General features: G+C 39.4%; 7 protein-coding genes across 8 annotated transcripts; 1 reads left to right on the top strand and 6 right to left on the bottom strand.

Annotated features, from left to right (window-relative positions):
* Positions 1 to 12,580: 12,580 nt before the first annotated feature.
* On the bottom strand, positions 12,581 to 18,149 carry ist1 (IST1 factor associated with ESCRT-III). Its single transcript, XM_054611151.1, has 10 exons — positions 18,061 to 18,149; positions 17,346 to 17,446; positions 17,043 to 17,223; positions 16,826 to 16,913; positions 16,623 to 16,706; positions 16,406 to 16,516; positions 16,100 to 16,312; positions 15,664 to 15,765; positions 15,153 to 15,198; positions 12,581 to 14,547 (listed from the first exon to the last, which is right to left on the bottom strand). The coding sequence occupies exons 2-10, from the start codon at positions 17,431 to 17,433 to the stop codon at positions 14,381 to 14,383; spliced, it is 1,080 nt and encodes a 359-aa protein (XP_054467126.1). The 5' UTR covers positions 17,434 to 17,446; positions 18,061 to 18,149; the 3' UTR covers positions 12,581 to 14,380.
* A 1,353-nt stretch (positions 18,150 to 19,502) lies between these two features.
* Positions 19,503 to 26,207, bottom strand: mphosph10 (M-phase phosphoprotein 10 (U3 small nucleolar ribonucleoprotein)). The gene is made up of 11 exons (XM_054611551.1): positions 26,033 to 26,207; positions 24,351 to 24,993; positions 24,073 to 24,254; positions 23,821 to 23,977; positions 22,553 to 22,694; positions 22,337 to 22,404; positions 22,108 to 22,245; positions 21,912 to 22,022; positions 20,904 to 21,011; positions 20,581 to 20,811; positions 19,503 to 19,958 (listed from the first exon to the last, which is right to left on the bottom strand). Exons 1-11 carry the CDS (start codon positions 26,203 to 26,205, stop codon positions 19,809 to 19,811), a joined length of 2,103 nt encoding a protein of 700 aa, XP_054467526.1. The 5' UTR covers positions 26,206 to 26,207; the 3' UTR covers positions 19,503 to 19,808.
* A 4-nt stretch (positions 26,208 to 26,211) lies between these two features.
* Positions 26,212 to 29,057, top strand: mcee (methylmalonyl CoA epimerase). Its single transcript, XM_054617366.1, has 3 exons — positions 26,212 to 26,284; positions 26,994 to 27,334; positions 28,708 to 29,057. The coding sequence occupies exons 1-3, from the start codon at positions 26,212 to 26,214 to the stop codon at positions 28,858 to 28,860; spliced, it is 567 nt and encodes a 188-aa protein (XP_054473341.1). The 3' UTR covers positions 28,861 to 29,057.
* A 749-nt stretch (positions 29,058 to 29,806) lies between these two features.
* Positions 29,807 to 56,572, bottom strand: LOC129101670 (ferritin, heavy subunit). Of its 2 annotated transcripts, none has more exons than XM_054611582.1 (5): positions 56,562 to 56,572; positions 31,841 to 31,946; positions 31,120 to 31,266; positions 30,667 to 30,792; positions 29,807 to 30,297 (listed from the first exon to the last, which is right to left on the bottom strand). In XM_054611582.1, exons 2-5 carry the CDS (start codon positions 31,940 to 31,942, stop codon positions 30,139 to 30,141), a joined length of 534 nt encoding a protein of 177 aa, XP_054467557.1. In that variant the 5' UTR covers positions 31,943 to 31,946; positions 56,562 to 56,572; the 3' UTR covers positions 29,807 to 30,138. The 2 variants fall into 2 exon arrangements, with proteins under 2 accessions (XP_054467557.1, XP_054467550.1); XM_054611575.1 differs by lacking the exon at positions 56,562 to 56,572 and adding an exon at positions 32,841 to 33,086.
* Positions 37,738 to 39,838, bottom strand: rplp2l (ribosomal protein, large P2, like). The gene is made up of 5 exons (XM_054611593.1): positions 39,728 to 39,838; positions 38,757 to 38,880; positions 38,598 to 38,646; positions 38,274 to 38,369; positions 37,738 to 37,854 (listed from the first exon to the last, which is right to left on the bottom strand). Exons 2-5 carry the CDS (start codon positions 38,877 to 38,879, stop codon positions 37,778 to 37,780), a joined length of 345 nt encoding a protein of 114 aa, XP_054467568.1. The 5' UTR covers position 38,880; positions 39,728 to 39,838; the 3' UTR covers positions 37,738 to 37,777.
* lin7c (lin-7 homolog C (C. elegans)) lies at positions 43,824 to 48,963 on the bottom strand. Its single transcript, XM_054611563.1, has 5 exons — positions 48,758 to 48,963; positions 47,210 to 47,328; positions 46,945 to 47,016; positions 46,566 to 46,775; positions 43,824 to 45,282 (listed from the first exon to the last, which is right to left on the bottom strand). Exons 1-5 carry the CDS (start codon positions 48,792 to 48,794, stop codon positions 45,115 to 45,117), a joined length of 606 nt encoding a protein of 201 aa, XP_054467538.1. The 5' UTR covers positions 48,795 to 48,963; the 3' UTR covers positions 43,824 to 45,114.
* bdnf (brain-derived neurotrophic factor) lies at positions 52,153 to 52,980 on the bottom strand. Its single transcript, XM_054611604.1, has one exon. It carries the CDS (start codon positions 52,960 to 52,962, stop codon positions 52,153 to 52,155), a length of 810 nt encoding a protein of 269 aa, XP_054467579.1. The 5' UTR covers positions 52,963 to 52,980.
* Positions 56,573 to 70,459: the final 13,887 nt, after the last annotated feature.

Raw genomic sequence — 70,459 nt, 5'->3', positions numbered from 1 at the left:
TTCTTGTTTTAAAGATGTGTGTGATTCTTCATCTAACACAAAGGTAAGAGACCCATTACACACTCATTTAAAAGATGTATAAACATCCAGACTTCATTTTCATATGTTCCTTTTGTTTGCATTTTCTTTGCAGAACACAATGGTGTCCAGTCATGCAACCAGATCACGTAAGTTGGATTGAAACATTACGTCTCATCAATTCAATCAACAATGAAAGTTGGGAACAGAATAGCTGTGAAACTGAGTTTGTGTTTGTTTCTCTGTTCTTCTAAAACACACTTTGATTTCAGGACCCAAAAGGGAGGACAATCTCATGGGTTTGGCTGTTCAAAACATTAGTGATCTTCTCCTGGTGAGAGATGCCTCATTTATTTCACATGCAAACTGTTTGACCAATCAATCATCAAGGCCATGTATTAGTAATAGAAGTTAATTATACATCAAAGTTCACAAGTGCTGTTCTTCTGTGACAGAAAGCAGGTAATGAACTACTGAGAATGGAAACCACAGTAGGGGAGCCGACAGACGACAGCAGGGTGGGTACCTTCACTCTGGAAAGCCTGTTGTGGTTTTTGTTGCATTATTCACCTTTTTAATCCTGAGATTGTGTCATGGCACATTAAATTAAAGTCTGTTTTCACTTTCACAGGACAGCTTTATTAAGCATTTGTTGAAAGGCACTAAATTGTTGACTCCACAATTTGCTTTGCAAAACAACGACACTATCAGTAACATCATCAACTGTAGCAGCGCCATCCTCCATCTCTCAATGAATAAATGTGAAATCGATAGTAACCCGAACCCTATCGTAAGTACTGCACTGTACACGTTTTGTTGTCATTATGGCTGTTACAATCAGGTGACACTGCCCTTTCCCCTCTCCAGTCTTTCTTTGAGAGTGTCTTTGAGATCTTTCGGACAATCTCAGTGCTGGTTGGTTTGGCAACTGGACAGAATGTCATCCTCAAGCACCCAACAGGCACCATCTATCAGAGCAGGTAGGTGTTTTCTTTCAGAGAATCACTTACCTGATATTTCTTTCAAACACCTTTGCAACCTTTCTTTCATTTCTAACCATTCATAAATATGTCAGTAAGTAAGTTAAAAAAACCTGCTATATAGTATTTTTCAAATGTTATTTCCGTTCTCCAAGACACACACCAAATGACCTCAGCAATGCCGTGCTCGGTTCAGAAAAAGATGGTGAGTTTGTCAAGCTCCCCTCATTTGCAGCACTTGGGCCTCAGCTTGGAAAGTACGGCACAATCATCGCCCAGGTCTGTGTGGTACCGTCATGTGTATGTGTGCTTGCACCTTTCTTTTTGGTCATGTGCATCCTCTGCAACAGATCTTTTCTCCCTCTTAGCTGTCTTCATTCGAAAGGAACCCCCATCCGTCTGAGGGCAACATCTCAGGAACTGTTTGCAGCCTTTTGCTTAGTGATGGAAACAATGACATAAAGCTGTCCAACCTGACACAGAAGATAGAGGTAAAACCAACATGAGAATTATGTTCCAAATTGGAGAGAAAAGGTGGTACATATACTGTAAATAAGATGATTTTTTTTATTATTATTGTGTCGGGCATATAAATGTATATAAATATACCCACATGGACTTTCAGGGAAAGTTTTGAAATTATACTACACAAAGTCAGAAACTTACATTAATTCATATAACTTCCAAAACCACATTTTTGAACCTTCATGTCTACAACAAAATAATTTGTATTGCTAATTAAGTGATTGCCAAGCAAAGACGCTAGATATAACAAGGTCAATCACACCTTCTTCTCCACATTTCTGAGAAAAAGTTAGATTTTTTCTTTTTTTTTAAATGACATTACAATTTATAGCCTTTTCCTGGATAAACTCTCTTAGATCATTTTTGTTTATACGGTCAAGAAAAAATTAAGCTCACTTTCCAACAGAGCTCACACAACTAGGAATATATGATTCAGTGCTATATTTATGCTTAAAATATATGTCCTTGAGTTTCATTTTAATGTGTATATGTATACTAACCTGCTTTCTCTGGTTTCTCCAGATCTTTTTGCCTCAGCCAAATGCTTCAACACATACGAACAGCACCATTGTGTTGGAGAAAAACTCAAAAGCTCTGATCACATTAAATATCTCCGACACTGATATGACCATCTTCCTTAGCGTGGTGCCCAATGCTAATGTGTCATTGACTCTTGTTTTGTCTGAAGGATCACCTCTTAACAATACATATTTCAGCAACAAGACCACCTTGAGCCCAACAGGTAACTTTCAATACAAGCAGGCTTTGCTGCTTTTAAGGCATTGAGTTTAGTTATCTGCTGTAACACTGCGTGGTAACAGGACCACTGTGATCTAGGTTGGTGTAATAACTACACAAAATAGTAATAGACGCAATTTTACCCTGGTTTGCTTTTTGCTCCCACTTCTCCTGTGCATTATTAATATATATCAGATAGATAAAGTTTTATTGGTATATTGGTTCTTGGATTATGATTTCATTTGTTGGCTGATTTATGCAACAGGAGGCTATCGCTGGATGATAACCCCAGAGATGTTACATCAGACTCCTGGAGTCTGGTATGTTTCCGCCAGCCTCATCAATTCTACTTGGGAGCCAGGCCTGATGCTTAACATCGCTTCCTTTATGGGCAAGTGCATGTACTGGAACATAGAGAGGGAGACATGGAGCACTGATGGCTGCCAGGTGAGTTTCTGATGAACTTGGCTGTATTGTTGCATGTACACCGATGTTGCATATGAGACAATGATGTGCTGTCTTTGTGTCAGATAGGGGACAAGAGCACACCAAAACGAACTCAGTGTCTATGTAACCACCTCACTCTCTTTGGGAGCTCCTTCTTTGTGATGCCAAACTACGTGGACATCTCTCGCACGGCAGAGTTGTTTGCCACCGTGTCTGACAACTACGTGGTTCTTGCCCTGCTGTGTGCTTTCTTTGGGCTCTACCTGGTCACTCTGATGTGGGCCAGCTATGCTGACCGCAGAGCACGCTCTAAGGTCAGTCATTTTAGTGCTGGAGATTTTGGTCTCTTTCATATTAATTCCGCTGCCCAAAATACAGCAATGTAGGCCAACACATTCATAGTATGCACCAGACTGTTTTTTGTTGAACCATCAGAGGAAGATGACTCTGCTGGAAGACAGCCACCCAGGCGCTCAGTACAACTATCTGATCGGTGTCCAAACTGGCCATCGCAAGAATGCTGGGACTACTGCCAATGTAAGAGTCTTCTTTCATTGACAGATGTATGGTTTGTTTCTTATTAATGTTTCTGACAGAGAATTGAAATAGCTCATAGAATAATCATTTTACTGTGGGCACCACAAGTCTTGGCTTATAGAACCAAGACTGCACTTTTAAGCCTGTCTACAAAAAATTGTGTATACTTCAGAGTACTTCAGAGCCATTGTGGCAAGGGTAATTTGAATTTGGTGGCTTCCTTAAAGGACAGATTTTACAATTATACAAGTATGTTTTGAAACAATAGCAAGGTGCTTATATGAACAATAGTCAGTTTGGATTGGGGGAATGATTACAGAAAGCAAACCTGTTTCAGTAGGCTGACTATTGCTTTCAGACTGTCTTGAAAATTCTGAATTAATAATTAAAGTTGTTTGGTATGTTTGACCTTCTCGCCAACACGTTAACGCATCAGAATGGCGGACCCAGCCACTTACAATAATAGCTTCTATTTAGTGAGGTAATAACTGAATATGAATACATTGAATGGTAAAAATGGAGTTTGATTTTATGAAATGATTGATGATCATAACGTTAAACGTTAAAGAATGAGAATAAATGAAAAACAGCTGAAATTAAATGGTTTGCTTCAGAAAATGGTGGGCAGTTTTGTCAAGTATAAATACAATTTGTTGTAACTGGACTAAACTATGACACTATAGTAGTGTGGTCCTTAACACAATCTGTGCTCAGGTCACTGATGTGTGAACCCAGTGCTGCTACATCCGTTCTTTGTGCTGTCCTGCAGGTGACAGTGAAGCTGATAGGTTCAGAGGGCGAGAGTGACATACACAACCTCACGGACCCTGACAAGCCCGTGTGCGAGAGAGGAGCTTTCGACATGTTCCTGCTTGCCACACCCTTCCCACTGGGAGAAATGCGAAACCTCAGGCTGCAGCATGACAACTCTGGAGGTCAACCATCATGGTACTAGAGCATCAATCAATACATTTAGTGATTCTCCAGATCAGGGCACAGAGATTATTTGTTATTTATTTCAGACAAATAGAAACCCTTATACCTCAAAATTATGACATTTTCTAAAAATGGCATGATTTGTTTTTGAAACGTATAAATGAAGTTTGCTTGCAGCTTTATATCATTTTTGGGTTGTACCTTGACGTGTTGTGTAAATAGTTGTGTGTTTTTTATGGCTTGGATTTATTCAGCTCTACACTAGATAATTGGTGGGGGTCAGTGGAAGGCGCTGTGAACAGAGCTGTTAGAGCTGTTAGAGCTGTGTACAGGTAGCGTTTATTGCTTCTCTGCAGGACAGCTTGCTGGCTTCTTCACAGTGACACTTTGAAATGTCAGGCCTGTCTCGACAATTTAAAAATACTTTGTTATCACATCCCACACTCTTCAGACTGTTCACATGCATACACACATACACACACACACACACACACACACACACACACACACACACACACACACACACACACACACACACACACACACACACACACACACACACATACATGCACACTTTGGTGGAAAATTGATCTGAGCTATAGTTTAACATAGAAATAAGATTTGTCATCACACTAAATGCTTTGGGTTTTTGGAGTTCTTTGATATTTGCATCCCTTACTGGCAAACAATATCAGCGCACAGTAAGTGTTAAAGTGAAATACATAATATGCGTAATATGGATCTAGTATTATCAAATTTTGGCTATAATTACCTCATGGTAAATGCATGGAGTTTGCTGTTTTTTTTAATTCCCCTCATAATAAGGTATATAAGCAAGGTGACCATACAAGACCTCCAAACACGACATGTGTTTCACTTCTTTTGTGACTGCTGGCTGAGTAATGACCATGGAGACAACATGACCAAGAAAACCTTCAATGCTGCAAAGAACAACGAGATTGCCAGCTTCAGGTCAAAACACTTTACACTGCTGAAATAAACCAACTCAGCTCTTGAGGAATTCTCATTATAGCTGTTTGTTTTTCCTCTGCCAGGAATATTTTCCAGAGCAGAACATCGACTGGCTTCAGGGATGAACACATCTGGGTTTCCATAGTGGATCCTCCGTCACGTAGTCCATTCACTCGTGCCCAGAGGGTCTCTTGCTGCATGAGCCTGCTGCTCTGCACCATGGCCATCAATATCGCCTTCTGGAACATTCCTATAAATAAGGACTCGCCAATTGTCTTCTCAATAGGTAAATTGTGCAGTCTTTAATTATTTTAGCTATCAATTAGGGCAAAGTTTCATTAAAGAGGGAATTATATTCTTTGTTAATTTAATCAGTGTGGTTGTTGGTTGATTATAATTGTGTTAGGTATCTAAAGATTTTTCTAGAATATATGGCCACTTACACAATAGAAACCCACAGTTTTATAAGAAAGTTGCTATATTGATCATATTACCTAACAAACATCTAAAATGTAATATAATAAGAGGTTGTTTTGAGGTCTCAAAGTTTTGGATGAAAGGTCAAAATGTAGGAGCCAATATGTGACCTGGAGTTTAGAGTGTAATAGGAGGATCAAGTTGATTGGCTGCCTATTGTCTCCCAATATATTGTAGTATCTTCTCCAACACCTCCGCTTCCACATGTGCAACTGAAACATTTCAAACTATCGATGCATCAGCACAGCCCTGCAGCAATAAATCAATGTGTGGGAGGAGAGACTAGAGCCACCTTTACAAACTTTAGCTCAATGCTGACCTTGTTTCTTGACTCTCAGAGGACACAGGTGTTGAGAAAGGAAACTTGTTCATATAGTAACCCACAATATCTTAATTTCTGTATCTCCTATATCGATAATTAAGAAGGGGGAAAAAACTATAGGATCCAATTATATTGTTATAGCTTAAAAATCTACTAAGAACTCAGGCAGCTTGGTAAGGAAGGGATCAAATAGACAGATAGCATGGTGGGGGTAAACAGTGGGTTATGTTATAATTGGGAGCTTAATAGTTGGGAGCTTACTTATTACAGCCGCTGTTTTCTTTGTGTATGTTTCTCTATGTTTGTTGGAGATTTTATATTTAACACTTATACCACCTGTTGGATAAGTTTAAATTATAAATAGATACTGAAGACTATCCGTTATGTTACACTATTCTCCAGTAAAATGGATGGATGTTAAATATTCAAATTGAAATACAATTTAGCATAGGGAATTTAACATAACAAATGTTATTTGATTTTATGGAGATGATAAACTTGCGGTACAGGGAGCAGCATAGGCAGTAAGAACCCAAATTTAGACTTGGATGAGCCGATAAGTCCAAAAAGCAGGCAGGAACAGCAGGCAGGTTACAGGGGAATTAAACTCCATGCAAAGAGGAAGGATGAAATGTCAAAGACCAAAGGTACTGAGGTTATTTAAATAGTGACTGAATAACAAGGGAAGCGAGAACAGGTGAGGGATTGGTGAGGTTAATGCAGGAATAATGAGGGACAGGTGAAACTGATCAGGACATGGCAGACAATCAAAAAAGAGGGACAACTCATAAAACAGGAAGTAAAATCAAACATGAAACATTAGCAGTGAAATTCAAAACAATTACCCAAGACCACATATGAACCTGACTTTGTTTTTTTAGGAGATTAAGACTACCATCTGTAAACATTTCCACAAAACATTATGTAAATTATTGAAACAACAACAACAACAACAACAACAACAACAACAACAACAACAACAACAAGGTTTGAGTTCAAATATGCAGCCTACATTGCTATTTTCCTGTAATTATTTTGCTTTGTGCTTTTCCTCCTACCACTACGTTTTCCTATGGACAAATAAAATCTGATCAGGACAGTCTTCCTCTTATTACTAACCAGAAGGAGTCAAGGAGGACAGAGGACATACAATGACACACACTGTTAAAGTTCAGTATTGAGTAGAGATCTAAACTGCTGCTTCTTTTTTTGTTTTATTGATAAATCAGCTGGTTGGCATGGGGACAGTCATTTCCAAATGCAGTGAGGAGGGATGCAAACAGAAAGCTACCTGAGCCGATGACCTTCAATGAGTCGTTTAACTGCTTCTGTTGACAACAGCAGGATGATAAATATATAAACTGTCTTGAAAGGACTCATGTCAGGCAAAAAATATTGAGAATACAGTTGTCATAGTTCAATAAAACATTCATAATGCTTTCCCAATTTCCAAACTAATCTTAGCTTGTATACAGTGTTTTGTTTAATATTCAGGTTAATTTCTAAAAAGGGAGATTTCCTCATATGGAGTCTTGTTTCTGGGCCCCTGATGAATCCACTAAACTCTGTTTGGCTCTCTGACCGACTGACGCTGTCCTTGTTTTTAATTTTGTCTCTCCAGGTTCATTGAACATCACCTGGCAGGAGGTCATGGTGGGCGTACAGAGTGGTCTGCTCATGTTTCCAATCAACATCCTCATCATCACCATCTTCAGAAGCATCAGACCTCGGGTGATATCAAAATCTAAAAAGGGAGACTCTGAGGAGAACTTGAGACCACCCCCAGTTACCATAGCATCTATTCTGAAGGTGTGTTTTGCATGACCTAACCTCTATGGGTGTGAGTGTGTTCAGCACTTTTTAGTGTGGCTTAATGAATTACATTCGCCTCATCACTGACCTTGTAAGCCCAGAAACACATTGTCCATTCAGTGTATGTTGCAGTTACTGTAGGTGCCTTGTGGCTTTGACTTAAGAGGATCATTTACTGTAAAAATATGTACTCTTACTTTTCCATGTGTCCGATCAAATATTGTACATGTAGCTTTTGGTTTGTCTTGCTTCCCTTGGATATCCCTAGGATACCGAGGAGGTAATTTCTTCTGTGAGCTGTAGTCCGAGGAACAAGATTTCAGAGATGCACAGACTGGAGTCCACCACTGACCTCCTCCTTGCCTTGGACAGGGTGCATGAATTCATCCAGCTTATGCAAGGTTGTTTTTCATTTTGTTGTTGTTGTTGTTGTTGTTGTTGTTGTGTTTTTTTCACAGAAATATAGCATTAATCTCCTGATGTAGTAAAAAGAAAAAATGGTTTTCTGTACTGTCTGTTCTTGACAATCAAGGTAAAATATGAACACACGCTCAAAATAAAAAGAGGACACATAACATGAACAACATTATACAGAAACAGACAGGCGGTTGTTGCAGTTAGGGCACAGATAAACACTGAAAATAAAAAATCCAACAGAGTGAGCCTCTGAAAGCTCTCCAACTTCCACAGCACTAGTGAGTTTTGGAGTGTATAAGCTGTGAAGAGAAATTAAATGACACGCTGGTCTGTATGTACTTCTGTTAAAGGGGAGAGTGAGAGTGGTCCTCACTGGGTGTACTGCAGCAAGTTCCTCCTGGCTGGTCTCTGTCACCTCCTGATGTGCCTGGAAAAACTGGATGAAAAGCACTTCCCAAGTGCACATGAGTACCAACAGACCCTCAACGTCACCAATCTGCTGGTTCGCAAAGCCGAGATGGTCTTCAGCAGCCATTTGGCCTACTGGTCAGCACTCCGGTCGACAAAATATCTTCATAAAGTAGAAATATGACTGATTTGATTTATCTTTATTTGAAATCCTCTCATCCTTCCTTCTCCTTGGCCCAGCCCACCTCATGTGAAGAAGACGAAGAAGAGGTCAGCGAGCTGCTGGCTGCCTTGGTGGTGTGTGTTCCTGGGCTGGTTCCTGTTGCTCTCCATCAGCGGAGTATCCACTTTCTTCACCCTGTTGTACGGCTTTGAGTACGGCAGAGAAAAATCCATCAAGTGGGTCATGTCTCTGGGCCTCTCCCTCTTCCAGAGCATCTTTATACTGCAGCCTCTCAAGGTGGGGAAAACTCAAACTGTATCAAATGATTCATCTTAAAAAGTAACTTCACTAAGTACATAGTCTAAAAACGGGTTTCTTTCCTGCATTTAAAAGGTTAATGAAACTACATTTAAGATAATTTGCCTTCTTGTGGCTCGTTATTGTTCACAGGTGATAGGCGTTGCTGTGTTTTTCGCAATGTTGCTGAAACCTGTAGCTGTGGAGGAGACTGAAGAAATTGAGCAGGTCATGTTAGGTAAGAAAACATTATGCAGCCCATCTGTTATCAGAACAGGTTGGGGTGTACAGATTCCTATCCGTAAGAAAAGTATTGTGTAGTAAGAGCTGTGCTCACTTTTATCTATGCCTTTCATCATCCTTAAAGCTTGTATAATCAATATTTTTGTATTAATAATGGGTAAAATGAGTGCTGAAGGTAACAAACCAACAGAGGATTATCACACAACTCTGCAGTTCCACCCGGCACTACAGAGTGTTTTTGTGTCTTTTAGTGCATTGCTTTGGCTTTTTCTGCTCAAACCTTTGATGTTTTTTATCACTCTCAAAGGCTTGTTTTTGCATGAAACGGACTCTAAAAACCTACTGTACAAAACCAGCTCAGCACCAAACAGCACAGCTAGCAACTAGTGGGTAGACAACGTGTAGCATTCAGCTGCTAAAGAGCCAGATATTAAACTTGAAGAGTTGGTGGTGACCAAAAAAAGAGCTAAAACAGAGTAAGTAATGGACTTACATTCAAACAAGAAGCTACACGTCTGCTGGATGTAGAAATAAGCAGCTGTTTGCTAACACGTTGGCCATGGAAGCCTAATGTTGTGTTCACAGTTTGTTCATTCTGCCCCCAAGTGGACAATATTTAAGTCAATGCAGGTTAAAATACTTTTAAGGAGTATTATAATAATAATTAAATAACACTGTGACATTATGGGGAATAATAACCTGGTTTCAATACATTTGATTTGCTAAAAAAAACAAAAACTTCCATTAAATAAACATATAGTGTCCGTGACAACTGAAGCTCTACAAACTAGCAAAAAAAAAACGGTAGAATGAACAGCCGGAATAAACCTGATGTTGGATTGCGAGATCTGAATAAAACAAAAAAGCCTCTAAATTCCATTTATTACATAAATTGTTTAGTCTATGATAATTCATAAAGCAGACAGAGGTATCCATTCTATGTTGTTTTGGGTTGACTGCAGAGAGCTCTAATGTAATGATGCATAAGAACCAGTCAAAATATTAACTTTGACAAAGATAAGCTATGGACCCTTTTAGTTCCCTGTTCCTCCCAAGTGACTTCTCTCTCTCCAGTGTATCAGTGCATGCTTCCTTTCGTTTAAGAGCAGTAAAGTACTGTGAGTCTTAATGCACTGTCTTCTCCATTTACCAGAGCAACAAGACAAGTGTAGACGGTACTCTGGCAGGAACACACTGTGAGGAAGCTGCATTTAGTGGGATATGTTGTCTTATCCGATGGGCACAGCTGCGATCCACGGCACCCTCACTGCTTTTGCACTTGTTGGAAGATTTAACTTTCTGAATATTAAATTAATTCTGGTGTTTTGAGTGTGTACAGAATTTCCAATGTTTTCAGTCACGATGATTCAGAGTAAATGGGTAATTAAATAACTGTAGCTGTTGCATGTCATTGTGTTGCTTTTTTCAAGTCATTGACTATCTGTGATGATGTATGTGTATGCAAAAAAATCTCTGGTTACTTTTGTTCACTTTTATGAGGCTGTTATTTTCATTGTCCTAAGAAAGCAACGTCTATATCTGACCCAAATCAAATCACCATCACAGAAACCTACCAGACCCATAAGTTAAAAAAAGAAGATCAACCTGAAATTATATGTTCATAACCAGATCAGACCATATATCACCCATACTGTCTCAGACACATACTGCATCTACATGCAATTATTCTTTTAATAATATCCTATCGTCTCCCAATTTGGTCCCTGACCACGAAGGAAACCATTGAACTGATAGCAAAACTATAGAGCTTCCCCCTTGGAATCACCACTGCACTTTCACATTTTAACGCCCTGCCTTTTCGGAACTGCTTTAGAAATGCGTTATCTTTTGCAATATTGTAATACTTTGAGTTATTGTGAGTAAAAAACTGTCTTCAATTAATCAATGAAGTAAACATAATCAACAAGCAATGAAAGAGAGGCCCTGCTAGAGTTATTGAATACACTATATAAAAATCTGTTCAGTCTGCAAAGAAAATACATATTTATTTAGTTCTTCTTGTTAATTTCACATAAGTTAATGTGGGTTTTAATTGAGCATTTTATTGTTTCATTATTATTCAAAACAATATTTGAAAAGGCTCATAAAGCGGGGACATACTTAAAATTATGAAACCTTACAATATTAATTGTTGGCACGCATTTATTTCTATTATCTTTGAAATATCAATATGGTTAGCATTCAAAGACTCCTAACAGCCACAGCCTACTGCTGTCAACATGACTAGTGATCACAGTGCACGACGTCCGACCATCGACTGCACACCAACATGGACTTTCACTTTTGGTAGAGTGGGAGGGTGCTTTTACGTAATATATGGGAGCTGATTATCAATTGATGACTTTTTTCATTTGACTTTTCATATTTTTCATGTCACTGTGAAACATGCTGATGGTGCATGTCACAACTTTTCATCATACATGCAGTCTTCTGTAGGTTCAGCCTGTCCTCCCGATGAATGATTTATGTAGCAGAACTAAATACATTCAAGTTTGAGCTTATGGTTTGGGAATGCAAGCAGGTCTGAAGACACTTTCATGTCCTGTCTTAGACCTTCTGTGCTTTTATTTAATCACTGTTCTATTTATTGTTTTCATCTATTGATACTGTGTACGTATTGCATGTGTGAACTTGAATAAACAGATCTATATTATCTAACACCTTAATGTATTGAATCTATAGTGACATTTAGCTATAAAAAAATAGTTGAAAAGTCTGTAAATCTGACCGCCAAAGCTGAAACCACATTTTTTGTCTCACTGTCACAATTTTATCAAAAATGTTTGTAGACACACACCTTCAATAAATTAAAGGATTTATATAAAGGGATATTAGTGCCTGAAGGCACTAATCATATATATATGCCACAAGCTCTACAAACATCCTCAAAAAGGATGAAATAGCCTGAATGTTGCCACGATTGACCACCATAGTAGCCCGTACATACTTGAGTCTATCCTCACACATTTAGAGTTAAAAACGTATGTCAATACGATGCAGGACTCCAAGTCGGAACTATAAGAAGCCATGAAGAAAGTAAAAAGATTACCATCTAAAATTTTAAGAAAAAACAAAAAAACTTAAACGATAAAATAAGCCACTATCTATTAATAAAGGTTTGTTGTAGGTTACTGCTACTCGAGCATATTTCTCTTCAGGAATCATTCCTTCCCTTTACACTGAGGACCCTTGCTGGTCACAACTTGGTATTACATCATCGTAAAGCAGAGGAAGCGCAAATAGAGTAAAAAAAAAAGCCTTACTGAATCCAGTTCCAAATAATCTTTTATTAAATTGTTATTGTAGTATACAGTGGAAAAAACTTTTTTTTGCAACAAGACACATTTTTGTGTCTCAATGTTTAGCATGAAAGAACAGTCTAACATAGAAAAGACAGTGAGCAGATCACAGTTCTGTAGTGATAATAATATTTTCTCCAACACATGTAAAACCTATCCATACATTTAATCTATCAATCAGCTTGAAAGCCTTTTAATTTGCTTTCCAGAGATTGCTGAATCATTGTATTCAAGGCCCGTCCATTTGTCATGCACGCAGAGCTGGGTGTGGTTGGGCTGCAGCGACACGTGACGTCTATGCCACAACAAAAAACTTCTCGACTCCCATTTCTCCGCAGGAAACCTCTATTGACAGTACAGGTGTTTCATCAAATCTAAAAATTTCAACTAAACAGGTTTTTAGAGAATTGTTAATGGGCAAAGCAAATAAAGCAAAGTGTAATCTAATCAAATAAGACCCACACAGATAACACATATCCAGTCTTGATGGAAAACAAATGCATAATCCTAGTACAGGTTGGAAAGGCCTCTGATGAGAAATGTTAACTAAGGCAAATGCAGTGGTGCACATACAGTGTAAGACACATGCACACATGATCACAGAGGACCACACAAACCTATCACCTCTGGGGTCAATATTTACATCTAATCAATCAAATTAGGTTGTTGTGTGGCTGCTCTTGTGTGCACACATTTGGCTTGTAAATGAAGTACTTTAATGTTAAGAAGGTCGGGCATCTGGGAAGACTGACATTCAAAAGGGGCAAAAACATTACCATTTCTATGTCAAATACTAAAGGACTCCCTACTACCAAGTTATCTTCTCCTGTACAGTTCAATTATTTGTGTAACTGTCTATCTATATCATTGTAAATGTATTATATTACAGGTTTTCAGACACAGTTTTATCACTTTACATCTGTGCTCACCACCCATGTAACAGGTTTGACATGAGTCACTGTGGGCTTTTCTAGGAGAGCTCATACAGGACACCTTTGTTTCTGGTATGAATAAACGCTGAAGTGTAATGGGTGTTTAAAAAGGTCCTTTCTACTGGAACAAAACTGCATGACACAGCAAGACACTGAAAATATGGCGTCAATCTGTCCTCATACCTTATGTAAAAAGAAAATGCCGGGTACTGGAGCCTCGTCTCGGATATAATCTCTAGCCTCTGTTAGTGTGAACGCCCGCTCCCCATCAAACTGGGCCGGCCAGTCTGGCTTGTTTGACAAGTCTGAGACTGAACTGAGAGACACAGTGGAAAAGTTCAAAGCGCAGCTTGTGGAAAGTAGAATTAAGGCTTGTACTGTAAATATTCATTATACCCCCCCTCCGAAAAACAAAACAAAACAGGGAAAAGCAACAATTAAAATTTGGTTATATAGTACATTACACAGACACATTGGAAAAGTTAAAAGTCAGTGTGACCTTAAAGAGGAGTGAACAGGGGTCAAAACCCACATGGCTGTATGTAAGAATATATGATATGTGCCCAAAAGAAATTAAAACATGTAGTCCTCACTGGTACTGCCAACGAAATGAGATTTCTGCTAACTGCCAAGGTCGTATTTATTTAAATGAGGTAAGAATACATACATGTATGTTTAATATCTATGTCAGAGTACTTCACCGTGGAAGGGAGAGAACTAACCAAGCCTGATTTGGAGCATTGAACCATCATTTCCTGTTCTGAGCTGCGTAAGATTACTGCACATGCCTGTGGGTGTATGTGTGTGTGCATGTGTGTAGACCAGGGATAAAGCCATTAGGTCTTCTTCTTCAGCTCCTCAAAGCGCCGTGTTAAGTCATCAAAGTCGATGTCATCCGAGGTGGTGGTGTTTCTGCCGAAGGAGGTTGTGGGGAGTGTGTCGGGAACAGAGGGCAGTTCTGGGAGAGCGTTGTTGTCAAAAAACTGAGATGAAGGGCCAGGACCTGTGAGTAGTAAATGGTATTCAGTTTGATTCATGCAGCAGTATAATCTGGCAGTTTATACAACAGGAAAAGCACAAGAGTGGCGAGTTTCCCTCAGTCATTGGTGAATAAAAGCCTTTTATGCAATGACAGAAATGTAAACAGCACATAATGGCCGGTCAGAAAGCAACACTACTTAACAGAAAATTTGAATATAGGAATTAACAAATGCGGTTTTTAGTCTGAGGGATTATTTCAATAAAGTGATGTTGAATATAATTCATGGATTAGGATCTATCCTAAATATTGCCTGTGGTGCCAAACCTTAATAGCGTATTGCTGTCTGCCACGGTATTACAAAAATATTAAAAACACATCAGCAACATTGGCACTGTGGTTTATTTTGAATCAATACCAAGTACGTCGTCCTGCTGTAGTTAATACTTACCAAAGCAACAAATCTGCTTATTTTTTATTTCTAACAATAAGAACTAGATATATTCCGTTTAAAAAAATGTACATAACCAAAAGGGAATAAATGGATTTAGGGTTGAATGTCTTTTGGATTTGTTGACAGTTACAAAAATATAATATAATAACTGTTGGTGATTGTTGGCAGAACTCACCTATGGCCTGGGAAGGAACAGAAGGTTTGGCAGTTAGATCATCAATCTGAAACAGAGAAAATGTGTAAGGGGGCATGTCTTCTTCATATGGAAATAAAATAATATCATATGCGTTAGTGGTGAGAAGGAATTAACAGTTATGTTCCATAATGCAGTAAGTAAAAAAAAAAAAAACCAGTAAGAAAACAAAAAGGGAAAACTGCAGGGGAAAGCATCACCTTTAGTGTCGGACAGAAAAACTGACTTTAGGATTTAGCTTGCCTCAGCTCTCTCTAAAATGCACTTTAGAGTAATCTGCCGCTCTCAGAGCAACTGATCAAGTCAAGTTAGTAGTTAGTGAATGAGTGGCACTTCTTGCAGATGAAGCAGAATCTGGGACTAATAGTGTAAAAAAAGTAAAAGACAGGAAAAACTGCAAGCACGCTGAATTAACTGCTCTTCCCTTAATGTTGCCCTGTCCGTCTGTCCTTCTGTGGGAACGAGAAGGATGGGAGGGGTTTCAGCCACTTACAGACTCGTATGTTGGGGGACAAGTGGGCAGCTGAGGGGGCTGCCCTCCTCCCATTGGGTGCTGGAAGTTGTTGTAGACTCCAACAGGAGTGTTATACGGTTCCTGGAGGAAAACAACAGTGAGGTATTAGCCTGAGGGAGGCAGCTGACTACTGATAATGTTAATTCCCAATGAGTTGGAAAAAAGTTTCAGAAGCAAAATAAATAAAAGAAGAAAGGCCACAGTGATTTTTATGGACTACTTTGAGTGACCTGGACATTGCTTATGAAAAAGCATGTTGAGTTTTTCCAGAGGTCAATGCACACCATGATTGGTTAATATGAGGATATAGGCTGTGATTGAAGATTTCATCCATGTCGCCCACTCATACGCCACAAGTTTCCCCATCACCAAATGCACAACTCACAACAAAAACATAAAGAATGGGGTCTCTTACAGGTCCTTTAGGGGCTGGATAGTTGAAAGCTGTTGGCATATGCATGGGCATAGGCATGGGCATGGGCATGCCACCAGGAGGAACAGTGAAACCACCACCACCACCTCCTCCTCCTCCTCCTCCTCCTCCTCCTCCTCCTCCTCCTCCTCCTCCAAACTTCCTGTCATTGTCCACGTCAATCAGGTCTGCCTCCTCTCCAGGACTCACCTCGGGCTGTCCAGAGACAGGGGTGGATGAGCAGGTAAATAAACAAAATGCATGATTTCATCCTTCATAGTGAGTGATTACAGATGCTTTAACGCTCACCCGGACCATGGCGTCAGGTTCATACGGCACATTATAGTTCTTGGCGATCTCTATCAGGTAGCGCTCCACCAAGATCTTGGGAGGGGCCTCCACACCCAGTTTGTGCATCAGCTAGAAAACATCAGAAATTCAGAAATGTGATTAAAAAGCTACTCGGCTAAAAGGTGTGTGCATTCTTGAAAAGACGTGTGGGCAGTCCGTGGAAAGAATTGCCTACCCTGTCGTTGACTGTGCCAATCTGGTTTGTTCTGCACAGCTTGCCGTACTCCTTGCTATATTTTGCACATAGCTGCTCAGATACCTGATAAAAGCATTTAGAGATAAAACTGTCAAGACTGGCACAACAGCAATGAATGGACAGAACGTGTTCAATGTTGTTGGCAATGCCACAGCACCATGTTAAATTTAGACAGTACTTACAGTTCTTAGTTCAGACACCTCTGCCTGGAGACGAGGCGCTGCCCAGATGAGGGTGGACACTGCCTCCTGTAAGCCTGGGTCCAGCTCCCTAATTGGTGAAACAGAAAAGGGGTTAAAAGAAAAGGCCACAATGATAGCAAGAGAGAAAGTTAATAAAGTTAAACACATACATTCCCATAGTCAATTAACACACACTTTACATCAGTATGTTACTCACTTCATAGACTGAATGAGGCCAAAACGAGTCAGCAGCAGGTCACAGTAGAGCTCCAGGATCTCCATGGCTTCCACCAGGTAGTCTTCTCTGATAATGTGCTCCACACGGATCCGAGCCCGCTCATCCTTTCCTGATGACAGGTAATCTGCGATCTCCTTCCTTGCTTTTTGAGCAAGCTCGGCTTCATTTTAAGTTTGTGAATGGGGAAAGGTAAACTGCCGTTACTTGGAGGAACATTCAAATGAAAACAAACCCACTGATTCAGCATCGACTGTAGAAGAATAGGAGTTTTGATTCACTTACTTTTCTTTTTCTCAAGGAGTTTGAGTCGATTAATGACCAACCGGAGGTTGACCCTTAGCCTCTCTGCTTTGAATCCTCCCCCCAGCATGATGACAGACTACCTGTGAACAGGAGAGCACGAGAGGGTCACATCACACACGGAAACCCAAACACACAGAGTTCATCTAACCTCGCCCTCACCTCCGACCCAGTGACTCACTTGATCATGTGAGCATGACCAACCCATCAGAATGACTCCGCAGACTGAACTACTCAAAACAAACACAACACACACGAGAACATTAAGCTAGGCTGCTGACTAAACTAAACTAAACTAAACTAAACTAAACTAAACTAAACCTAAACATACACATACACATACATAGTGTTCAGCGTTTGACTGGTCAAAACAGCTGGTTAGCTTTAGCTTGTTGAGCTATTTAAGACTTAACTATCTTATCTATTTAACTTCTCGTCTATTTACTCAACCACACTATGACACACACGTTTAGTAACACAGCCCTGGGTCCGTGTTGTCAAGCCTGTCTTTGAGCTCTTTGAGCTAGCCTTTGCTTTGCTAGCAGCCTGTCATCGTTTGAGCTAGCTAGCTAGCTAGCTCACGTTACCTAGCTGTCGCTCAATGCTAGCGAATTCAAAACAAACTGATCAAACAAGTAGTTCGGAGAAAGGGGCGATGTAAAAGATGATAACTGTCAGTACAGGTGCCGTAACCTACCTGGAGATATCAGTCAAGCGTACACACAAACTTCTTTTGGTTTCTGTCAGGTTTCTGTCCGTTTCGTCGGCGGGTTTACTTCCGTAATGATCCGTAGTGACGTCATGGGAATAACACCTCGAGGGGGCGTGGTCTTCAGACTTTCTGTCGAGGGGGCGTGGTCTTCAGACTTTCTGTCGAACGGCCCAAACACAGGTGTGACGCAAGTACACTGAAGTACTATTAATTGGTAGAATGTTAAGTAGTACTATTTATAGCTCAGTTTTTTTACTTTCACGGCATCATATTTCAGAGAGAAGTATTCCACTTTGTACTGCCCAAGGTGGCCATTCTACATGCAAAACATACACAAACTAATAAAATTAAGTTTAAATCTCACACAGTCTATGGTTGTAATTATATAGCAGTATATAGACTAGTTAACAGGGGGGGGAATAGCTCAGGGCAGTCACGCAAAACTCAAAAAACACAAAACTGTAGCACTACTTTCCTTGACTCCTCAACTCCACCTCTTCCTTTACACTCCATCATAAGTAAATGGCGTTGAACTTTATGCTGGTTTTGTCTGTCTATTTATGCTATAATTTAAAAAGTATTTCAACCTGATGTCCACATATTGCATGTTGTTTTATGTACTGGTCTTTACTGTAAATATATGCCAATACATAACTGTATATATTCCTTATAAATATAAGTAGTGTCTTCAACTTTATCGTTTATATTATATACACTACTGCTACACATTTTTTTCTGTGTAGCAAGGAGGGTGAATTCTATTTAACCAGGTGATCCTGTTTTGTATTAAACAATAAAAACTTTACTGCTTTACTTTATTAATCTACCTTACATTTCAGAGGGAAATGTTGTGCCTTTTGATCCATTACATTTATTCAACAGGCGCAGTTACTGGATCGAATAATCCAAACCAATAATATAATATCTCTAAGGGGCCAGTCAGAATAATTAGTTATTTACTTTTGATACTTTCACCTCTAATGCTTCTGTACTTATATTTAGGAACCTCTCTGACTGCAGGACTTGTAATAGACTTTTTTCTTTTTACACAGTGGAATTACTTTTACTTTATGTTCCTCTGTTAAGTATCCCAATAATCTTTCATCACAAGTAGTTAGTTGTTGCATCCAACATTAGACATTGAAAGAAACCATTCTTTACCATGTCTGTTTTTCATTCATATACTTAAATTATAGTACAATTGATTGATTTGAGACTAGATACATTTTACTGTGACTATCTTACTTTTAGGCAGGGAAGACAATTAGGAGAGTATTATTGCTTAGGGTTCATACCTTTACTTTTGAGATGCGACAACTTATACCATCTTTCACAATGTAAAGTCATACCTGTACCAGACAACAGCAACTACAAAGGGCGTACACACAGACAATATAAACAAGTAGACCAACATTTTTTGCAAAGGATGTTTGTATTTTGAATTTTATGAGAAAAAAACCCCAACATACAACAAGCAAACAGCCTCCTTCACACAGGCTCTCTAAATTCATCTTTCCACAAAGGAAAGTGCTCCAATATTTTCATGTGATCATTTATTATTAGTTGAAAAAGCTTTACTTATTGCCAAACAAAAACAACTGGGCTCTCCATTTATTTTAATGAAAATGGAAACATTTAACATGGACTTTCAGATTTAATATATTGCAGCTTTCTATGAAAAAAAGAATCTGTACAATAAAACGTTGATCTTCCACAACAAACCATCACAGTTGTTATAACTTGAGTTTGCTGACAGAAACCTCTTTGTGTTTCTTCTTCTTTGAAGACTGGTCCTTTGCACTTTTGATCTGACTTTTAACCTGGTCCTGCAGCTCAGAGAAGAAGGCTTGAGAGGACCGCAGAGCCTTGTCCTTCCCCTCGTCCTGAAACAGAAGAACACCATGTTAACTGAGTCACCTCAGGAACATACACAGCTTTATTTATTATCTAAGAATTTATGTATTGGTTATTTTGGCATGAAGATGCGAGGTTTCTGGATATGCTAAGCAGACATATGAAGCTAACAAATAGGTAAGTATCCAAGTACCACTACTATAATGTAAAAGTACTCTGTTACATGTAAAAGTCCTTAATTCAAAATGTTATTTTAAATAAAAGTGCTAAAATTTAAATGCCTGTTATGCAGCGAATTGGCTTCCGTCAGTGACACATTACAACAACAATAATATTATGCAATGCTTCTACTACCGACTCTTGAATGTTTAAACGTTTCATTAGTGTCGCCAGTCAAGAGGCAGTTTATTTGAATTATTTTCTATACTTCTGGGTAGATGATCTGTAACAATGCATCATATTTTATATTGTTCATAAGTTTCTTGTGTAAAATTGAAGTAATAAAGTAACAAGTGACTATGACTATCAAATGAGTTGGAGTAAAAAGTACAATATTTCCTCTTTAATTTAGAGATATGAGAATGCTGAAATAAAGCACAAGTACCTCAAAGGTGCTGAATGCATACTGACAACATGAGAGAAGTCACTCACCTTGAGTATCGTGGCTTTGCCTCCTTTTGTGAGTTTCTTCAGGTTTTCTGTGACTTCAGCCTTTGACGGCTTTCTGTTCTCGCCCGTTTTACTGGCCTCTTTAAGTTTCTGCCTCTTTTCTTTCTCCTTGATCTTTAGACGCTTCACCGTCTTCTTGTGGCGTCTGTCACGCTTCTTGTCTGTTGACGTCTTCTCAGTATCACCGAGAACATCTCCTGCTTTGTTCTTCTCCTTTGGTTAGAGGACAGTATTATTAAGACACGCTGTGTAACTAAATATACCAAGACAAAAAATTGGTGTTGGAAAATGAATTGATGACATACTTTGATTTCTTCTGGTGCAAGCAGCGTAGCATCACTAGCGCTGACGGGAGCCACCTCCTCCATTGTGACAGACGGCAGGTTTGACACCACTTTGACCTCGGGAACGGGCTGTGGACAAAGAACAACGTGAATGCAGGGTTTCAAAAACTCCAATGGTTTGCTATTTCTTTTTACAAAACATAATTTTCTCAAGGATATGTCAAAATAATCAGTTTACATTTACGATATATTAGGGATGCACTAATATCAGGCTGACTCAGATGGCTGGATCGGCAACAAGGAGGCTGATCTATACAATTCAATTCTTTGTTTAAATACTATAAGTATAAGTGTGTATACGTTTGGACCAATTTATTGTCGCATCAAAAAAAGATTAGACTTGAATTGTAATTATTGTCACTTTATAAGATTTTTTACCAATTTACTGGTGTGCGATTTGTTATTTTAATAATCAATAACAATTCAGTAAGTTTATATCTATGTATTAATGTTACATTTTGTTTTACAAAGTTAAGAAAGCAATCTTTAACTCAAGCCTGATGTTGCCTTAGCCATAACATAATGATCCCAGTCACTTATAAACAGTGAGGCATACAGCTTATTAGTTAAACACTGGTATCTGATTAGTACTGGGTGTCGGCCGATACCCAAAGCCCAGGTATTGGGACTAAAAGTGGGATCGGTGCATCCCTACAATTCATTTTTATTCCATTTTATGCATTAGTACTATTTACAAACCGCGTGTTTTGAGGGGATGGCATGTTCTATATTTACATCTCAAAACTTTTAATGCATTAAGAACCACAGATTAAACTGAAGATGTCACAAACCAGAGTTAGATCTAGGGTAAAAATCATACACATTAGGTTTTTGCTAAATAAGGCTTTCAGGTGAGTGCTGACACTAACTTCTACAACTTTCCGACGCCTTCCGAAGGTCAGTAAATCTCATTATTTTAGGATTTTTTTTGGTGACTTTCATTCAGTGGTGTCAAAGGGCAAAACTTACTGGTTTGGGTGTGAAGTGGAAGTTGGAGAGAGCATCCAACTTTAGGAAGAGTGTGTCCATAAGCTTTTGAATTTCTACATGAGCTGGGTTTTCCACCTCTTCTGTCTTTTGCTGAAATCAGAAAAAAACCAAAGAAGTGATGCAGCACAGATTCTTATTTGTTGAAACAGCAGTGAAAACAAGCTTAAAGTCAAACCTGATTCTGCTTGAGGTATTCTTGCTCATAGATCTCTGCTAGACTCTGCTTGCTCTTCTCATGGTCCAACGTTAGCCTCTTCTTGTACTCAAACACCTCCTCTTTGGGTTTCTCCTTGCGCACCACATCATCAAACGCCTTACAGAAACACAAGTCAAAGGCACTGGGTTATAATCTATTATAACATTTGTTTCAGACAATATAAAAAACGGAAGTTATGGTGACTAACCTGGTCTTTAATTCTCTGTTTGATGATGTCTTCAAGCTGTAGTGTGGTTTCCTCTGTGTTACCAGGGGCTACAAGACCAAAAATAAAATCTCAAGTTATCTGATTTGAAGAATCACACTGAAAGAAATCCCATTTTAATAACATTAATTCAACAACATAACCCGAGCCTGAATTATGTATAAATCCAAAATAACCTACAGAAGAAGAGTCACTCACCCATCCTGCCTGTCTGCTCAAACTCCACATCTTCCTCCAGCATGCTGTTCTCTGGACGAGTCTGTGCGGTAACCTCTCCTGACAACTGCCAAGGCTTGGCTGCTAGAGCTGCTTTCTCCAACTCATCTATCTTCTCTGACATCTGCAGGTTAGAGAAACAAAAAGGATATAATAATTGCCATTACTAAGCATTGACATTGACATCAACTCTGCACTAAAACAACGCAAGGGGTTGCGTTGATGTGGGCTTGTTGTTTCATGTACCGGTGAGACATGAAACACAATATAGGAAGTCCAGTTTGAGTAACAGAGCTGTGAATTTCAAGGATTCTCAAGCCCTTTCAGACATGCACCCCTTTAATCTGATGACAATAGAACATGTTGGTCTCTTGTCTAAGTAAGCGTCCTGGTCACTTTATGTAAAAGAAGGCAATCTTACAAAAGTAACATTTCCGTGTCACTTTCAACATAATCTGAACTGAATGCTGTCAGATTCACGTAAAGGCTGCAGCAGAGAAAGAGAGAAAGAAATGTTACAGTGCACTATAAGACCACTGTGACAATATCCACTGGGAATGTACAGGTGGATGTTTGATTTGTCACCCGCAGACAACGAATTTTAGCCAGGTTCAACTTTTTTTGCTTGATGTCTGTTTTGCTAGAGCCCTATACACCACTGCTGTGTCGCTGGACTGGCCCCTTTTAAATAAATGAGGGCTGCGCTTTTCCCCAGAAACCTATGGTTGGTCTGAACAAAGTCTTGGTCGCGGGTTGACTGGTTTACACTGATCAAACATATAGAGCTTGGTATCAAACTTCAATGCTTTTCAGGTATCAACAGAAATGTGTCTTGTACTGGGAAAAAAAAAGAGTCAAGAGTCGATATTTGTAATCAAACGTCTCATCAAATGCTTAGTAATCTTCCTCTCATTCAATGATGAATATTTCCTGATTGAAGCAATCATTTTACATTTAGTTATTGTTCTTGTGGGACTGCTTCTTGTTAGAGAACCTGGCTTATTTTGTTTAACAGAAAAAGGAGGCTTGAAAAAACACTTTTGTATATTCCTCACTGTGAGGAATATAGTATTGTTTGGCTATTGAAATCTCTTTGGCACAATGGCCAGGCCTAGAAGCAGCTATGTTGCAGTGATACATTTATGGACTACAGTTAGTGTAAAACTCACCCACTAAACTATGACTCTTGCGGCACATGTAAGCCACTCAGACTAGCAAATCAAATTAGCAAAATTAGAAATCCTGATTACCTTATCTTGCCGTTTTTCAAATGATGACTTTGATTCAGATTTTGCTGAGCTTGTAGATTTTCCTCCAAAAATGTCCACAATGTCTTCTCCCTCGCTGTCCTCGTCCTCAGAGAGGTTAAAAGTGACTTTCTTAAGAGATGCTTTGGTCTCTTCATCCCTGGCAAAGGACAGACACAAACATGCTGTAATCAACCATGTGTTCTTCTCTCACACATAATTATTGGCATTACATAATTTTAAAATCACACTTACTCATCATCACCCTCCTCTTCACCATCATAATCATCATCCTCGTCATCCATTTCTTCTCCACCTTGTTCCTGGCTTTCATCCATGCTGTCATCCTCGCCATCTGACTGGTCGTCTGCTTTAGCTGGTCCACCATCCACAGCATCAAAGAAGTCCTTGTACTTGAGATTCCTTGAGCTCTTTACCTGAAACATAAACAGGGATACATATATTTCCTGTATTCTGTTCCTTCAGGACACAAAAGAATATGTGAGAAAAGTGATTAAAAAAAAAAAACATACAGTGATTATCTTTTTCTTTTGGGTAGAAAGTATTTCATCCAAGTCGAGATCGTCGTCTTCATCGGAGGGCAGGTCCTGAAAATAGTCTAGCTCGTTTTCGTTCTCATCCTCCTTTCCCTCTCGCTTGTCCATATCATCCAGAAACGACTCCATCTCTGACAGTTTGAAGAACGTATCATCAACCTCTGAGGGAACCACCTTTGTTTTGGAGAATTTCCTTCCAATCTCCTTCTTCTGTTTCTCTCGTTTCTCCAGAGCGTCCACATCAAAATCTAGATCAGAGTCTTCATCAGTGTACTCCTCTGCCCCATCCTCAGCAGCCATTTTCTTGGAATGTCTTGGTGGCTCATCCTCCTCTTCATCATCAACATTTTCATCTACTTCTGCACTATTCTCTTCATCCTCCTCGACCAGCACTGTTAATGTCTCATCTGACAAAGCCTCATCAGCTGCATTTTTAAAGTGTTTCATTACAGCATTGTTTTGTAGCTCCAGCTCCTGCCAGATCTGCTCTTCATCAAAGTTCTCCACCAACAGCTGAGCCAATGGGCTGCCTTTATAGTCTGCAGGCTCTTCAGCTTTGTGGAGGTCATACAGGATCTTAGTGAGAGAGGTAAAGTCTGATGCCACTCCATCTTGAAGGCTGAAAAGTGGAAACACACAGTCAGTATGGCTAGTCTGGTGTATTATTTAAACCAATGGGGTGATTTTTATTTGTATGAGTCCAAAAGACATGAAGTCAGATGTGTGCACTGTCAATGCTAGGGTTTGTACAAGTACTCAACGGCACAACATAATGTAATACATTCATCTGTGATACTGTTAAGATCTGAATTATATAGTTAGTATGTCTTTTTTTAAATAATAATTTGGTATTTAAAGATTTCTTTAAGAGTCGGTTTCAGCAATAGTTTTTTGCAGAGTTTGGAACCTCACCTGAAATAAATCCACCTCCGCTAACATCATAAAAACGAATGCACTTTATAATATTAACATTATATGAATGTTAAATAAAAGACTGCACTTGCTATTTCTTACAGCAGATAGGTTTAATGAGTGTGTTGACCTTTAGACCACTGAATCTTGTGACATTGGATAAACATCAAATGTAGAGAATAAATTCTGAATATGGCGTTAAGTTTTGTGCCTCTTTAACAACATTGTTATAGCAGCTTGATTGTCTTGCAATACACCAGGTATCACAATCACATCATCCTTATCACGTGCTGCATTTGATTTTACTCTACTGATGGTTTCTTTGGGGGGCTATGTACATAATTAGGCATCAGTGGCAATGTCGTTAACTATCAGAACGAAAGTCTAGATGCAGGCCAGTAGTTTTATTGGGTTGTTGATAAATAATTAATTGGATAATTTGGTTTCAAACTTTTCTAAATGTGGTTTCTACACAGTCACAAGTCATTCGTCCATAGACTTGTAGTAACCATGACATGAAATAGTTACTGCAGAAACAGAGACTTGTAAAAAAATAAATACCCTCCGAAAAAAACACTTTAGTATAAATGAGGATGCAGTCTGTTACTGCTTTAACGTAGCTGATGTCGTTAGCAGTGCATGCAGTTAGCTTTAGCTAACGCTTAGCTCATTCAAACTCTTCTCTTCAAACACGCGTGATCAACATTTAACCGCTTTATTAACAACACGCACACACAAACACTCACCTCAGGAAGTTATCTGGCTGAGCTGTGTTGGCATTGATTGTCTTTACACACTCCTCCAGCACGCTCAACACGTCTCCACTAGCCATTTTTTCTCCCACATGCGTAGCCATGCTGTGTCGCAGGTAAACAGGTCCCCCGAGAAACTCTTCCGCTGCTGCTTTTGGTTCCGACATACAAACATGGCGTCTGCAGTGCTGAAGGTTGCAGGTTGGTGTGGATTAGTATTTAGGCGTCAAACACATACTGATATCGGTATGGTCGCCCTCGAATTATTTATTGTAAAACCTCAAACACGACTGCAGCTGTGTTCAACATCAGTTACTGTCCCCAGGTTAGGTTTAGTCTGCTTGCAGCGTTTGGATATCGTTGCATGGGACTTTTGCTTGAAACAAAATGACTATTTCTTTTAGTTGAATACATGCAATGATTACTTTCGTAGAAACTCTTAAATCCACCAATGTACAGACTTTTTTTCCCACTCAGATTTGAAATGGTAAAACTGAATTCTCTGAGACGCTAAAACGTGACATTGTGACGAATGTCAACGCTGTGAGCTGCACATTTGCATAAACTTAACTCCCTAATGGAGAGTTTGAATTGTGTTATAAACTGCTGTATGTGTATCAGACGCATGCTATGCAGCCAAACTATGTTCATACCCACAGACATTTATTCTGACATCTAGTGGAGATTCCAAAGACTCAAAATGCCAGGCTGAATTTGGAGAAAGGTGTGAAACTATGCACATACATCTAGAATATATGTTATATGATGGAGTGGTGCAGCCATATAAACATGCATTGTTTTCACGCTGTACAAATCACACATCTTAGCTGTCCTTGTTGCAACACGCTGGTACAGAATATATAGTATAAATAGCCTACTGTTAGACAGTGTGGAATAAGACTTTCCAAAGAAATAGCCACAACTAATCTCACTTTATTTTATTCCATCTATTCAGTGACAGGTCTTTCCAGATTTTCTCGTCTCACAGTCCTGAGGACGCATTCAACAACAGCAACCCTCCATCAGGGCCTTCCCGGGTCACTCTGGAAGCTTGGGAGGCTGAACCACATTGCCATCGCTGTCCCTGACATGGAGAAGGCCACGGCTCTGTATCGGGACGTCCTGGGGGCCACAGTGAGTGACAAGGTGCCCTTGCCCGAGCACGGCGTCTACACGGTTTTTGTGGAGCTCGGCAACACTAAACTGGAGCTGCTCCATCCTCTGGGGGAGAAGAGCCCAATTGCTGGCTTCCTACAGAAGAACAAGTCTGGAGGCATGCACCACATTTGTATTGAGGTGAGACAGCATTGATAACTTGTCATAGGGATTACACTCAGTGGACACTTTATCAGGTACACCTGCTAAGTATTATGTAGGACTCTAACCATGCCTAAGTTAAACTTGAATATACAGTTTTCAGTACAACCATTATCTGTCGTGGCAGAATAAGCACAGGTGTAACTAAAAACATATATCCTGTTCCGTTTATGCGTGCAAGTGAACCAGCATGCTCAGTAGGCTTTATCACAGCAGACATTTTGACTTGGAAAAGCACAGGTGTTACATAATTGATGACTCATCAGTGAGCCGTGACAGTGAGTCAGCACGCACGATACCAGAATCCTGAAACCAAAGAAATTAGGTTTATATAATTCTGCCATCATTCATTTTATTTTTTACACCTGTGCTTTTTCTTCTGTGACATTTCTGTTGAGTATCAAAACAATTGAGTGAGTTAAGATGATGGACAGTGTCCAGGATTCTTTGTTTTTTCTTGTTGAGTCATGAGTCTTTGCACCTGTCACTAAGATTTTATGTTGTGCAAGAATTGTTTTGAAACTACTACTTTCACATGTTGAAATATCTTCCGTGAACAATGCCGTGACCTGATTGACGAGTCGAAATGTCTGCCCTGAGAATGGTATTTTGTAACAACATAGCAGCACATGAACAACAACCCTCCTGTCCCACTTTATCACAAAGGTGCTCTTTTGGCTCTGGAGTTTGGAGACACTAAACTCCAACTTTTACATTTTAGTGGAAGAGTTAAAGTGCTTTCATAGCGTGAAGTGTTTGGTGTGGTTTAGGGGAATATATAATGTATTTGCATATTTGGTTTCCTTCTTATTTGGGCTCCTAGTCAAAAGCTAAGCTAAACCACTATAAACAATCAATTATCCAAAAGCCCAATTGATAGATGAACCATAATTAGCCAAATACAGATATATAATTATTGGTGTATATCTTGACCACTGAGTAACAAGCATTACAGAAATGTGTGCAGTAGTCATCCAGTAGTAAAAAACAATATTACAGTTTGTCCACCAGAGAGCATTGACATATCGCACACAGTACAAAAAATGATGTTATGTGTTAAAATACAAATTGCCGTCAAACTTTTTAAACAGTCAATTATCAATATTGGTGCCAGTCTTTAAATCATTATTATGGCAGTAAAGCTACTTTCAACAAAACAAACCAGCATTTGCACATTTTAAACCTTATTTTAACCACCAGGCCCTCTTTGATACACTTTGGAAAACTAATACAGCAAATACAGTACATTGTATACAGTCCATACTTTACTGTGCATTGAATGTTATCAGTATGTTATCAGAATGTTATCAGTGTACCAGACTAACCAAACAAAGTTTTCCTGATGTTTGCAGGTAGACAACATTAACGCTGCAATAGCGGACCTGAAAGCGAAGAACATCAGAACTCTGTCAGCAGAACCCCGGATAGGTGCTCACGGGAAACCAGTGATGTTCCTCCATCCTAAAGACTGTGACGGTGTGCTGGTGGAGCTTGAAGAAGCGTAAACACATCAGTCTGTAGCAGGGAATGTGGGAGCTGTTAATTCACATTTATATAATCCAGAGTCAGTTTGCTAACAAATGTTGATTTTGTAATATTGTTCTTTATAGAACTTTTGATCTCAAGGTGCCTCAAAGTTGTTCTTCCAGTTCTGTTCTTTACTTTCCTTTTTTGTTGGGAATAAATTATAGTGTGGTGTTCAGTGAATGTCTATTTGCATTTGAGTTAGGACTTTGACTTGTCTTCACACAACAGGATGACTACAATAGTCTCGAATAAAAAAAACTTCAAAACTCACGTTGATTCAAATTTACACAAAAACATTTAATTTACACTTCCTAAAAAAGAGTTGGAAATCCCCTGATTACTCAATTTTAGATGGTCCAAACTATCACCATTGATACTTTAACTTTTAAAACTGGTCTTTGATACCATCGGCTGATGATCATAAAAGTCTATGAGATACTCCGGCACAAAAGAGATAAGTGGCTATTTGCTAATGCTTTGAGACATGAACTTCAGATGATCATAATTAGCTTCACGTCCAGCTACTTATTTGGAATGTTTGGTGTATATTTTCTAGACACCACAGGCTCTGAGGAAAACACTAGTTATGTACTTCACATTCAGGTAAACATTGTGATTATTTTCTCACCAGTCTGTGGAGTCTCCTTCAACTAACAAAACATTTAGCTGTCCATAAATTTAAATGCAAGGCCAATTGCCAGATTTTGAAAAACATGTAATTTGCAATAGAAACAGAACCTAACATACAAGCTCTCTGCCTAGTTCTGTTTTCACTGGTAATGGAAGTGAAACAGATATTTAGTACCATTTTTACCCATTTCTGTCAGTGGAAGAGTTTTGCCGTTCTGTAGAAACAGAGCTCAATTTAGACTTTTCAAATGGGGTTCTGTTTTTGACATTGGGACAACATTAAAAAAATGAGACTTATCAGAATCCAGAGGGTTCGGTTTATTTGGTTTCATTAACAGCTCCTGGGATAAAACACAGCTAATACATGGTAATGATGTAGATAGTCATTGGCTGGTAAGCTGACAGCAGAGAGAGAAGTGCAAGATACAAGAGTGGGCTTTGAATGTAATAGCTCACAGCTCTGGGATTAGTGAAGTAACTTTAATGTCGAGTAAATGGCAATAACAACGCAAGTAATATAAGAGGTTTAAATGACTTGCCAGTACCATGCAGCTGGCTTTATATTTGCAGAATGATTGAAAGCAAGATACAAATAAACACATATAGAAAGCGTTAGTAGATGTGATTTAGCTGCTTTCTTTGCCCAGGGTGTGTTTGTCGAACAGGTACTCGGCCATGCCGTTCTGAGGAGCTCCCATGCGGCGCAGATTGGTCACCCAGTCTGCCAGCTCTTTGATGGACTTCACCTGCTCGTCCAGGTAGTGTGTCTCGATGAAATCGCACAACTGAATGAAAGAGAGTTAAATCACATTAGAGCTGAAACGCACTGAATTGAACTGCAAGAATCCCTAATATGGCAAAATTGTCTCTGTTTAGTTTTCATTTACCTGCTGAAATATTTTAAAATGAACACGAGTTGATATTTGACACTTTTGTGATGATTCTATTCTGAAGGTACGATCACATAGCCGTGTTTTTTGCAACCATTAGTGAGTTATAGATATGTCAAATCCACTAGACATTAAAAGAACTTGTACTGAACATTGATGAAAACAGAAAAAGTCTAGTCTGCTGCATAGTAGGTTTGCTTTAAAACACCCGAGCTGCACTGTTCAAGGTGCTTTGCAACTGCCAAGCCACGATTCAATACTCACATGTGGGTCATTGTGGTCAGAGCAGAGCTTGTGCAAGTCCAGCAGGGACTGGTTCACGCTCTTCTCAAGCTGCAGGGCACATTCAAGGGCCTCAACTCCACTGCCCCACTCATCCCTCTCTGGCTTCTGCAATACAAAGCAGGTCGGGAGAAAAGTGAGACACTTATTAATGAGAGGTCGAAGTCAAACAACCCGACCCAGACAACGATCTGTCTGAATATTTCAGAGCGGGATTGCAGTTTAACGTTCAACGGGTAGTTTGTGTGTCGTCGAAAGATAAGCAGCGCAGCACACTCACACCCTTAGTATCTTTTTGGCCTTATATTGCCCTCCCAACATGCGTTATCAGTAGTCCACCAACAGTACATTTTACACCCAGTGCTCAAGTTAAAAACACACATACTACTAATTCATTTTCACAAAAAACACATTAGATCAAACATGAGCTTGTACCTTGACATCTTGAAGGAAGATCCTCCCCCCCCTCTGGTTCTGTAGTTTCATTAGCTTTTCAGCATGCTCACGCTCCTCGTGCGACTGATTACGGAAGAACTTGGCAAAGTTGTTCAATGCCTGATCATCCCGGTCAAAGTAGTATCCCTGTGAGGAGAAAAGAGGTGAATGTTGGTGTTTTAATAACGAGACATTTTCTTCAGGTGAAACAATAAAGTTAAAGTTAAATGTGGCTGAAACGCAACACAGAAATACCTAGCTGCCAAGATAATTACACACAGATCTTAACAGAGTTTAATATTCTAAAATTCAACTTTAAACGAAAATAATATTCCAACAGTAGCTTCCATCCAACCCTACATTACAATACGATACGTGTGGGATGGATAGGTGAAAGCTGTGCTTTTAAGTGAGGCACAATTTTTTAAGGTCAGGCAATGCACTCCATGCCCCGTCTCTGTAAATAAACTCTAAAAGGAACTTCAACCTTTGTTTTGTTTCTCGGCAACACATCAAACCCGAGTTACACAACCACAATACAGTCTGGTTAAATGAATAATAATAATCACTTAATAACGGATACTGGTATAACTGGTATACACAGTTCCTCTTATGCTAAGTAATAACTGTCATCAGATGTTCCACTCTGGGCTTTCCACCCATATTTCTTCACTCTGCTGTTTTTTTATTGCCTGAACACTTTTCTCTATTGGACTCTCACCATAGACAGGTAGACATAGGAGGCATACAGCTCCAGGTTGATCTGCCTGTTGATTGCAGCCTCGCAGTCCTGGTGGAAGTTCTGTCTCACCTGGGAACTCATGGTTCTGAAAGACAGCCAACAAAACCCTTACTAGACACACAATCAAGACCCAAAATCATACGACTCATAAACATGTGGAGTAACATAGGACATGTTTGATAAGTACATTTGGTATAAATCACAATTAAAGTCAAAACGAGTAGTGTATTTTCAGTAAATTAATGAGCATTTTGATAATCTGTTGATCGTGCCAAATCTGTCTTTCTTCACAGAGAAAATAATTTTAAGTTGGGTAAGAATCTGACTCAGTAGGTGCACTGCTTTGTATTATAGGATTTCTTTAAATACGAAAACTGAAGATCAACTTCAATTATTTTACCAAATAAATCCATCTGTTGTTGTGAAGCAATATTCAGACCTGAACAAACAATTTACATTAAAAAAAAAAAAAAAAAAAAAAAAAAAAAAAAAAAAAAGATATGCCAATCGATGGGCCCAACCTTAATCTGAGGTATCACTTACACAAAGCATACTGCACCAGATCTGATCATTACATCAGTACCACGGGGTTTGACGCAGGTTCATTTTTATGTAAAGAAAAATCTTGTGATAGAAATAAAACCTAACAATGCAATAAAATCATATAAACACACCAGCTGGTTTCTTTTAACAGCTATAATGTTGCATGTAAATACAGATTAGGGGAGCTTTGGGTCTGCTTAAGCTCCCAGTTGTGTTTGTTATGTTGATGTTGTTGTTGTGTGCAATGCCTGGCACTGAAGACACTGACGCCCCGCAGAGGGAGGAGACGCTGCGCCAAGGCCGCACTGGCGCGTCTGCAGAGGCGGCCAGGAGATCAACAACACCCCGGTACCGACCTCACCGGACCCCGCTGGACCAACACCGACCTGGGAAACAAACACACGAGGAAACACGGAGCTTACAGACGGATTCTCACCAAATTGTTCAGCGGCGGGTCTTCGTGTGAGGAGATCGTCCGGACAAAACAAACGTGTTCAAGACGTCTGAACTGGCTGATGTTTCCAGGTAAATTAAATGTGACTCGATGGTTATCAAGTATGTTCTGAGCGATCGAGGTGATTATTCGTTTGTTTTAAGACAGTTGAAAGGTTGCCGTTCAAGCACTGTTGAAGCAGGTAACCTTCACTGTCCGCTGACGAGACGACCGACTGATAAGAGAGGCGAGGGGCCGTGACGTCACTGCCGGGAAGAGGGCGGGGCCTGGAGGCGGGGCCACGTGACCTGTAACTTCTAAGAATTCAGAGTTTTGTTTTTTTATTATTTAGGGGAAATTTTGTGACGCTTGAGTATTTGTTTTTTGTTTTTTATGCTACTGTACAGTACCAGTAGTTCTCTTGAATACCTATGTTGAATACACTTCCTGTAAATCGCTTTGGATAAAAGCGTCTGCTAAATGACTGTAATGTAATGTAATGTAATGTAAATGTACCAGTCACAAGTTTGGACACACCTTATCATTCAATGGTTTTTCTTTCTTTTTCTTTGTTTCTACATTGTAGATTAATATTAAAGACATCCAAACTATGAAGGAACACATATGGAATTATGTGGTAAACAAACAAATGCTCAACAAACCAGAATATGTTTTATATTTTAGATTCTTCTTCAAATACGGAAGGAAATATTGTTCTTTTTACTTCACTTCATGGATTTTAATGTTTTAGTTATAATTACTTAGCAGATTAAAATGATGAAGTAAAGTGTGATTCACTTTACACATAAGGCTACAATAATCATAATCCATTAGAATAATACAGTACCAGTCAAAAGTTTGGACACATCTTGGACTCATTAAATGTTTTTTCTTTATTTTTATTTTTATTCTTTTCTACATTGTAGATTAGTATTGAAGACATCCAAACTATGAAGGAACACATATGGAATTATGTGGTAAACAAACAAATGCTCAACAAACCAGAATATGTTTTATATTTTAGATTCTTCAAAGTAGTTGAATGAGAAGGTGTGTCCAAACTTTTGACTGGTACTGCATGTGTCTACTTCACCAGTCTTGGTGGAAAGTAACTACTCAAGTACAATTGTAATCTAATTTTCTTTATTTGAGTAGATCCATGTTCTGCTACTATATACTTCTACTCAAATACGGAAGGTATTGTTCTTTTTACTTCACTTCCTGGATTTTAATGTTTTAGTTATAATTACTTAGCAGATTAAAATTATGAAGTAAAGTGTGATTCACTTTACACATAAGGCTACAATAATCATAATCCATTAGTATGGAGCATACTTTGAAGAATCTAAAATATTAAACATATTCTGGTTTGTTGAGCATTTGTTTGTTTACCACATAATTCCATATGTGTTCCTTCATTGTTTGGATGTCTTTAATATTAATCTACAATGTAGAAACAAATAAAAATAAAGAAAAACCATTGAATGAGAAGGTGTGTCCAAACTTTTGACTGGTACTGTATGTATTGTTATGAAATGAGCCATCTAGCATAATAAGTACCTTTGATACGTTTGTACTGGTGATAGGTTAGGTATATTTTGATGCTAATAATTAATACTACTTACTGTATTTTTGCTTATACAGTATTAATGTGTATTTCTACACAGCAGTATTGCTGCTTTAATGTAGGTAAAGGTTCTGGGTACTTCTTCCGCCATGTTTATATTCCTTGAGGAAGATATTACACTTTTGACTCGACCAGATGTATCTGAAAGCTAAAGTTATATTACTTGCTGTTAAAGATTATTCATTGAAAACATCTGATTGATGACTGACATATAATACTTTATATATTTAACAATCCAACAGATAAATGCTAAAATAGGCCAACCTTGTTTATTTGTAAAGCCAAAACTCACAAGTTCATATTAGAGCAGTGGCTGAACAAAATCTACAGCATACAACTTCCTCTATCCTCAGACTTACAACATGGAAAAACACACGTAGCTACCATGCTGACTCAGCTTTGAACACAACATGAACCAGCTCATTGGAAAACTCCAAAAATTGGGGATTAAGTAAGTCTTATAGTCACACGCATGACTAATTGGCAGATTGAGACATACTGTGTAGATTCCCATTTTCAACATTCATAGTGTAAAAGTGTATCTTAAACTTGTTCTGACTTTGACAAGGCTAGATTACCAAACAGATTACCAACTGGGCAACTGTCGCCGGGCAGTTGCCCAGTTGGTTTGTGGTAATCTGATTAATTGTAATTCTTCTTGGACAATGTCCATAAACAAAAGCACAATATACACAGATATTGTGCATTATTACCTGATTTCCAGCCCTGTTTTGAAAACGAGTCCTGTTGTACATATTCCTAAACTAAATTCTGGCAGGTTCATGGGTGGGCGGGACTTTGGCTCTATATGCTGTACTCAGAGATCAATATATGTCTTAACAGTTTACACTTGATTGAGTGTGTTTAGGTTTAGTTAGGGTGGGGGTGACAAAGTGAAGTTGGCTTAGAAAATAAAGCGAATCACACTTTACTATATTTAACAATATATACTATGAATAACACAGTAAAATAAAGGGTTGTTTTTTGCCTTGAACAGGACACTACTTTTTGTAAGATAAGTTTTATGTCACGCCCAGATCGATGTATCAGATATACCAATGGCATTTACTCACAGGCTAATGACGGCTGTAAGAGTATACATTAAGTGTGATTTTAGTAACTCTGTCATTGTCTGCTTTATTGAAATGGTTTTGTAAGACACCATGGGATGATAGTAATAAGAGGAGGAAGTGCTTAAAATGAATGTTATTTATTGGGTTTCGATGCTTTTGTAAATAATTGACATCCAGGATGTTGACCTTTGAACCACATTAACTGAAGGCACATGGTGACATTGGGCATATGACATTGGGTGCATGCCAAGTCTCTTATTTGTCGTCTCCTCGCTTGAACCGGAAGTCGTTCTGCGCCGCCATTTTGCCGGCCGTCCCAAAGCTCTTATTACAGCAGCGAGGAGCGAGGATGCCTGTCTGTAGAAACACTTTTACATCATTTATCTTCATTTCCATTCATTCATATGAGGCTAATAATTGATTGTCAGGTTGATGAGTTATGTAATAACAATTTACCCCGAAACATTGAGCCTAATCAATTAATTCCAGTGTTTAGGAGAAAACATAATCATATTCTGGATTATTTAATAATGACTTCACAATCCCAATTTCAAAACATACAGACGTTAATAATTCATAAATAAGACAAACGCATTTCACCGGTAGAAATCGGTCCTTATGAGCAGGACACAGAACACAGTATCAATACTAAGAACACAGTATAAATACACAGAACACAGTATAAATACTAAGAACACAGTATAAATACACAGAACACAGTATAAATACTAAGAACACAGTATAAATACTAAGAACACAGTATAAATACTAAGAACACAGTATAAATACACAGAACACAGTATAAATACTAAGAACATAGTATAAATACTAAGAACACAGTATAAATACTGAGAACACAGTATAAATACTAAGAACATAGTATAAATACTAAGAACACAGTATAAATACACAGAACACAGTATAAATACTAAGAACACAGTATAAATACACAGAACACAGTATAAATACTAAGAACACAGTATAAATACACAGAACACAGTATAAATACTGACAACACAGTATAAATACACATAGTATAAATACTAAGAACACAGTATAAATACACAGAACACAGTTTAAATACACAGAACACAGTTTAAATACTCAGTGATGATTACTTTGTGCAGTTTGTTAAACAGGTAACAGGCTGCAGATAGAAATACATTTCTACTCTGGCAGTGATGACTTTGTTTCATTATTAATATTAGTACAGTGATGATTACTTTGTGTCATTATTAATATTAGTACAGTGATGATTACTTTGTGTCATTATTAATATTAGTACAGTGATCATGTGTGCAGACATAAAATCCAAAGTCTCTCCAGCTGTTAGAGCAGACTGACAGCTGATCAGCTGATCCGCCGTCATCAGAAACAGACGTCGCTTCACGTGACGCTTCAGAGGAAAGGACGTCTCATGTCTCTTAAAACACATTTCCTCGTTTCCTCTCTCCTCGCGTCTCTCCATGCATCCCTGGTGGGCGGGACTAAGACGCAAGGAAACGACGCAAGTGAGGGAATCGAGGAGGCAGTTTAAGAGACTTGGCATGTACCCATGGTTAGACCTGAGTTAAACCTAACAGTCAAAGGTTTTCTTTGCTCTTTATCTGTTACTGATTCCAGTTCACACTTAAAACCTCAGATTTCACTTACATTCATTAGTTGGATGTCTTTTGTAATAAACAATGTTTTTCCTTTGATTCTTATGAATGCATTTGTAAATGGATTTTTCTAGGCAACCCGTAAGACTACATATATTTTTGTAAATAGTGAGTCCTTAAATTATTCTTATTAGTCTTTAGTTCAAAGCCAGTTTGCTTGAAATGCATTTGGCGCTCCATCACCTGAACCCAGACATAGAAATGACTACAGGGCACCCGCACGTTAGATTTTTTACCATAGCATTAAATAATGCTAGTGTTAGCATGGCCATCGTCTGCCGTACAGATCAACATATAGCATGGATAATTAAAAAATGTTTTAAACAGTGCATTAAAGAGGTCCACCATGTCTTCTTTACTTGTGTATATGGTGCAAAACACATCAGTGCAATCTGCTGATATTTAGGCTCAATTACATGAACGAGTCAACCAGTTACAAGTTCAGTAGTTATTCTGGTGTGTAACAGCACAATTACTTGTAGTAGTGCTGAATGTGCATAATCTAGTAACATTCATTTCCGGAAAAGAAATTCAAACAGTTTGGTGTTTTTTATAAATTTTATTCATATTTGGAAAAGTTTAGTCGAACAGGCCGAATCCCATGTCGTCATCGGACTCCTCAGACTCATCTTTCTTCTCTTCCTTCTTCTCCTCAGCTGCAAAACAAAAAGCACTCCATATTATTTCCTGCTATAGTCACCATAACACATTTAAATAGCTAGTGCAAAATATTACTTTATTAACATTGATGTCCTTACATGACAAATTGTATAAATGTGAAGTCACATCCTTCTCTATCAAATATGAAAAGTAAGACATTTATCCAAAATGACCTTGCTTAAAACCCTGGCATAAAAAATATTGTTGACAGATTACATAGGTGACTTCTTCCCAACAGATACATTATGTCAAGTTAAAACTATGTCCATTTGTCAAATTTGATTCAACCAAAAACCAGTGATGACTAACTGATTTGGCTGTATTTAATCATATTAACATACAAGGTGAAGGCACAGGCACTGTGTGCCAAGTGCCATTAATGGTGACAAACAAGGTGCTAAGCTGCAAAGTTTACCTGCGGGGGCAGCAGCTCCACCTGAGCCAGGAGCCGCAGAAGAGGCAACAGCGGCTACAGCACCACCTGCTGGCACGCTGGCCAGTTTACCGTAACCTGAGGAGACAAGTTGGCAGACATAAGCTCAAGTGAGAACATTGACACTCTGACAGCTTGTTTAATCGTAGCTAATTGAAATTAACATGTTTCCTCCACCTGCTATTAAATACAAAATTCTGATTCAAAGAGCTATCACACACTAATTTTATAGCAATGGCGGTAAAAAAAAAAAACTGTACTGATTTCAAAATTCATAGCTACACAAACACACTGACAAACACTCACCTGTGGCGATCACCTCTTCCACATTCTTGCCTGTGAGCTCAGAAATGACCTGTTGAGAGAAATTACATTTGTGAACATCTCAAAGGCAATGACTAGCCGCTGGTAAAAGACCTGCTGCCAACCCATCAGACAAACTGGTAAGTGGAGGATGCTCTGTACCTTGCTCATGCGTGTGTCATCGGCCTCAATGCCAACACTTTCTAGGATCTTCTTGATGTCCTTGGCCGCAGGGTTGCCATTGCCTCCGAGGGCAGCGAGCAGGTAAGCAGCAACGTAACGCATTCTGCAAAAACAATAACCAGGTTTAAACAGTGAGCAGAAACAACAAAACATGTAAATGTTTGGTCACTTTTCAATCTAATTAAAGTAACATCTGTGCTTATACAATAAAATAAAAAAAATCACACATTTATGAAATTCTTACTACATATTTAGACTTATTAAATCAATAGATTGACTATCAACATTAACCATGAATGAGACATGTACCAAATTAAGGAACTGTCCTTAGAGTTACCTCTTGGAATAAAACAGACTAAGCTCTTCTTGTTGCCAGCTACAAACATTTCTGATCAAACCATCTACTCTGTGACAGTAAGACAGTAAGACTGTCAAGCAGCACACTCTGTAAACTTGAAGGTTTTTACTTTTTACTTAAAGCTACACTTTATTTAAAATCAGCTAGATTGCAACAACAAAACTCTTGAGGAATAACAATAAGTCACTTTAAGTCACTACACAGGGTGGTGCCGTCTCTCTAATGAAGATAAGACTGGGTACCAAATATGAGCATCTATTGAAACCATGAGACGGCGTTCACACAGTTAACTCTACAGTATATAGCACACACTCTTTGTAGTGAAAACAGGGATTTTTCTCAGACACACGTTAGTTTAAAACGCGTAAAATGAACATGACGGTGTTTACAGCCATGTGGCGGCTCTCCTCAGCCCAACATGAGCCGAGGAGAGCCAGCGCAGCCGCCTATGGTGAAAATGAATAAATGTCTCTAAGATGAGTCTTTCTAACGGGTTTTAGCCGCTGGAGTTTATGGTTTACTTATTTATATCAATAGCACGCGTGTTGGTTACGTGATAAATCCGTTTTTTATATGTTTAAAAGACACTCACTTGAGCTAGGCGGTGAGCGCGTGTTCACTTCGAGGTTAGCACGGACAGAAAGGAAGTTACGTCAGACGACGAAGGCGGAAGGAACCTTCTTCTTCTTCGTTTTTAATAAAAGGCAGAAAACGGGTAAACCGCCACCTGCTGTTCAAGAGAGGGAAGTGCACCCTGTTCTAGTTTAAGGATGAATGTTTACCTGCTTTGAAAGAAGCAGCCTCCATCTGAACGTTGCAACTGTGATTGTAACGATATTACACTGCAATAAACTCAATATGAATATACACATTGAGCTCGCTGTAAATGGTTTCATACATAATATGTAGAATTATATTACAAAAATAAACCACCAGAGTCTTTGTTGTTGATGTAAATGTTTATTATATTTCTATTAAAACACCAAAATACAAAAAAGCAGTGAAATACAAGATATATTTATCTGAATGTGGCATTTTAACTTCAAGATTTTTCTTTTCAAGATTTTTTGTTGTTGTGTTCATGTCTTTTTTTATATTATTATGTGACTTTTTTGTTTTTTATTTAACTCTGTAGCTATATTCAAATGTTATTAAAACAAAATGTCCTTGAAATTGTACCTGTACAACAAAGACAAGGGGTAAAAAGGCCATATTTAAAGGTCCCAATCACTGTCAAATAAACCAATAACATGGATACACATGATTCACACTGCTGTAAGGGGGTATTAACTGACCTTTTCTATATCTTAAGGGAAACATGTATAAATCTCTTAAGCTTGTGCTAACCACGGAACAGTAATTACAGGCATCTAATCAAAAAACAGTTTTAAAAAAAACATTGACTTTGAGATATTAATAATATCTTCTGATGGCCCTCAGGCAATTAGACGCAGTGCAAAAATGTTGACTCATTGCCTACCTGCACCTTTCTATTCCTCCAACAGTATTTGACAGCAAAAATGTAACATTTCAATCTACATCAAAAAGAGCTCTGACTGTGTGTTGTGTGCATTCTCATTGTGCTGATTTTCTATAAAACATCTACCACTTGCAGTGTGTGTCAGACATGACAACTATCATGAAGATCGAAGACTATTTTGCAGCCTGTAATTGCGTCTTCTATAAGAACAGACATGTCTTACATGTTCGGAACATAACCTCAGTTAAAGAGACATGCCCATAAACATGTTATTGTTTATGAAGGGATGTGATCACAAGTGTCCTCGTTCTGCTTTTGATTGCCTTTGGTGGTTGTTCCCAATGTTAATGAGCCTAAAAATAAATGATCAGCGTTCAAAATATCTTCATAAGTCAAATATTTAAGCAGTTTATTTATTCTTTAGTCCAACTGTTATTTTATTCTACATCACAACATTTTACATTTCACATCAATGCAACACAGTAAACTGGGTAAGAAACCAAACACAAAATAACACAACACAGCATACAGGTAATATTCCTAAACAAGCACGGACTGAAATATTTCAAAACATTATCAAAGTTTTGACAAATGTTGCAAGTTTGGTCTTGGTACTAGGAAGAAAAGAAAAATCAGTTCAGATCTCAGAAAAGAGGTGCTGATGTAGGACAGTTCATCTCTATTGTGAAGTTCACACATTCAGGAGATCTCAGTCCAACAGTGCTGCTTTAAGAGAGACTTTGCTGATATGGCCCTGGTACACAGTCAAAATGGAAGTACCAATTATTCCCGGTATTTGTTTTTAGGAAAATCACTTATAAAAATTGAGAAAAATATCAAAAGAAAGCTATTATAAAAAATACTCTATTGACCATTCCAATACATGGACAAGGAAAACTGGTATAAAGTTGAAAGGTACTTCACAAAATTTTGCAACCAAGTCAGACAATGGTCAGTGACATTCAGTGGAGAGTGTGACTGTGCAATATCAATACCAAGTCTCATTACATTGTTTCCTGATTTACTATTCATGTGTGTAAGCAGTGATTCTAGCTAGCTAATGTTAGATAAAAGACAATTAATACATTATATTAAGACATTTCGACTTCTATGTACAACCAGGCTCTCCTGCTAAATGTTCTGCCCCAAAACAATAAGTATGCTCACAGTAGCCTATGGAACGGTCTATTGCTAACCACACCTTCACATAAGCCTATTCTTCTGCTTGTTTCCTGACAATCATTAATTAGATAGCAAGGCTTATTTCAAATGGAGACTTTCACTGCAACTGCTTGACAGTGATCAATATGAGAAAGTTACAAACATTGTAAATGTCTCGTAAGACAATTTAACTCCAATGTGTCTAAGTGCAGCGTTTCCCAAACTGAGGCATTTGTCCACACAGCCTAAAAGCAGTAATTTCCAATAACATTCCGCAATAAAATTACAAATATTTTGCACCATTACAGGATATTTCCAAAGTTGTTTAAATGACTTTGCATAGATAACTGATTTTGCATTCAGTTTTTGCAGTGCCTTTGTTTTATATTATACTTTGTCCCAAAATTCAGCATTTTTATTAAAGGAGTTATGGATTACAGAGAGCACACCCACCAGAATAGAACCAGGCTGTGTGCTCCATGTGTATCATCATTTTTGTCTTCCAATATTAAAGTAACGTACAATCCGGTAAAGATACCTTCGACTGACTTGTGTAGTGAAGATAAAACCTCACATTTAAAGGAACAGCAGACTTTAAGTTGACGTGGATGGTAACTATGGACACTATGTAGGGACTGTGACAAACAAAGTAAGAAACTAAAAGAGGGATTTGTTTGCTATAAAGTTTACTTAAGCAAACAACTGCCATTTTAGTTCCAATTATTAAAAAATATTGTTTAGCTCCCTTACTGTATGTTAAGAGATGGTGGATAACATAACAAAAACACCCATTGAAGAAGTAACTACATCACCAAAGCAGCTACACAGGCAGTCATTTCAGATGCATTTGTCACAAAATCTGCACAGCTGTTGAATTAACACAATAATGTCATGTCGATGACGACTCAACTGGATATCCATTTAACACTACACTGCATTAAAGGGGATGTCATTTCTGAAGAACGGTTCAGCATGAGAGGACAACAGTTGAGGACACCATTCAAAGAGACTGAGGCTACACTGAAAACAAAGTTTTCTCGTTTTCATACATCGCCATGTGTTTCTGTTACTTTATCCACCATCCATCTAACCCTCCATCAGTGAGATACATCACATTTATCTTCACTACTTTACTGTCTCAATGATGTGATGTGTTGATCCTGAGACTGGACTATAGGAGGGCTTGGTCAGCCAAAGCCTAGCTCCCATTGTGCTTTATTTATATATATATATGGTTTACTGCATCTACCATGGAAACAAAACACTTTTGTAAAATTGATTTTGTTCAGGCCATATTTTGTTGTCCCACACATTGAAAGACTGGTTCCTCTAACAGCCACTAATATTGACATGTTCTTAGTTTTCACCTCACATGGAAAGCAAGAAAAGTCTCATACACATTTGTGTTTGAATAATCAAACGTTTTAAAGAAAACCTTGACTTGCAGACTTGTTTGATTGACATGTTGCATGTAGACATAAGTGTAGGATTTGGGCTTCTTCATGATTAAAGGTTTTTTTTAAAGCATTAATATTCATTAACATGCATTCAGCAAACACTTTAAAACTATAAAAAAAAACTTTGTAAGTATTGTAAACATGGGAGGAAAGTCTACATATACAGTAAATTGGAGTCATTGACAGTTTTGACATTAACCTGCTTAAACCTGCCTGTCAGGAACAAACTTAACTGTTTGGCAGTATTCAGTAACAAAATGTTTGTGATATCATTCTTATTTTTCAAATATTGTGCAGTTTGTATATTACATACAAAGTTCATAGGTGCCAATAAATTGTTGGCTTTAATGGAGCAAATCTGACTGTTAGTGATGATTAAAGAATAATAATAAAAAGTCACAGAAATAAATCTGTTGTGACATGCAGATCAGAAACAGCTTTAAAGTATTACTAAATTATTGAAATTATGGGAGTACTCTTCAAAGAAATGGGTATTTCAATTTCAAGACATTTTTCTATACATCTTATCCCAAAACCAGTTAAATAGGTCAATGACTACCAGGATAAAAAAAAAAAAAAAAAAAAAAAAAAAAAAGTTTAAATGAAGTAAATGTTTCACTTCAGAAACAAATTGTTAAAAACTGAAAGAAAAATAATATGCCAATGGAGCATAATCCCCTAAACGCGGTTGAAAATCTGAACATGAAGTAGCCGTATATCAGCCATGAAAACATCAGTCATTTCATTCATCAAAACATTGACGAAAGCTCACATCAGGCATTATTGTGACCAAAGAGATTTTTTGATATTCCAAAGACAAATGTTAAGTAAGTTCTGTACATGGTAAAAAGGAAAAACATGACATATAGTACATTCCTGATTTATGTCAAGACAAACTAAACAGAAGCTGAACAGCCTTTATCTAATGTCAGGCTGACAGCAAGGTATTTGCTTATGAAGGTTTATTACTTTATTAAAAGGTAGAAATGTTAGTCTCTGTGGCGGCAGCAATTTAGTTCAAAAGTTGCTGAGACCCCATTACATCACTTACAGAGCCTGCTGAGCTTTTTATAGGGTGGTATGACGTTAGAAAACTATAAAGGTAAGCCCAGAGAAAAATAGATAATCCATCACTTTTGTTTTGAAGTGTCCTTTCAGTGCTTTCCCTTATTATCCAGCATACAGCTGTCTCTTTTTAAATAATTAAATCTTTTATCATCTCCTCCAAAGCTTCCCTTCTCCTGACATGCCTGTAGAGCGGCTATAAAAATAAAACTGCTCCTTTTCCGAGTTTGCACAATTAAAAGGTTTCTACATAAGCCTACCATGTATTTATAAATTCAAATCTTTAAGAATAACAGATGCAAAGGATTTAGTAATTCCTGCCACAAGCATTTAATTACCAGTACTTGACTTTAACCATTAAAAGGAAAAACATAACGGTGAACACAGTACATAAGATAAATGTGTTTGCCCTGAGGCACTTGGTAGTGGCTGTGATAAAAGATTTAAAAACACTACCTTTCCAGTCGAAGGAATTGTGTAGTTGGTGTCAAAAGCATTCAGAGTTGCATTCAAGTTGTCAATTCAAAAATAATGCACACGTGTGAGTGACCACCTACGCTGACAATCATGATCGTTATAATGTTTGTCTAGAGTTGTAGTGTCCAGTGTTACAATGGCAAATATTAAAATTGCTACAGAAAAGGATAGAAGCACAATATACAGTATGTGAGTAGGAACTAAAACTACAAACTTGAGTGTGTTTGTGAAGCGTTTTTTGGGGCAGGGAGATTAAAAAAAAAATAACGAGACCAGAATACATGGCCAGAAGGCTAGAAGAGGAGAGACGTGGGAGCTGGGCATCAACACAGATAAATCCTACTGGGGGTAGTTGTTCTGTTGCCGGCGCTTCGCCGACCTCATTTTCTCAAAGCGTGACTCCATCTCCTCTAGGACTTTGGGGGTGTACCTTACTACCAGCTTCACTGTGCCCTGAGCTGCTTTGAGGAGTTCCACAGCTTTCTCGTGGTGCTCACCTTCCACACTCTGGGTAAAACACAGAAACAGACTGTAAGACTTTATCACAAAGAGGCATAACAACTATAGTAAAGTCCACCGTTTTTTATAGCTTCATAATCCAAAAAGCAATATATAGCGGTTATATAGTTATGTCGTAACCTATGGAAGAAACGATAACCTCCATGCTCTATAGGAATTGGAGAGACCATAAACCTATCATAAGGTTTGGCAGCCTGGTTCAACTTACCATATAAACATTCGTAATTTGGATATTTTAATGAGAGATTAAATTGAGCAATAAACAAAATCAATTGGATGATTGTTATTGGCTGATCCTGGAATTTTAAAATAACTAAGCACATCTGCAGAGTGCTGCCCTGTGGATTATTTTAAAAATAACTGTTTAAATTCATTGTTTTTCAATAAAACACACTGCGTGTATCCCTGAAGCCTATAAAACGTGTTGAATGCAATTCATTTCCTCATAAACAATTCTTAGAGCCAACTCTGAGAAGAATTTGAAACACTTATTATTTACATCCATAGTTGCTTTTCTAGCAGTCTTCTCCCCTGCCTTTGTTGGCGCTTTATTGGCTATGATTATTACAACCACCAACTGTCGATTAGTTTAAAATAGAAAACCCTGGGAACGACTGAGTACGCTTTACCTACATACACGAGGGAATGCTTGAGTATCCCCGCTGACAAATCAAGGACCAACTCCTAAAATCATTGCTCCATAGCAATACTGAAAAACACTCTCCTGGGTACCTTTAGGATGCAGCTCTTCTGATAGCTGCTTTGCGCTACTTTACGTGCAAGGGGAATGTTGAAAATAACCAAACCATTACCAACATGATGATGACAACACATCTCTGTATAACTTTGGTGGCAAGTATACTAAACGCATGAAAAGTTACAAGTTGTAGTTCAACTCTCAGTTATATGCTAAAGAAGCAGAGCTGAGCTTTGGAGACAGTCTAAGGATTTAGGGTGTCCTTGGCTGTGCAGATTTTAAAGACCTTTGAGGCAAATTTGTGATTCATGATATTGTGAAGGAATTTGTGATTTATGATGATTTGAAGGAATTTGTCATTTATGATATTGAGCTATAAAAATGACCTGACTTGAAGCATAGAGTACCTATAAGATTTTAAATGGTTAATCTGCCCTAATAGCTAAAGTTTAAAGTTTGTCACTAGGTGAATAATAAAGCCCCGTTTACAAAAAGATCAGCTGAAGAGCGCGTCGTGTTAAAGCTTCACTTTTTACATCCTGGAGTAAGTGTTGATCCTGTGAATTGAACGTACCACTCCGTTAACAGAGAGAAGCTGGTCGCCTCTCTTCAGGCCTCCATGGCGGTCAGCAATGCCTCCTGGGATGATCCGTGAGATATATATTGGGGAGTTTTGCTCCTTTCCACCCATTATATTGAAACCAAGACCCTCTTCTGTCTTGGGCAGTTCCACCACACGTGGATGTGAGTGTCCCTCACTTGCTGCAAAAGCTGCCACAGTTGCCTAAAAATGATTAAAGTGGTGTTATTCAATCATTGCAAAAGCATTGTGTTTCTCGCACTCCACATGCGATGTGAAGTGTTCAACTAGAGCAACATTAAGAAACAAATGGTCTGAAAATAAAATGAGAAAAAGATGCTTTTGTATTAAATGGTACTTGACTTGGGTATACCTTAGCTGTGGCGTTGGCCCTGACCTCAGGAGTGCTGTTGATGTCCACTGTTTCATAAACATGTTCATAAACCTGAAGAGACATTGTTGGAAAATATTTTGTCACAACCCAGCAACAGCTGCCACATTTACAAATGGTGAACACAGAGTGATCCAACCAAACCCTGTTTTTAAAACGCATTAGTTTAACACCAGAGAAGAAAAGTGAACTAATGTCACCTCACAATTAAGTATTCTAGAAATAATAAAAGAGAAAAGGGTCTCACTTCTCTGACAGCGTTACAGAATTCACTCTGTAAGACCCTCTGCAGCGCCTGCAGCTTCTGGGGAGGCACTTCTCCCGTCCTTTGGAGCTTATCAAGCAGTTCAACAGCACGGTTAATATCTGTCAACAAGAACACACATACACCACCGTCAAGGTTTTTATTAATATCTGTAAATTTAGACATTCAAAAATCACTGTTTTCTGTGTTAATGTCAGTTCTAAATCTGTACCAATGTAATACTAAAAAGCAAGAAATTATGAATAAGCTCAGCAAATGCTTGTTGTTACAACTGAATGAATGCCTAAACTTATTAACGGATCATTTCTGTCAGTTAACCTTTCTCTAATTAGTCTGAGATTGAATTTAACTTGACTTGAACTACATTTGTTCTGGTCATAAATACTTTGTCCCTTTGAGGAAGCTGGTCTTGGATTACAGCGCTCTTAATAAACGATAAATAAAAAATATTTCAAAGAAAACATATCAGTAAATATGTGTTTCACAAATGAGTAATTGCCTCTACCACCACCACAGAGAGATGGGGCAAATATTATCATCGGCTCTGCTCTGTCAAAATAAATATCCATGTGAGATTACAATAATAATTTCTCCTCTAATATTCGGTTTAATTTTTGCATTAAGAGTTTATACTGTTCCCAACTAAAGACTGAAGCAGAGTCATTATTCTGTGAATCTGTAACATCTGATTGAATCATCAGCCATGACTTCCTGCAACATCCCAGTTTCCCCAAAAGGCTCAGAGATTGTTTATAACTTTTCCTTCAGTCTTCCTTCAGTAGTGTTGGGGCTTGTTTAAATAAATAAAAAACAGTGCATGAGCATGATTAAAAGCCAGACTGATGACAGAAAAAAAGTCTGCAATGTAAATATCTCCTGCTTATTTTTGCTGATGATGATCAAGCTGCATGTGGCCTCAACCAAGCAACACTGGTGCATTGAGACCTTTAACCTGTAACGTCTGATTGGATCATCAGCTATGACTTCCTGCAACATCCCAGTTTCCCCAAAAGGCTCAGAGATTGTTTACATGTGTGTAACCTTTCCTTCAGTCTCAGTGAACATTAACATACATGTGTTGGGGCTTGTTTAAATAAATAAAAAACAGTGCATGAGCATGATTAAAAGACAGACTGATGATAGAAAAAAAGTCTCCAATGTAAATATCTCGCTGATGATCAAGCTGGTGCAAATAAGCTGCATGTAGCCTCAACCAAGCAACACTGGTGCATTGAGACCTTTAACAACCAGCTGGGCTCTGTCCTCCCTGCATGCTGTGGCTGCTGGTTAGCTGGTTAGCTAGGTAAACACGTTTAGCAGTACAACTATCGCTCAGTGACTGGAAAACAATCAAATAATCACAGTCATAAACACTGGCCATCAGCAGGACAAGAAAGCACCGATCAAAGACAATCTCCAGCTCCATTTGGCTAAGCTAAGCTAGGCTAGGCTAGGCTAGGCTAGGCTAGGCTAACGCTGCCATGGATCACAACATGTCTTAGCCATCGCCAGCTAGCCAATTAACTTCACCTCTCTCCAACCGCACGGGCTCCCCAAGCGATGCCATCCTCGACAGAAGTGTCTTATTTAATGTCAGGTATATTTGGCGTTGAACACTGGATATATGGGAAACGAAATGTGGTAATCCTGGGCTGACGTTACGTGCGCTTAGACGACACGATAAATGAGATTAGCCAAGTTAGCCGGCTAGGCTAGCTGCCAGTGTCGTGACGCGTTCAGGTGATACTCGGAAATGGGACAACTCAGTACCACCCAATCATCTTGTTTCACGTAGTAACTGGATGCTCGGAGCCGCCACTAAAGGCATCGTCCCCAACTAATGACAATAGGTCAGTGTTTTATTTTCAAACAATCTAAAGGTAGTTGAGTATTTATGTAATGCTGTACATTTATATTTATTAATGGCGCATGGCTTAGTTCTAATTTTCTAATTAGTTGATCTAATTTTTTGAGTTGATTCCCAGTCTGAATGATGGATGATTCAGGTTTCATTTTAAGTTTAGGGTTTATGTTGTGTAAGTCTTGTGTAATGCTTACATGAGAATATGGACCTTTAGTACTGGGTTTAGCCCAATGTAGGTCTCCTTGCAGCATCCAGAAAAAAGTTGCCCACTATGATCCCAGACCCATTTCACCATTAAACAATAATCTGTGTGTTAGTGCATCATTTATTTAACAAGTGTGCTGCACCTATACATGGATGCTTATAGCTCAAGGGATTAATACATAATATCCAGAAACTACCAGAATGTTCTTTGGCTATTTCTTGACACCTAGCAGGATTATTCTCTCTGCTGCCCTCCACTGGTTGCAGCACATATTGAGACTCCAGTCCATAGATCTGCAGGAAACTGCTGCCGCACCGCTCCCTGTGGGCTGAAACTTTCAAGCATGATTCACTCCTGACCACACCCCAGTGGTGACACAAAAAGTGTTTGCCTTTGACAGCTGATGAAATACACCTGCTGTGACATAACTGATAAGGGTTTTGTCAAGAGGCACAACACACTCGAATGTAGTGGAGCAGCAGTATTTACTGTCTTTTTTTAATACAAAAGGCTCATTGTTTTTTTCTTGTAAAAAATATTTCATTGTTTTGTCTTTAAGCTTCGGAAACATCTCTGGGTTAAACAAATGCTAAATCATACTGTCAAATCTATTCACATGCATGTTTTGTAATCACAAAAGACAATATTGGCTTCATTCTGACTCAAAGACAACTGGTCATTACAGAGTCACTTTGATTAGTGGATGGCAGTTTCTATTACTGAAAACAGCTCCAGGCTCCTACTCATGATAGATGGTGCAGCTCAGGATACCTTGTCTGTAATACATGGCAAAAGGTTTGATTCATTGCCCCGTAAGCTGGAAATGTGTTAGTGCTCAGACACGTTGATTAAATTGTATTTAATCCTTCAAATTCTAGGATGGATTTTCTGTGAAAAGCAAGGCACAACGACTGCTTGACTTCCTGTAGGATAACTAAATACTCTTTTAATTCCTACTTGGTTTTTGCAGCCATGAAAATGGGTGATTCATGAAAATGGATAATTTGAGAGAAATACTGCATGCTTGACATCTTCCCCAGAGGTGGTGTAGAGACTCTCTATTTGTTCTAAGCTTCTGAATAAATAAAGTTACTCACGGCATCTTCATCAGCCTCCTCTGGATGATCCGGAACAAATAAAGAAGAAAGTGGTACATCTGCTCCTTGATTTGTGGAAAAAGTTTTCTCTTTGCAGCAATTTGTTCTCACAATCTCAAAATGCTGGATACGGTTCTCTTCAGAGGTCACACTTACCTTTCGGTTGATGACGAAGAAGTAAAGTGAGGGAGTTGGGATCACATGTAAACCAAAATTATGACATTATTGAAGCCTACGAAGAAGCTTTTTATCTGCTTTTTTATATGAGTGTCTTCTCTTACCAAAGTATGTCACATTATGGGTGACTAAGGACGTGATTGATGATATTAAGATGAAAAGTTGAACATGTTCAACTGTTACCCTTCTATGACCTTAAACTATGGCATCTGGACATGGAAAGCATGGGTTCTGACTATGTAATGCTTACTATTAGTTATATTTGCTGGAGATTTGAAGTTGCAGGAGTCTTTAATCCAGATACAATACCAGGCTTTTTCCTTCTGATCACAGTAAATGTACTGCTGCATCAAATCTGGGTGAATTTTCTTTTGTAGAAGGTTTAAAGATTAGATGACCATGTCATATCAGGTGTATCTTTTTAATGTATACAAATGTATGTGTCACTGTCAAAACTGAGCCTACTCATACTATATACTAAGTTCTTGTGATTGTGAAATATTACATGTGCAGCTGGAGTAACAACTAATTGAATGTAACCGAATGCATTGACTCCTCCGCTACTGAAAATATGATCATTTCTTGCATTTTTTAAAAATTTATCCAGCATCCTGGTTATGCATGATTTTTATTTGGTTGTTTTTGCTGGCAGCAAATTCGTGGAAGTGCATGAGCATGTATGTGTGTGCCATGCCTTCCTTCCTCCCCGCCTTCCTGTCTGTATAGTAAAGTTTATCCTGCTCGGAAATGCACTGTTGAAACTTTATCGACATTGATTTTGTTTTTCAGTTGCCTATATTTTTATTTCTTCAAATATTTCAGTTTAATATTGCAAACAACTTCACAACATACAAAATGAATAATATTAACCCAGAAACATGTCAATGAATATATTTTATATATATATATATATATATATATATATATATATATATATATATATATATATATATATATATATATATATATATATATAAAAACTCTTTTTTATATATATCTTTTCCTCTGGTGGGGATAAAAAAATAAACAGCAAAGCTTTGACAACAGCACCTTGACATAGTATGTAAGTCCAACATTACCTTGAGAAGTTTAGAACAGTAAACAGATAAATTACTTGAGAGGAAAATTGTTTTCTGCTGAATATGTAAACGGAATATTTCTTGGTCAGCATTGTATCCTTTTTTGTAAGTGGAGAATTTCTCAATTCACAATTGAAGCAGCATGCAAGCTTTTTGAAGATGGAACTGTCCTCTCTCATTCCTTGCCTGTTTTTTTTTTTCCTTCATTTTCTAATTCTTGGCAACGTAAACAAATCACAATGTCTTGAGGGATGTGATATAGTAATTTAAACTGGGCGCAAATGACTGATCAGATTTTTTTTAATTGTTTACAAGGTCATGAATATGTTCAATAAATAGACTGTAGTATCACTTTTACTGTATAAACTTCATCTTTTTTTACATGCAGTCCATAAAATTTTCATTTGACGGAATAATTTACCCTGTTATGTATATATACAAATAGATATTTTCTCTTTATTCTCTTTTTTAAACTCTTCAATAAAATCTATACATTTTATACACTATCTCCCTCTTTTAATGGTCAATGTGCATACACATGAAGTGTCTATCCTTATAAACCGCCAGCCAATCTTCTTTTTGCTATCCATGGTAAGAGCTCGCACGTAGGACTGGGTTGTCCTGCATTGGGAATTATAATGCCGCTTGTCTATTCCTCTGCAGCCCTCCTTCGTGTACCCCATGGGGTTGCATTTGGTCTCATAAAAGTATTGCTTCAGTTGGCCATTGGGGACAGGGACCTTTTCCATGACGGTAACTGTCTGCCCAGACATGTCTATTGCCGTCTTTTTATCCACAGCTGTCACCCACTGGCTAATACTGTCACACACACTGAGCTCTCCACGCCGCGAGGGATCGGAGTGTCGCCGCACCCTCATGGACATGTTAGCGGCATCCAGATAGTTTTTGTATTCCTCCAGAAGAAAGAGCAACGGCGGCTCCAAAGGCACTTGGTTGCTGATCATCACCCGCGAGTCGTACAGGTCGACATCCTTGGTCTCTGCGGTGACCAAAGAGGATGGGCCCCCGCCTCCCTGGCTCTTATCAGGCCCCTGTCCCAGCTGTGCCGCCTCTCCCTCCACCTCCAGCAGCTCCTCTATCACCTGCTCAAAGGTGTCTGTGAGCGAGGGCAGTTCCCCGCGCTGGCCTGGCCCGCCACCACTCTGTGGAGTCCCGTGGCCCCGTGTGGCCGTCGCAGCGGCGCCCAAGTAGCCTTCCGTCCGATGGCCCCGCATGCCCGGGGCGTCTCTCAGGGGCGCAGCTCTCATGCAACTGAAGTATGAAATAACCATAGTAAGGAACAGGATGGTCATCACTCTTCTAACCTGGTGGAACTGGAAGGGGGAGAAAAAGACAGAAAACAAGGGGGGGAGGAGGAGGAGGAGGAGGAGGAGGAGGAGGAGAGAGAAGAGAGAACAAAACTGTTAGTCAAAGAGCATTTTCAATGAAGTTAGCCTATTCTTGATCCATAACGCACCATGTAAGCCTTTCTTCTTATTAACATCATCTACTCTTTCTTTGCGAGCCAAAAGAGAGCCAGTTGCTTTGGAATAATCACAGAACCTTTTTTTATTTTTTTTTTATTCAACTGATATTGGCGCTGTCATCAGTGTTTTCAAAATGTTTGCAAACTGTAATCACTCTGTTCCTATGTGAGGTCTGGCTTAGATTTTTATTTGTTGGCAGCCGTGCCCAAAAGCTGTGCTGAGCATCAAAGAGATTGATGATTACAAAGATAAGATCACACAAATAGATGTCAGTTCATCCTAACAGGCTTGTTATTATTCACGAGCTCTTTTTTACAGGTGTGTTAAACTGTGCATTGTGTTTCTAGAACTTAGAACAGGGATATAATGAACAAACCAGTCATTCATCCCTCACTACCTGAATCATTGTGTTGTCTTGTCAGTTTTGAAACCTCAGACCTTCCCCTATGTTTTAAACTTTATAAACGACATGGCGGATATCCATATTTTTTAACATTATGTAAATTAAGGAAAGTTATTAGATCTTATAAAATATTGACCAATAAATTGACTGGTGGCAAAAAAATGGATGCACATTGGGCTCCAAACACGTGGGGGTCAACTGTGAACTGGCAGGAAATTAGGAAAGGCTCTGCATGTGTTGACATAAGGATATGGTTTCATTTGTTGAAAGAGCTCATGTATTATCTTTTGGCTTAGACAAATACCTCAGTAACAAAATCACCATTATCAACCCTCATGGACAGCACTTACAAACTCTGACAAACACCGCTGCTGCAGTATTATTTATCTTTTTATTTCAAAAACTGGTCTGTGTTGACAGATGGGTCTGATTCTAATCCTTAGAGTCATGTACGGGCATCAGGAGTTTGTTGAGGGACACTGTTTGCTTTTGGTAGGTGGATGGCGAGAGCACTGCAGTATGAACTAACAGGATGTCATGCGGAAATTGAATGACAGAGAGATGTGTCATCCTCACTGCACTGTGAAGTACCAATCTGGAGAAACTCAGAAGAGAAGCAAAGCGCTGCCAGGGGAGGGGTGGGAAAGCGATCCGCACGGAGCCAGGTGTGTCTGAAATACGGCATGTATACATTGCCCGAGCACATATATGTCCCTTACCTTTCAGAAGCTCTAAGACTCACAGCGAATCAATGATATGGTGGACATCCAACGGCCCGAGATTAAAACGCAACCATAATGAAAAGAAAATCTAGATCTCGCTTTCCACAGGGGCTCATTTAAAAATAGCCTGACCGAGGCTTTGACTGCACTCTGTATGTCCCAACTTGATGCAGGAAAACACCGCGAGCAAACACACTCTGCCTCCACTCAGGACGGACATGAGGACCTTTACAGTAAGGGAGGAGCCCACCTTAAAAGCATTTGTTTCATTCTTAATTGGTATCAGGGGCCGTGGCTGCAATTAGCCAACACCACGGTGACTGCCATAGAGATATCTCGTCTATAAATAGATGTGCTGGGAGTCTCACAGTCTCTATTCAGAATATCACATCCTTCTTCTTAATGAGCCACTCATTCCCCGAGCTCAGTGACGTGCATCTCCAGAGTGTGTGAGTGTGTGTGTTAGGGGGAGGGCATGGGGAGGGGCTTGCTTGGATGTGTTTGCGGGGAAGATGGGGGGTATTTTTCCCCTCACTAATTAAACAACAATGAGGACAAAGAATAAGGAGCTAATTATCACATTTTAATTAAATAATGTTAATAAAAGCCTATTTATCAAGCTTTGTAACCCCCTCAATATTGCTAAGGTTTCGGTTCACATAACAAGAAATCTCTGTCAGGCTTCCCAGCACAGAAAATCATGTAGGTTTACGGGATCGAGGCCAGTCACGAGCTTTATGTGTAGGATGCATTTAGGCTGATATTATTATCAGCATCACGCTCAAATGGTTCCACTTCCACATGACGGAAATGAAGGCGGAGGGCTGATTACTGTTAGGCGTCAAACTTCATGCTGGAAATGGTGCAGACGAGGAGTGCTGCATCTTCCGTAACAGACCACAGGGGTAATATTGCAGTAGCAGGGGGTGGAGAGAGTGCCAGCGTCATTTCGCAGCATAACAACCACAGATGACGTCTCTTCCAGGTCTCCATAGGGGAGGGAATGGAGGGGAGGAGGTTGCTGGGGGTAATGCCACTCAACAGTGTGCAATTGCATGCTGCTCCCCCGGGAATCCTCACACCGGGAACAACAAATGATTTTATTTCTATCTCTGTGATTTCCTGTTTCCATCAGGACAATCAATATGGCTTATGCTCTCAATCAACATCCTGTCAAAATGCGATAAAGCCAATGAATCATTTAATTGCTGTGGGACTGGCGGAGCATCTCTGGCTTATATCTACTAGAGGGCTAAATGTGACAACTGATTGGTTCGTTCTTGTTTTATACATCCAGCGAAGAAGCATTTTATGTGCACTGCTGGATTTCGCAGTTAATGAAAAAGCGGCTTGCGAGTTAACACAATGAGCATGAATAATAGAGCGAGGGCAGAGCAACATATGGAGGAATTTTTGGAATGAAATATGCCTTTTTTGGAGCCTCCTGGACAACTTTTTGACGACTGGTTTGGTTATAAAAAAGATCTAACACAAGGAGGTGGCTGGGCACAGTGCCATTTCTTTTTATCTTGTGTCTTTTTCTTTATGTTATTGTTGAAATCATTTAATTTCTAAATGAAATCCAGATAGATCCAAACCATCCAACTGTGTCACATAATAAACTAAGTGTCAAGGCTGGCCAAGTATGACAGTTCTTCTATCCATAACCGTAAATCACTTAACATGAGATAACAGGAAGATAAAGCCTGCAATAACCGCTGCAAACACGCCTTTATTCCTGACAACACACCCAGAGCACCAAACACCCAGAACAATAGGAGCAGGTGAGTGTGTGGACTCTGCCTACTGTTTGTCTTTGACGTCTCTAGATGACCACCTGTTCATCTGCTTTGAGAGCGTGGCTGTATGGCGGGGATATGTAACTTATCCTCGCATTTATTCTTTGTGCCAGGTGGGGATTAAAGTGATAAATGCCCCCTTTGACAGATGCTGAAAAGTTTCACTAAGGCATGAAAGGACTGGTATTATTACACATTCAGTAATGTTCCCAAGCCTCCAAGCACATGTCAGCACACTTTATGGCTTCATCTTCATGAACAGCGTGCATAATATCTTAGGAACCGTTAGAAGGGAAACAAACATCAAACAGGAGACATGAAAGAGGGAAAATGTGCCCGCTACATTTGAATAGAAATGTACGACCTATGGCAACATTTGTTCCTCATTCTTGCTCCCCTGTGGGCGCCCAGCTTTGTTCAATTCCTCAAGAAGCGTGTCAGGTTAGAGTTATTTACCCAGCAACATGTTTTGTCACGTTCAAAGTGCACAGCACACAATGCCAAATGTTCAGATGAGAGACACACAGCACATGATATCAAAATTTCCACCTGAGGACCCCTTGTGTGCGCCACAATGCAGCACTTAGAAAAAGCCAATTAGAGTTGTCTGCAGTAATGGCTGACACATGTGGAAGCTCGGCCTCCTTGAGATCTGTTTTCAATCTGACACAGTTTCAGAGCACGTTTAGTAATAGATGAGCATCACTAAGGGATTATACCTTGCCTCCTGGCCAACCCCAGCCACTGCCACAGACAGCCCGGCATTCAAATAGCTGCTGAGTGATATGTGCTATCCAAATGAGTCGCTGCTTCCCTCCCACACTGTGTGCAGCAGTGGACAATAGAGAGACTACAGCAGCAACACATGCAGTATGGTAAGATCATAACTGACAGCCTTAAACGTGCAGAATCTGTGTTAATGTAGTACTCTTAAATTTCCTGTTAAAGTGTGAACAAAAATAATGTAACCCACTAATCACCGATTTCTGGGACCTGACCACTAACATAACCAACAGACTTATAGCTCCAAATGAACAGAGCTGCAGTTACACACGTTGAACACTAGATGGTGTGTGAGACCGTGAAATAAAAAGAGCTCCTTCTCTTTCACCCTCCCTCCACCTTCCTCCCATCTTTATTTCCCTCTCCTGTGAAACACGACAGATAGATAGATAGATAGATAGATAGATAGATAGATAGATAGATAGATAGATAGATAGATAGATAGATAGATAGATAGATAGATAGATAGATAGATAGATAGATAGATAGATAGATAGATTGATTCATAGATAGATGGAAAGCCAAAAACGTGGTATTTTTCCTGGACAACAGTTTTGGTTGTGCATAATTCAGCTTTTGATCATTTCCGCTGCATAATATGCTGTAAAGTTCACTTATAAGGTACTTAGTCACAACTCTGACAATAAATGTGGCCCCCGTGTGCATTTTTTGGAAAGTACATCATTATTTCATCATTAAACCATCCTCTGTGTGTGTGCTGCTATGATCCAGATATTTTCACACGGAGTTTTCCAAAGCTCAGCCAGCTTTCCACCACTCTATAAATGGGACTTTATTTTAATCATTCTTGCCAGTAATTTGAAGATTCGGCGCGAGCACACAACACCACGAAGTGGATCAACCGTGTATGTGTGTTGGCCGACGTCGCTGGGCGTTTAGGTCTCGGGTTTCCTATAAAGTCTTAATGAGTTCATCAAAGTCCCCCCCCCCCCCCCCCCCCCGTCCAAAACAAGCAAACAGAAAACTGTCTGGAGTTTCTTTTTTTGTTTTTTTGTGTGTGTGTATGTGTGTGTGTTCACAGCACGGGAGGGTCCGAGATTATAATAAAGTACTGTAGCAACATCCTGAAACAAAGAGTTTATTGAGACCTTTATGGGCAGAGAGTTGCCATTAATGTTCAAACGTGGTTGATTTTAAATACTGACGCGCGCTGCTGCTGGATTGTTTCCACTTTGTTATTTACGAGAAATACTAATAATAAGCCACGTTTGCACAGGCTGCTCTAATAATGAAACAACAGTGTGTGTGTGTGTGTGTGTGTGTGTGTGTGTGTGTGTGTGTGTGTGTGTGTGTGTGTCCCCGTCCCCCCGCCCTCGAGATTACATCTGCTGAGCTCGTGCTCTCCTCTGGAAACCCAATCAACATAATAACTCCGTTTTTTATTAATGAACGAGAGGATAAGGTTACACATGTCCCCTCTCGGGCTGCGGCGTTGTCTGTTCGCAGGATAACCGGACTTGATCGAGCTACTTTAAGACCCCCCCCCCCCACCCACACACACACACACACACACACACACACACACACACACACACACACAAGCACCTCTGTCGTTTTTTTTTTGTTTTTTTTCTTAAGCAGCATCAAACAAAGCCAAAGTGCTTTTTAAAAAACAACTTATGGAGGAACAGAAACGGACACATACCTTTTACTGCCCAGTCGTAAAACAGACCATTCAACAGGACAGCAGTGTCATCTGGGATGTTTTGGACAACTCCCTGAGTAATTTACTTTAGCGGTATTTTTTTTCCCCCCTCTCTCTCTCTCTCTGTACTCTTCCGACAAGCTTCAGGATATCTCAGTTCAGCTTTGGAGCAAATAGATTAAATTATTGATGGTGGAAATTGCATGGATGAGGTAATGCACTCCCATGGCTGCGCGGCTCCTCCGGAGATCGTCTGAAACTGAAGTTGTCGCATGCTGGAAACGCCGCAGCAGCAGCAGCGGCAGCAGGATGAGACCTCTGGAGCCGGAGTGAGCAGCCTCTTTGCAACTACAGTAACTTTACTACACAATGACGCTGCAACATGTGACCTGCCGCTGGCTGACTGGTCGCCGCCAAACTCCTGTTTAAACAGCCTCCAGGCGGAACTGTTAATGCATTGTGTGCTTTTGTTTGTCCGCATAACCGTGCAGGCTGCATCCAAACCCTAATGTCTGGTATAGAGGTATATCAAGCTCTCCTCTTCCGGATTTCACTCACCGAGGCCAAAGAGGTGGCACATCTTATGAAGGTTGTTTTTTTTTGTTGTGTGTGCGTAACAGCGCGTCTGAACCACGTCGTGATACACACTGCATGCCATTTAGAGTTGGCCTATTTGTGTAAAAATTAGATATTCAGAGGATTAGAAATGAGAAATTTCTGTTACTGGTGTGCAGATTGTGAGGAGGATATGCACTTTTTTTCTTTTTAATCAAAATACTCTGTAGGAAAGAAGGTATTTGAGTGTAAAGTATACATTTGTGAACGTTTGTCCCCATTATTTAATATATCTTAAGCCTCCTGATCCAACATCCTTGATATAGCCCAAAGAAGATTCTCACACTCTTATCTCATATAATGTCCTCTGCGCGTGATCCTGAGTCATTTCTATAATAAACAAGGCTCTGAGAATCATCTTAGAAGACTCTCATCATTTTAGCACTGTAAAATGTAAGTGGCGTTAAAACATTTGGACGGCAACAGGCACTGGAGGCTAACAAAGATGTGAACTTACTGAAAACAATTCTGCTTCTCCTTGCTTTTAAAGTGAGCCATCTCCACAACAGATGGATGACTCCCCTGCAAGTGCTCTGCAATGTAGTAACCAGCTTTCACAGGTTATTATTACCAAATGTCAGCAAAACAAACACGTTTAAACTATAAAGGCCTACACAGAGCTCACTTGGAGGATGAAACTGCTTTGCTTCTTGATGCTCTTGTTTCCCCTCGTCGGGAACAAACTGGGAACAATTCATTCCCTATATAATGCAGAATTCAAATAAAGATGTCAGTGGAGCCACAACCTTTCAATGGGTGATGAACGTTTGGAAACTCCACCTCTGATGAATACAAGACTGAGCATAATGGGGAAATAGCAGCTCATTATCCTTGTGACTTGGCCCTTGTCCAGTGCAAAGATTTATTGTGATGTGTTTGCTATATTGCCATCATGATTCTTCCCTGCACGAGCTTATGAGCTGGAGAGCTCCTGTTTGGCATGTAGCAGTATGGGAGTGGATGCTCACACCTGCTTAATGAGTCACTCCCACCTCCAACACACCCGGGGACATGCCAAGATAGATATAGCCCTCCCCGAAGGCTCACAGGAGGTGAGGGCAAACTCTGGATGACAAAGAGTTGCATCAGCAATCACTGAGCGACATGACTCCAAAGAGGATAAAAAAAAAATGCACACTGCACAAGGGGGCTGTTCCAAACAAGTAATTCATAAATAAATCACTTGGCATCTCATTAGAAGAGCAAAAACAACAACATGGTCTCTCATTTCTGCTAATACAACACAACTGAAGGTGACGTATCAAGTCTTTTGGCTTGCATGTGAGGACTGAATTTCTGAATGAAATGAATTGTGTGTCTAATAGCTGGAAGCAAAAAGGAGTTGTGAGGAGAGTTTAGGTTGTTTTTGACTCATTCGATTGAGGGTCAAACAAAAGCAGGACAGCAGTTGCCTCTTATAAGGCAACCAGCGGTCTTTCTGGAAACTGCTAAACCACTATTTCATCAGAACTGAGGCGTAAGATTTCTTTAGGTTTAGGATTTCTCATTAAAGAACCACGAACGATGATTCAAACTATCTGAGGAGTTGGGAAGAAACCACTCCATGTGGCAAATTTCTACAGGTTCTAATCGCCCATCCAGGGCCAAATACACGTGATTCGCAGGAACAGTTGGGTAAGTCTCTCCTCACATCTTCCCCGCTCACAACCTTTCGCCTGTTTGTGCAGCAGGAAGAAGAAACAACCACGGGAGCTGACAACACGACACACTTGTATAACCTTTCAAGGCTTCTCTTGCCAAATGCAGCACGATGCTGACAGGTCCGCACTGCCGAAAGCTTCACTTAACAAGTAGAATTATGCCTCCTTGTGCCAGAAAGGAACCGTGTAACGCGGACAAAATGACATTTTGTGAAATGTCATTTTTCACTGGGGATAAAGGCAGACGGTAACGGTATTTTTGATCAAAGTGAAATTGCATTCCTCCTTCAAGAAGCAAACACGTCAAGTGAGAAAACATTTTTTTTATGAGGTGAGATGACGTCAAACGAGGGCGCGAGCGAGCCGGAGAACAGTTGAGAAAACTCCAGACTGGTAAACAGGTGAACCCAGTACAGGCCTTTTCTAATCACATGCTGGAGTGACGAGTTAATGTCATCCCCCCTGTGATGACAATAACCTTTATTGTAATCATCAGGCAGAAACAGAGGACCAGTCTCCTGAGCCTTATATACTCTCCATCCTCCACATCCTCACCATGCTGATACATTATTTCCATAGTGGCACAGACTGCAAATCTCTCCGTCGCCTATTAAGTCTCTGTCTGTCTCTGTCTGTCTGTCTCCTTTCTTGGCTTATGCCTTCCTTCCTCCTCCTCCCCCTCCTCCCCCACCCTCAATCCAATATCACCACAGCATCAATAACCTTTGCATGTTTTGCTGCTGAATGAAAACAGACCAATCATGCCACAAAATTACTTGGAAATGCTGAAATACTGGTTATGAGAATTCAGAAAGCAGGCATGTTTCATTTGCTGCTCAAACGAGGCTGTTATGAAACTAAATATGCCTCCTGCTCGGTTTAATATGACATATCCTGCCACCGTATGCAACTACAGATACATCTTCAAACAAATAAGGGACAAATAAGATACTTGATTTTTTTTCTTTTTCGCTTTGAAAATGCAAAAATCTACCAATAATATTCAAACCTGACTCTTAGGTTATCTAACATTCAGTCAATACATATATTATACATATATATATATATATATATATATATATATATATATATATATATATATATATATATATATATATATATGTTTTATTGTTACGGGAAGTTGCTTGATTTCAGTGCTGCATGTTCACATGCTGAGAGACACACTTGAATGGTTTGCCGGCATGATCGAACATTTACCCACACGCACACACGCACACGCACGCGCACAGACACTCTCTCTCTCTCTCTCACACACACACACACACACACACACACACACACAGCATCATGAATCCTTGTAGTCCCGCAGTGGTCCGACGTATCAGATGTCTTTACAGTCAGAATAACTACATCCACTGTGTATTAATAACTCATCGTGGGCTCCATCGCTGTAAAATCACGCCACTGTGACGAATATCTGATAATTAAAGGTTCAGAAATAAAGGTTCAAGGCATCGCTTCCTGCCAGAACTTGTTTAAACAAGCCTGCTAATTGGATGAAGGTGTTGGTGATGAAGATGATGGTGGTGGTGATGGTGACTAAAGCATTAGCGGCGGCGGCGGCGGCGATGTAGCCTACATTTATATTATGATTAAGATGATTAAGATGATTAAGATGATTAATGTTTCGCTCTAAATACATGTCGTGACGTAATAGCCGCGAGTCAAGATTTCCGCCCTTAACGCACGAAATAATAATCGATAAGCTAATTATAATAATATTAGACTCCAGCTTGGATAAAACGACAAGTTGATAAAATTTCATGAATGAAACGATGTGTCAAAGTGTGGCAAGCACAACCGGGAATCGAGTTTTATTAAAGAAACACGCCTATTATTAAATAAAAGAAAAACTGAACATCTTTAATTGAAAAAAAAAACCCAAACAGATTTCGCCAAATACCTTTAGCTTCCAAAGTGCACGAATTGATCGCAACGGATACAAAAACGACACACAAAGGCCAACATTAAGGCAACAAATACATTATGAGGCAATATAGAACAATATTAGTGTTAATCCTTATTTCTGCAGAATGCATTTATTATTATTATTATTATTTCTTCCGTTAAATAAATAGGCCTACCGAAAGAATTTCATCTGATTTTTTTTTTTTGCAATGAAACCTACCATCAGGTTTGTTATTGACGCCCACCCCAACTCTGCAGAGCTGAGAGAGAGAGAGAGAGAGAGAGAGAGAGAGAGAGAGAGAGAGAGAGAGAGAGAGAGAGAGAGAGAGAGAGAGAGGGGAGATTCTCGGTAAAGATAACACGCGCGGAGACGCACGCACACAGTGGCGAGCGCACGCAGGCGCACGCCCGCACACAAACACACGCAGCCCCATTTATGGACTGATCCGCTGACGTACATTGCAGAAAAGTGCTATAAAAAAACCTTCATACATACAAAGTGTGTCGTGCCACCCCACAGACCCCTCCTACCCCTCCTCCTCCACCCAACACGCCCACGCCCACACCATAATCCCACGTCTCAGTAGGAGAGAAAAAAAAAGATATTAAAAATACTGCTACATGGCCAGAAAATAGATATTCTGCAAAAAAAAAAAAGATTATATTTACAAACAAAAAACAACCGAAAGAGATGTTGCAATAAAAATAATCTAACTCTCTTGTGGCTTATGCGAATAAAAGGCCAAATATTTCTTTAAACTATCATAATTTTCTCTGATCCTATATAGAATAAACCGCGGGTCGTTTCGTTAGATAAATTAATGACTAATCATACTTTGTGCAATACACGTTTTTGTGGTACTGATGAGCCGGAAACGTGTCTATTATATTTGCGACGCAGCCTTTATTACAGGAGCACTTTTATGAATGTCGGGTGTATAATAGTAATATGAGCTATTTTGGTTTCACTGTCATATGAAATGAGGATTAATAGGCTGTAATACGCAGAAACCGATCTGCGCGCATTACATTGGTGGGTAAAATGACCGATAACGCCGGGGGTAGTCCATAATTCATACACAATTAGGGATGTACTGGATACATTCGTTTTGGAGTATTTATTTGAAAATGCAGCCTGCAAGAGGAGTCTTGATTAAAACAGGACTGCCAGTGGGCGTTGGGGCTTTTCTCTCCTCTTGCAGTTGTTTTGCTGTCATGCAATTGCTTCGTCTTGGATCAGAAATCTTAAATCTTTGACCAGAGGAAAAAAAGAAGACGAGCGAGAGAGAGAGAGAGAGAGAGAGAGAGAGAGAGAGAGAGGAAATAGACAATATCCACCGTTTCTGCATCGGTGCGAGACGATTTTTTAGGGCTACAAGTCCTTCAGGAGAGCAGAGAAATAAAATCCCAGAGCAGTTTTGTGTGACGATCATCTAAATCTGACACATTGAACGCCTTCCTTAAATTGGAATAAAAAAAAGATAAAGATAAAGAAAAATCGCTGCCTCCCGAACAATTGCATATCAAGCCATCTTATCTCTCTCCATCACATTCAGCCATCACATCTGTCAGTGGGTGCACTTTGACCACGCCCATCTTTATTGTAATTTCCACACAGGAAATAATAGAACAATTTGTATACTGTAAAGGAGACTCGCTCTGGCAAAACCGAATTACACGAGTCAAAGCGATTAAGAAATGAATTCATTTTATTTCCCATTATTCATTCGCAGCCTGCCGTTTGACAGGTCGACACAGAGCCGTGTGCGGACAAAAGAGGGGGGCAGGGTAGCAGGTGAAGTGAAAAGCACCTTATGAATGAAACCGTGGAGCGGTCGTAGTAAAAACACAAGTGATTTGATGGCGATGACGGGAGGGGGGGCGATGGAGGGAGGGGGAGGGGGGGGGGGGGTGGAGGGGTAAAGAGTAGGGCTATTTTTGGTCGATAACAAAATCCAGAGGGTTTGACATCAAGACAAAACATGAATGCAGCAGACCAAACATGAAAAATAAGCACAGAAGACAGAAAGACAGAAAGATATAGATAGATAGATAGATAGATAGATAGACAGATAGATAGATAGATAGATAGATAGATAGATAGATAGATAGATAGATAGATAGATAGATAGATAGATAGATAGATAGATAGATAGATAGATAGAGAGAGAGATAGATAGATAGATAGATAGATAGATAGATAGATAGATAGATAGATAGATAGATAGATAGATAGATAGATAGATAGACAGATAGATAGATAGATAGATAGATAGATAGATAGATAGATAGATAGATAGATAGATAGATAGATAGATAGATAGATAGATAGATAGATAGATAGATAGATAGATAGATAGATAGATAGATAGTTTTTTCCTGACAATTTCATGATGTGCAGCATGCATCGGTAGCCTATCCAGTTCGTGCATCACTGCAGCGTCTTAAGTCCCACATTGGGAGCATGATTAGGCACAACGCAACGATTACGCAAATTGTGTTGCAGCAGTCAGTGTTCGGAAACTCCAAAAAAAAAAAGGAAAAAAAAAAAAAAAAAAAGAATCGGCTCCAAAAAGCTCTGTTTTAAAAACATAAAGCACAAAAACGAGTCCCAGTTTATCCGCTTCACATGACTCGCAGCGTATATGAATGCGCACGCACAAATATTCTATAAATATAGCCTAACTTCAATTTTTAGAAGAAAAAAAAAAGGAAGATGGTCTAGGAGATATCGGTCACCTGGATCGGATTTCAATTCGGAGTTATTTCGGTCACTGATGCCCACAATTAACACACCGCCGAGGCGAAGGCTGCATGCTGTAGTTTCACAGCCGAAGTTCATTTGAGAAAAAAGCCAGAAGAAGCCCGCAAAGACGACAGCAACAAAAGAGTGACATGAAAACAATGGATTGTGCTCTTACCTTTACAAGGGCTGACAACCACTATGTGCGTGGTTAGATCTCCGCGACCAAGACTTGCATGTCCCAAAGTTTAACGCAGTGTGGGGGGGCTTATAGGTACCGACAATGTGGTGTGCAAAAGACCAGACGACCTAACATTTCAACTTTCACAATGCTCTACAAAAAACACATCTTAAAGCACAAGCTCTTTTAATGGCAAGCGCTTTTTTGTTTTTTTTCTCTCCTGTAGTTTTTTTTTTTTTTTTTTTTAATAAATTTCCTGTTTTTTTTTCCTCTCCTCTCTTTAGAATCCCGTTTATTTTTCCGTTTACAGACCACAGGCTCCCTCAGAATAAGCTTACCAAAAGTTGAAAAAACAATCCCAGGTTTGGCAAAGGGGGCTGGGGAGAGAGAGAGAGAGAGAGAGAGTTGGCGTCCACTCGGCGGGTTAGTCCATGCACGACTCCGGTGCCTCTGTCCAACGTGCTGAAAGCATAACACAGCCTGGGTAACTATGAGGGGCCACGAAAATATCTATATACTTTTGTTTGAGTGCCCACTTTAAACTGCTTTTTTTTTTTTTTTTTTTTTTTTTTTACTCTGCTGCTTCCCCGCGTCTTGTCACGTGTATCCCCAACACCCCCCACCACCACCACCACCACCACCCCCCCCCCCCCTGCCAAACCAGTCCTGTTAATATTTGATCACATGTTGGTCGGACATTTCCTTCCAGATAACAGCACCTATATCATAAAAACGCCGGTTCACATTCAGTGTCCAACCGCCTCAAAAAAAAAAAAAAAAAAAATATGAAAAAGAAAATGAAAAAAAAATGAAAAAAAAGGCTCCACTCTCACGCCAGATGATACTGAGCCCCTATTGTTCCTAATGTCATGCTTATGGCAAGTATCACAGGTAAGTGGCACATGTTGCTCTTTTATTAAAAAAAAACCAGGAGCACCGCACAAAAAAAACATACATACATGCATAAAATATAAAGCCCTCACTGCCAACACACACACACACACACACACACACACACACACACACACACACACACACACACACACACACACACACACACACACACACACAGTCCTATCCAGCCTACATCACATCCACACATTGCGCGCAGACACAATGTAATGTTTCCTTACCTCTCTCACTGTACCGGCATATCCTGAGCCGAAGAAATGCACCACACAATCTGCCTTTCCTCACAAGCTTTGTCAACATCAGCCTCACCAGACATGGGTCTCGATACTGAGTTTCTCAAGTAGCCACTGAGTCCAACCCTTCCAGCAATGCGTTGCCAGACTAAATAGCAAGCACGACTATTTACTGGTAATCATCCTCTATATGCTGTGTGTTTCCCATTGCTACTTACCATTTTCCCCTACGCTGTCCTGGAGATAGAAGTGTCTTAATATCCACTCACTCCAACAGATGCTGGTAGGTAATGTGTCTTGTTTGAAGTCATCATATGAGAACTTCTGCTGTGCTCAGTAGATCGCCCACCACTTCGCTGACTTATGAATCTAATAACCCTTTGCAATGTCGGCGTGCTTAAACTCTCTCAGGCAACACCTTGGTGGATCCACAGTAAAGACAAATATCAACAAGCCCGGGCTGTCAGAAAAGCTTGTTCAGATATACGTAACACCCTCGACCGGTCAACGCCATTAGGTGTCTTACGTGATTGAAATAAGCGACGGCAATCCAAGTTTATGGGGATGTCAGGTCCCGACTGATCGTGCGCGCTCACCGCCTCAAACCTTTTTAAATCTGCATCGAGAAACAATGACAGACACATAGAAACTTCTGAGACATATCCATATTCACGTGTTTGTGTTATTAGACTGTTAACTCCCTCTTTGGCGAAGGGCCATAGGCCTATTGCGCATACGCACAACTGGTCATTTAAAGATTATTGTAACGCGGACGATGCACACATCGCCTTTGCAAAACAAAAAGCACATTTATAGCGCCCCTGTGTCTGCCTGTCAAGTTCTGGAGGAACTTGTTGCTGCTCAAAACGAAACCACCCCACCGCTTTTTTGTTGTTGTTGTTGTTGTTGTTGTTACTGGACTAAACACTCATATATGCTATACTTACATTGTCAAATTCTGTTAAAGTTTTGCGTTTTTTTTTTTGTGTCCCGGAGAGATATAAGAGAAATAAAAGTTAATCCACGTCCTCCAGAAGTGCGATTACTCTGAGAGAAGAACCAGAGCGTGGAAAGCCAGGGATGATACTTTTCGATCAAGGATATCTGGAAGTTCAAAGATGAAATCTGTTTTCAGTAAAATTCCATCAGTTGCACCACCGACACTCAGCCATCTGATTGTTATGCAGTGACGAAGCGCTGTGCTTGCAAGTGAAGCCCCAAATGTACTAAGTAACATGAGTAATAGGTGATATTTGCCTGACTCTTTGCCAGCATCGCAAACTTTCTCTAGAGTGTTTGTAAGAGAAGTGTCATTCTTGTGGTATAAAATACTTTTTTTTTTGGTCATAGTTTATGGAAATCACGCCGCATGGGTGGCGCGTGATTGGAACCTGTAGGCGTCTGCGAGGAACCAATAGCACCGATGGACTTATGTCACAAAACCAAAACAGCTGCTCATCAAAGTGTTCAAGGTAAAACCCTTCTACTCTGACACACAGTGAGTCTATCCACTGTTTCATCAGTAAAAAGGCACTGATTTGAATACATTCATATACGTCAACAATGGGACTTAAGAGGGGAGAAGAAAAAAAAAACACGCAAGTTTCTGTGTTGTCAGTGTCAGTTGTCAATATTGTACCACCAAACTTCTGACAGAGTCAAAAGTATTTTCTTGGCAAACAGTTTGATTCTAATTTAGTCCGACTACGCATGTACTCTGTCATCTTGCTTGTAGAGGCAGTGGCCAAAAATAAGGAAAAACGAAAAAACTTATTTTCTTAGCATTTTATGTTAATACATTTCTGTCTTAAAGACACAAGATGGCATAATCAGATAAAATTAGAATCGTGAGTATAATTTGCCAAGAAAAATATATTCTTCTCCATGCATCATACAGGCAACAAGTGCCGGACTTGAGATTCACACAAAGCTTATTATCCTTGAACTCCCTCCGTTGTAAATGTAGGCTTTTCACACGGCGGCCACTCATGACAGGCTACTAATAAAAGGGAGTGACGTAAAGAGAGAGGTAACACATATCAGCTCGGCGTGGACAGCATGCTGTGGATGAACAATCCCCTTCATTCGCTTCACATGATTAAATGATCAGGATGTATGTGTCCCATCACCTCTCAGGCTCCTACCATCATCCTACTCCCAGTCCTTTCTGCTTTCTGACGTGGTAACTTGACTCGCTCCTACTTGTGATGTTGTTAACACTTCCTCTGCTCCCACAGCTTTTCACAGACTCCGTTACTGACTAATGCTCGTCCCTCTTCCACTATCCATGCCCTCCCCCACACTCTTCACCACAATATCTTATGGCTGAGTCTGAGGTCACAGATCAATCGCTTCATCCCCTGGGCTGCATATGACTGCATGGCATTTTGCTCTCTGGCCTGCCAAGATACTTCACCTCTTTTGAGCTTACTCTCGGAACTTTTAAGTGTTCGAGTGGAATATTTTTTTGGCAGAGGGAGTGTTATTAAAATGTGTAGCCAACGGGCTGCACCGTGGGATAAATATGGAGATGAATGTGCACCATTACAGAGAGAAAGACTGAGATTGGTATAGGTATTGATATTCATTAGGTACAGCAAACAGAGCGAAGAAGATGTATGATGTAAGAATGATAGCAGGAATGGTCGCTCTTTAGCGGTTGGCTCATTACCACTTGTTGTTATTACTTTGTGTTTTTATGAAACTGTCTTTACTTCCAAAGCAGTAGCCCGCCTGTGATTTAATCCAACAATCTGCCTATTAAAGCCTGACAATGAATCCCAGCTCCACCTTCTCAAATGACAGCTGTACAAAATTCATCACAGAAAAGAAGAAGAAAAAAAGTATTGTTAAAGCCATTTAACAACACTGCAGTCATCATACTTCCCTGTTTACATCTGCTAATTACATTAGGGCCCTGCCTGGTCTCTAGAATCATTACTTAAATGTAAAGTGCCAGCCTAAAATTCTGAGTCTATCAGCACTTTCCTTCCCCGTCGCCGTAATGACAACTATTAGTCGAGGGTGGATCCAGTCGGTGCATATGAGTATCATTACTCTGTCTTAATCTTTGTTCCATAAATATTGATAACAAGAGCCCCACGTCATGTGTTAGTAGTACCTGCGGTTAAAAATAGAAGGCCTCGCTGATGGCAGGTTATCTCGTTCTGTCAGATCCCAGTGTAGCCCCCCCCTCCACCTCTTGTATCTACAGGAAGTTGAGCTCTGGGACAAACAAAGAGCAGAGAGAAAACAACAAATACTCTGATAACACAGCAGTAAATCAAACTACGTGACCTCTTGTCTCCTGTATTCAGCCTGTAACAGTCAAACAAAGTGTAGCTCGTAAAACATAAACTGCCACGTGTATAACGTCGTCATTCAATTTACATTAAAACACAATTTCCTCATAATGAACCAGTCAAAATAGCTTAATCCAGTCACCCTGTTGACAATGTGCTTCTAGCTGTACATCTGTCATTCTGTCGTGCAGCTTCATAATATTGCTGTGGAGTGAGGAATTAATTATCAGGCTCGGTTGGTGACTCAGAGCTCAGGTCTTCAGAAAGTAATGCAGCCCGTAAATAATCGCCCAACTGCCACCATACTTCACACTGATGGCGAGCGCTGCATTTGTGCTAATTTCCCCGTTCTATGTATAGTGTGATGGACAGTG

Source organism: Anoplopoma fimbria, chromosome 2, assembly GCF_027596085.1.
Source record: "Anoplopoma fimbria isolate UVic2021 breed Golden Eagle Sablefish chromosome 2, Afim_UVic_2022, whole genome shotgun sequence".
NCBI classification, from domain to species: domain Eukaryota; kingdom Metazoa; phylum Chordata; class Actinopteri; order Perciformes; family Anoplopomatidae; genus Anoplopoma; species Anoplopoma fimbria.
Note: the sequence above shows the minus strand (reverse complement) of the source record. Positions and strands in the feature narration are given on the sequence as shown.

What these genes read in the sequence shown, in the direction of transcription:
- ist1 (XM_054611151.1), bottom strand. Translation starts at nt 17,433, where the DNA reads ATGCTGGGGGGAGGATTCAAAGCAGAGAGGCTAAGGGTCAACCTCCGG. An exon ending in GGCCTCATTCAGTCTATGAA is followed by an intron (nt 16,914 to 17,042) that starts GTGAGTAACATA and finishes TTCACCAATTAG; the next exon opens with GGAGCTGGACCCAGGCTTAC. An exon ending in GTCCCCCAACATACGAGTCT is followed by an intron (nt 15,199 to 15,663) that starts GTAAGTGGCTGA and finishes TCTCTGTTTCAG; the next exon opens with ATTGATGATCTAACTGCCAA.
- mphosph10 (XM_054611551.1), bottom strand. Translation starts at nt 26,205, where the DNA reads ATGTCGGAACCAAAAGCAGCAGCGGAAGAGTTTCTCGGGGGACCTGTT. An exon ending in AACAGAGAATTAAAGACCAG is followed by an intron (nt 22,246 to 22,336) that starts GTTAGTCACCAT and finishes TGTTTCTGTAAG; the next exon opens with GCGTTTGATGATGTGGTGCG. An exon ending in GCAAAGCCACGATACTCAAG is followed by an intron (nt 19,959 to 20,580) that starts GTGAGTGACTTC and finishes CTTCTGTTTCAG; the next exon opens with GACGAGGGGAAGGACAAGGC.
- mcee (XM_054617366.1), top strand. Translation starts at nt 26,212, where the DNA reads ATGGCGTCTGCAGTGCTGAAGGTTGCAGGTTGGTGTGGATTAGTATTT. An exon ending in TCAAACACATACTGATATCG is followed by an intron (nt 26,285 to 26,993) that starts GTATGGTCGCCC and finishes CCATCTATTCAG; the next exon opens with TGACAGGTCTTTCCAGATTT. An exon ending in TGCACCACATTTGTATTGAG is followed by an intron (nt 27,335 to 28,707) that starts GTGAGACAGCAT and finishes TGATGTTTGCAG; the next exon opens with GTAGACAACATTAACGCTGC.
- LOC129101670 (XM_054611582.1), bottom strand. Translation starts at nt 31,942, where the DNA reads ATGAGTTCCCAGGTGAGACAGAACTTCCACCAGGACTGCGAGGCTGCA. An exon ending in CCTATGTCTACCTGTCTATG is followed by an intron (nt 31,267 to 31,840) that starts GTGAGAGTCCAA and finishes TTCTCCTCACAG; the next exon opens with GGATACTACTTTGACCGGGA. An exon ending in CTGACCACAATGACCCACAT is followed by an intron (nt 30,298 to 30,666) that starts GTGAGTATTGAA and finishes TCTTTCATTCAG; the next exon opens with TTGTGCGATTTCATCGAGAC.
- rplp2l (XM_054611593.1), bottom strand. Translation starts at nt 38,879, where the DNA reads ATGCGTTACGTTGCTGCTTACCTGCTCGCTGCCCTCGGAGGCAATGGC. An exon ending in ATGACACACGCATGAGCAAG is followed by an intron (nt 38,647 to 38,756) that starts GTACAGAGCATC and finishes TTCTCTCAACAG; the next exon opens with GTCATTTCTGAGCTCACAGG. An exon ending in TGGAGCTGCTGCCCCCGCAG is followed by an intron (nt 37,855 to 38,273) that starts GTAAACTTTGCA and finishes TTTGTTTTGCAG; the next exon opens with CTGAGGAGAAGAAGGAAGAG.
- lin7c (XM_054611563.1), bottom strand. Translation starts at nt 48,794, where the DNA reads ATGGCATCGCTTGGGGAGCCCGTGCGGTTGGAGAGAG. An exon ending in GCCCGTGCGGTTGGAGAGAG is followed by an intron (nt 47,329 to 48,757) that starts GTGAAGTTAATT and finishes TCTTGTTGACAG; the next exon opens with ATATTAACCGTGCTGTTGAA. An exon ending in TTCTCTCTGTTAACGGAGTG is followed by an intron (nt 45,283 to 46,565) that starts GTACGTTCAATT and finishes TGTTTTACCCAG; the next exon opens with AGTGTGGAAGGTGAGCACCA.
- bdnf (XM_054611604.1), bottom strand. Translation starts at nt 52,962, where the DNA reads ATGACCATCCTGTTCCTTACTATGGTTATTTCATACTTCAGTTGCATG.